This window comes from Solanum lycopersicum, chromosome 11, assembly GCF_036512215.1.
Source record: "Solanum lycopersicum chromosome 11, SLM_r2.1".
In the NCBI taxonomy this organism is placed as follows: Eukaryota; Viridiplantae; Streptophyta; class Magnoliopsida; order Solanales; family Solanaceae; genus Solanum; species Solanum lycopersicum.
Window position 1 is genome coordinate 6,725,317 of NC_090810.1, and position 70,633 is coordinate 6,795,949.

At 30.4% G+C, this 70,633-nt stretch overlaps 5 protein-coding genes across 9 annotated transcripts in view; 1 reads left to right on the forward strand and 4 right to left on the reverse strand.

The window, feature by feature from the left end:
• Window positions 1-20,104: 20,104 nt before the first annotated feature.
• On the reverse strand, window positions 20,105-28,882 carry LOC101252246 (oxysterol-binding protein-related protein 1C-like). 3 transcript variants are annotated; one of them, XM_004250290.5, is made up of 10 exons: window positions 28,101-28,882; window positions 27,187-27,543; window positions 26,227-26,326; window positions 24,918-25,366; window positions 23,013-23,168; window positions 22,414-22,581; window positions 22,177-22,317; window positions 21,166-21,393; window positions 20,893-21,006; window positions 20,105-20,438 (listed from the first exon to the last, which is right to left on the reverse strand). In XM_004250290.5, exons 1-10 carry the CDS (start codon window positions 28,659-28,661, stop codon window positions 20,277-20,279), a joined length of 2,436 nt encoding a protein of 811 aa, XP_004250338.1. In that variant the 5' UTR covers window positions 28,662-28,882; the 3' UTR covers window positions 20,105-20,276. The 3 variants fall into 3 exon arrangements, with proteins under 3 accessions (XP_004250338.1, XP_010312786.1, XP_019066612.1); XM_010314484.4 differs by having other exon boundaries at window positions 20,105-20,695; XM_019211067.3 differs by having other exon boundaries at window positions 24,918-25,363; window positions 28,101-28,877.
• Window positions 28,883-33,082: 4,200 nt separating this feature from the next.
• Window positions 33,083-43,916, reverse strand: LOC101252547 (biotin--protein ligase 2-like). The gene is made up of 9 exons (XM_004250291.4): window positions 43,296-43,916; window positions 43,093-43,154; window positions 42,272-42,420; window positions 41,225-41,345; window positions 40,716-40,871; window positions 38,601-38,646; window positions 36,875-36,947; window positions 35,174-35,250; window positions 33,083-33,364 (listed from the first exon to the last, which is right to left on the reverse strand). The coding sequence occupies exons 1-9, from the start codon at window positions 43,691-43,693 to the stop codon at window positions 33,322-33,324; spliced, it is 1,125 nt and encodes a 374-aa protein (XP_004250339.1). The 5' UTR covers window positions 43,694-43,916; the 3' UTR covers window positions 33,083-33,321.
• Window positions 43,917-49,003: 5,087 nt separating this feature from the next.
• On the reverse strand, window positions 49,004-51,244 carry LOC112940373 (uncharacterized). Of its 2 annotated transcripts, none has more exons than XR_011212349.1 (3): window positions 50,756-51,244; window positions 49,754-50,675; window positions 49,004-49,677 (listed from the first exon to the last, which is right to left on the reverse strand). XR_011212349.1 is itself a non-coding variant. In XM_069291263.1 (3 exons), exons 2-3 carry the CDS (start codon window positions 50,072-50,074, stop codon window positions 49,213-49,215), a joined length of 786 nt encoding a protein of 261 aa, XP_069147364.1. In that variant the 5' UTR covers window positions 50,075-50,675; window positions 50,756-50,883; the 3' UTR covers window positions 49,004-49,212. The 2 variants fall into 2 exon arrangements, 1 of the variants encoding a protein (XP_069147364.1); XM_069291263.1 differs by having other exon boundaries at window positions 50,756-50,883.
• Window positions 51,245-53,643: 2,399 nt separating this feature from the next.
• On the forward strand, window positions 53,644-58,442 carry LOC101254557 (uncharacterized). The gene is made up of 3 exons (XM_004250518.5): window positions 53,644-55,398; window positions 57,016-57,390; window positions 58,108-58,442. Exons 1-3 carry the CDS (start codon window positions 54,852-54,854, stop codon window positions 58,395-58,397), a joined length of 1,212 nt encoding a protein of 403 aa, XP_004250566.1. The 5' UTR covers window positions 53,644-54,851; the 3' UTR covers window positions 58,398-58,442.
• Window positions 58,443-64,394: 5,952 nt separating this feature from the next.
• Window positions 64,395-70,633, reverse strand: part of LOC101254862 (serine/threonine-protein kinase MPS1) — a 15,797-nt gene continuing 9,558 nt past the window's right edge. For both annotated transcript variants that reach the window (XM_010314488.4, XM_004250519.5), the window contains exons 4-6: window positions 68,658-68,858; window positions 65,455-65,616; window positions 64,395-65,294 (exon numbers count right to left, since the gene is read on the reverse strand). In XM_010314488.4, coding sequence (XP_010312790.1) covers window positions 64,716-65,294; window positions 65,455-65,616; window positions 68,658-68,858 — 942 coding nt within the window. In that variant the 3' untranslated portion in view covers window positions 64,395-64,715. The remainder of the gene's footprint in view (window positions 65,295-65,454; window positions 65,617-68,657; window positions 68,859-70,633) is intronic.

Consider the following 70,633-nt stretch of genomic DNA (forward strand, 5'->3'; position numbering starts at 1 on the left):
ATTTTATTTTATTTTATTATAAAAATTAATTAAATTAATTTTTAAAAAACATAACATGATAATTAAAAATGAACAGATAAAATATTATTTTTTTTGGAATTGTGTAGTTTGTAGAATATAGTGATTTTTAAAATGTAGAGTAGGAAAACACTACTAGCAAGTTGCCTTGGGATTTCACCTTTTCTTCTCCTTTTTTATTTCCCCAAGTCTCAAGTGAGAGAAAAATGTACACAAAATTATTAGCTTTTTGTTCAGATAATATAGCTAACCTATAATAGTATAATATAGGCTGAATAATAGGTAACCTATAATTTTAAATTATTTAACATAAAAAATAGTAAACCATTACTGTAATAATGTTGGGAATAACAACAGTAGTGATTTATTTTATATTTGGAAAAATATTCCATAAATTATGAGTAGAATTACTTATTTCCAATATTTAATTTGCCTTTGTATATTTTACTTTTTGTTTTATGGAAATTATGTTCCCAATAATTTGTTTTATCAATTGATAATCACAAGGATTATTCTTTATTGGACATATAATTCAAAAAATTTAAAATTTTTGTTGAACATTATCTTATGTTGCAATTATTGTCGTGAATAATCGTACTTGTTGGCATTTAAGAAAAGCAAGAAGGAATTTTGCTACTTTTTTAGTTGTAAATATGCTAATTATATTATTGGGATTAATTCATTAAAAGACTATTTTATTCAAACGACTCGTAATATAAAAAGTTTTATAATAATATAATATGAAATAAGAATATCAAAAGTATTTAATAATACACGAATTCATAATTAAAAATAATAGAAGTTTCTTTTGACTCTTCAAATTTATATCTCTTTTTTATTTTAATTTTTATAATATAAATAATAATAAAATTATTATTAATTTCTTCATTATTGTAGGACTTATCTAGGAGGCTGTTTGGTAGGAGGTTGATAAAAACTCCCACATCAATGAAAGGGGGCCCTTGGGTTTCCTTGAGCTAATTTTGAGATATCAATTAAGCCTAAATTTAATTTAATATTGTATCAGAGTCGAATATGATATAATTTTAGGCCCCTCAAAAAAATCTAATAATAGTGGGATGGAAATATCATACAACAAATCGAACAATGAAATTCTGTATAAAAAGGAAGAAGGGTTTCTTAGATCTCTTTATAATGTTTAGACAATTTCCGATATGATCAACTGACTTTTATTATGTAAGTTAGATCTAAATATATATATATATATATATATGAACTTTGATATAGTTTTTGTCAAAAATATTCTTTAACTATACCCAAAATTTAAATTACATCATTAAAGTATCATTCTTAGCAGAATCCTTAATTATACTCGAAACTTAAACTACATTCTTAAAGTATCATTTTTAGTAGAAAACATCTTTCAAGTATTTTAAAGTAAACAATTTTCATCCTTCTACTTGAATTTATTAGAAAACTAATCGATATATCCCACAAAAATTAAGTCTCCCCTTCCTAATTATTATTCTTAAATATGCCAAGAATATGATCCTGAACTTTTTCGTAATTGAGTTAAGAATTATGCAAAATCTTTTAATTTAATCATTTTTTTCATTCATTTTTCATGTAATTTTAATTGAAAATATTATTAGTTTAAATATGTTTCTTCTCAATTTAATATGCTAGAAGCACATTTGTTGGAGACTTCCGCTTATAATAATGTAGAATGAAATTCAAATACGATACATAATCAATATTTTGGTCACTTTGATATTTGATTGACCCAAAAATTTATTCAATTAATTGGTTAAGAAAAAGAAAAAAAATAATTAATCTCCAACTTCTTTTCTTTACGAAAAAGGTAAATCACGTGCACTCACACCTTCCAATAATTTTTAGTTTCCATGAGCAACAGTGTCTAAGATTTATTTTTAAAGAACTTCTTGTAGAAAGTAATGAAAACTTTCAGAATAACTTTTGTTGATAGTCACGTTAACTATCAATTTTTTCGTAAGATCCCTTAATTTTTTGACAATATCTAACAAAAGGATGAAAGTTGTTCACTTACAAATACTTAAAAGATGTTTTCTGCTAAAAATGATACTTTAAAGATGTAGTTTAAGTTTGGAGTACAGTTAAATAATATTTTTTTTGCTAAAAATGATACTTTAAAAATTTAATTTATGTTTAAAATATAATTAATAGATCACATAATGACGAATATGCCCTCGAACTTTTAGCTAGGGTACTATTTTTTTGTTACCAAAGAGGAGAGGAGAATCTAGTTTATCCTTCTGGTTTATATCGTTACATGACGGCATCACATAGGGAGTGTTAAGGGTCTATTGACTAAAACACCCTCCCCTTTTCATGTTAATTACTACTGATGCTTTTGCCTAGTTAAAATTAATTAATCAACATGTATAGCTAATACTATTTCTATTCAAATAATTATTGTTGTTCTTACTAAAAATATTTTATTCTTAGTATTAGTAATCCTCGAAGATTACAACTTTCTCAATGCATAAATATTTACTTTCATTCGTCTTATATTATTTGTTTGTTTTGCTTTTTACTCACTAAATCATAAACATTGAAGGTTATTTTTACTATTTTATTTTTTATTTTCTCGATTTCATATTAATTTATTACTTTCATTTTTATGCGCATATTAAGAAATTATAAATAAGAAGATAATTTTTCTAATTCTTCTCTTAATTTTTTTTTTGAAAATTTTATAAATAAATATGAATACTTTAAAAAATAATTAATTCTAATGGTAATATAATTTTTTAAAAATTAAAATAAACAATAGATATAAAAAAAATTATTTTTACTAGGATGATTAACTAATATGAGACGATTACAACGGCGGAGTCAGGATTTTTAATAAGATAGTTCAAAATTCGTAAAAATAGACACACGAAATAATCAAAGGGGGTTCGACATCTATTATTTATACATAAAATATTATATTAACTATAGATAAGTAAAATAATTTTTCATCGAAGTGAATTCGAATAAACCCCTTTGTACCGAGGTGGCTCCGCCCTCACGAAGGGAGCAACTTTTTTTTTTAACACATTTGATTTATGTAAGATTAATAATGGAGGAACTTCACGATATTAATATGTTTTAACTAAATAATAACTTAAGGGTGACATGTTTTTTAAAAATTAATTTTATCTTAATTTTATAAATTGATAAATAGTTTAAATTTTTAAATAACGTGGATAAATAATATAAGACAAAAGAAGTATATGTTAAGACTTATAAGTGTAAAATAATTACCTTCCTTCTAATTAATAATCTTTATGTCCCATAAACTTCGTTATACTAAAAATAAATGTTATTTTTATTTTATCTAATTTAAAAAATCAAGAGATAATTTATCATTTTATTCTTAATTTATTTTATTATTTATTAAATTTATTTTTCAAGATATAATTTATTATATTCAAAAGATAATATAGTAAACTTATCATTTTTTTAATTACTCGCTTCATCCAATAGTAATTGTTCACTATACTATTTTTAGATGTCAAACAATGCTTGACCAGTTGTTTTTTTTATGAAATTAATGAATAAATTTACACTTAGTTTCTAATTTTCCTTTTCTAGTAATTATAGTCCTCAACATTTTTCAAGATATTATACTTATTATATTCAACGAGTGGTATAGTCAAATTATTCTTCTATATATAGTTTCTTAAGAAGTGTGCATAGTCAACAACGGATAACTATTATTGGGCGGACTGAGTACTTCTTAAACAACATACTAAATCAAATATAACCAAATATAAGTAGAAAAGTTATATTTCTTAAGAAACACATAAATAAAAATACAATAAAATTTCAAGGAGAAAGACTTAACGTCTCAATCTCAAAGAGAAAAAAAAAAGAGAACAATGCAAAAATTGTAGCTTTACTCTTGTTCAAATACACAAAACTTTGATATTATGATATAATCTGATGTATTAGTGACTTATTATCTATTTAAATTAACTTATTTTAAATAGTCGCAATAGCTTTAAAAATATTGTTTTTTATTGTAATAGTAATTAGTAAAATTAATTAAAAATTATTCAATTTAAAAAGACAAAAGTAAACCAAAAATCATACATCAATTTTATTTTTTATAACTCAGGCCAAAATCCAAAAATTTGAAAATAATACAAATGTTAAATCAGAGATAATGACTGTCAACGATAAATGAACCTAATCAAAATTTTGACACCTAAAAATTATGCCATTTGGCAAAGCTCCATTAAGGACACCTAATTATCATTAAAAACCTTGCTTTTATGATAAGTAATAAGCGAAACTTTACTTAAATATATTATAATAAAAAAGTATTTATCATTTATAGCAATAACATTTTTTTCACTTGATCATTTTTAATTTATTTAAATACAAGTTTAATACATATTATAAAGAATAATTTATTATTCACATATAATACAAGCTTTGATGATGGCTAATACATTTATCACACATTTTAATACATTTATAATACAATATGATATTTTTTACCAAACAAACGTTTATAATTCAAATATATTGCATACATAATTCACTTTTAAACATATTACAGATTCATCACAGTACTGCTATAAATGGTTATAAACAAAAATTATAGCTAAAATTAGTAATTATTTTTAAAAATATATTAATTCATGTAATTTTTTCAATTAATATTGTATTTTATTTAAATCTTTATTTATGAGTATATAAACGTTCTGTTTAATTATTTTTTTTTAAAAAAAGGGATGGAGAAAAGATAAATTTTATACTATTCAATAACTTAAATATGAAAGTAGGATTTTCTCAACGACCAAAACAATAATAATAAAAAAAATAAAAATATGATTTTTATTTCACTAGTTGGTAACGAAATAATATTCTCATCAAATTACTTCCTGGCTATAAAATCATTTATCTTGTTTTTGTCCCAACAATTTTTTAGTGGCGGAGCTATTTTTGTCTAAGAGATATTAATTAATATTTTTTTAATTAAAAAAAATTATATAAATAAATAGTTTCTATTCATATATATTATATATTTTAACTCCATCTTTATATTTATAATTATTAGAATTGTTGATCTTTTATACTAATGAATTTTTGTAATAATATCTAAATTAATAAAATGTAACAGCATGTATATAGAATTCACCATTATTTTAAGAGTTTGTTTCACAATAATGGTTTGTACTTTATAGTTTACAACTAAAAGTGGAGTAATAAATTATATTATACAATAAGTGTTTTTTAATTTTTTTTATAGTGTTTTTTTCTCTCTATTATTATCATTATTATTATTATTGCTTACAACGCAATCATTATTCAATTACATTTTCGGTGGGTCTCAATACAGGACTACATTATATTATTGTTTTTTTTTCCTTAAAAATAATAACTAATCAATCTGAAAATTATATCCAATTGCCATAAATTTATAACCTTCTTGCAAAATATATAGTTAAACAAACATTAATAATCCAACAAATAATTGAATAGGATATATATACTTTTTTCTAATATATTTGAGTAATAATAATTATCATTATGAAATATAAACATTATAAAATAAATTTGGTGGGTCGCTGGAGCCAAGAAAAACTGTGCCTAATTCTTGCCAATAATTGTCTTTATGTACACCTGTTTTCATTTATTTATTATTTAATTTACCCCTATACAAATAAATAAATAAATACCAATATATATTGTGGTGCACTGGCAGCGACAGAGCTACCAAACAATTAGGGATTCATCAGAATTCATTTCGACAAAATATTATATGTTTTATAAATGGTTAAAATATTCTTTTAGATATATATAGTAGTGTTGAATTTTTTTGACTATTTCGTGTGTCTATTTTTGTAGATTTTAAATCCCCTCGTTGAAAATTTTCGTCCCTGATGGAGTGATTCACCCTTAACCAGAGGTTTTGGGTTTGAGCTTTAGGGTATGGAGAAAATCTGATTGGGAGCGTCACTTCTCGAATGAATCCTACAGTGTATGTTTCGAATTTAATTGAGGCTTCAATGTAAATTTTAGACAACGAATTGAAAAAAAAATAAAAGAATATTTTATAATATTGATATGATTCTCTTAGAACGTTGACATGTTTTCTTGATAATGTATGGCACTTTCTTAATCCAGCCATTCCTTCGTATCATTGGGATTCGATTTCTTAAAATTGTTCATTAATTGTTTAATTAAATCTCTAACTCAATCTTACTCAATAAGCTTAACTATTTCATATACCAATAAAAATAAATAAACAATTACAACTCGTTTAAACTTTTTTGACATTATATTATTAGGATAATTAGATGTGTGGGAAGACATTTGGTCAAATATTTCAAAACGTATTTCTTGATAAGAGTTATAAAATAATAAAGTTACAAAAGCATTGTACTATGGTCTAAATTTAGTTATTTTATCAAGTGACTTTGTTGAACTTTTTTACGTTAGGCATATGATTTTTTGAACTTAAAAATGTTATAAAATTTAAATATGAGAAGACCATATGGGTATTGCTTTTCTCCACGAGTAAATTACATGTTTGATCTGTATGATAAAATAATTATATTCATAGTCATAAATATATATAAAAAATTAAACAGTGTAATATAAAAATATTTGAATAGAAGGATATATAACGTAAAAATATGTATTGATATAAATTATAGATTGTTGTCGGCTATATATATATATATATATATATATATATATATATATATAATGGATAAATCTCAACTTTGAAAATTTACTTCCTTCTTTAAAAAAATAATGTTATTTTTTTTAAAGTTAGAAATAAATTTTAATTTTTTAATTATTAAATAATTTATAAGCATATAAATGTCTAAGGTTTGCTAAACCATAAATTTTATTTTTGGCATAGTACATTTTTCAATTAATATCATATCATTCAATTTTATGTGGGCATAAGCAGACATTTCAATTTGTATAAAATTAAACAAATAGACACATGTGTCCTACGTAACATAATACACGTAGAACACCACATAAGAACATAAAATTGTCATCTGAAATTTCGTGTAAGACGAATATGTCTATTTGTTCAAATTTATACACATTTAATATTCTACTTGTATACACTAAAATTAAAGGACATACATGTCAGCTGAAATCAAATTGGATGACACACTTATACATTATGCCTTCAATTCAAGTCTTACTTAAATTGATAAGGAGGGAAGGAGCAGTGAAATAAATAGTGATGAGATAAAAACAAAGTGATGTATAAAAATTTTATTTCTTGTTTAGTTAACATATTTGCAATAACTTATCTCACATTATATATAATAGTGATGAAATAAGTTATTCCATATACATAGGGGTATAAGTTATCGCATAATAGCTAATTCTAAATTAACTAATCTTGCGATAACTTGTTATCAACCAAACGACCCTAAATACTTGTAACACCACTAAAAGCATTGGAAATGGTGGTGCATCATGAATCACATAAAGGCAATCAATGAATGGACCTATCATTTTTGTGGGGAACTTTGTCCTTGTTTCTTTGAGTAGTAAGGACCCATTTTGGGTCCTACTTGAACCCCTTCATACAAGAAGTGGGTTGTCCAATATGGAAAAATAATTGCAATATTAGAACACAAGAAGCTCTAGTCTAACAATTTGTCATTTTCTAATATTTGATCATCATCATCACTTTTTAAGTATAATGTCATTATCCTAGACTGTTTTTTTCCATGGAATTGGTTGAGTATAAGGCAGGATACTATGAACCATCCACATTTACATAGCCTTATTGGTAAATTAAGCACTTCACTTTCCTATTTTTAACCCCCACCCTACCCCATGTTTTTGTCTTAAAATCATTTTTATCTACTAATATCATATGTGCAATGAGCCAATGACATGAATCGAATTGAAATCCATAAGTCAAAGGAAAAAGGTTTTCCCATTTGAAATACTAAATAACACAATCCAAATCTGATATCTAGGTTGCGACATACTACATACATGATAAATTGCTATTAATAAGGTGAAACCTTTCAGCTATTATATGAGATATTAACGAAGAATATATATATATATATAGAGAGAGAGAGAGAGTGCGAAAATGTATAACATAGAATTAAAATTTGCCCATACAACCAAAAAGTGAACAAGTCATAGAAAATTAGGATACAAAATACAACACAAAACTCGAAAGAATGATACTAATTATAAGTTTTTTTTGTGAATCTAATCTAAAAACTTAACAAGATCAACGACAAGCCAATCTTGCCCAGTCCAAAAAATGTCATTAGAAGTAATCGGAAATCATACATCATAAATAAAATAGTGCTAGCATAAAAATAATATACAAAGTAAAGCAATTTATCTAGAGTCAAGAATACAAATAGTACATGTGGACATAACATGCCATTTGCTACAATAACTATGCAATATATATGATCTAAACTAGATACTTCAAGCTATCAAACTATGCTTTACCACTTACACTAATTATATGTTTCAAATGCACATAAATCACACATATAACATGCTTTTATGAAAAAATAAGTTAACTAAGAGCTAAAGCCTCACTTGCTTAGAATTCGACAGTGCAAACTTTACTTGAATCGCAAAAATTAACTTAACCAAACTCTGAAAATCTCACTATATATATCAATAACCAATCCAAATTAGTCTAGGTAACACATGAATCCTATAATTTTAGGATGCATCGCGGTCAATGTCAACTCTTAGTCATCTAAAGCTAGTCCCTCCGGTCAACTAATTAAAAACACAAAATTAATTATATGGACGCATCACCAATAAGATAATGAATTCAATACTATAGACAAAACGCTATTATAATATCAAAATCTAAGTCAAATCGATAATTTTCATTTCTTGGATCGAATTAGTTAGGGAAAATATTTCATACAAGAATTGATGAGATATTGTACTATAGTTCATACCTTTTTTTTCAAATCATGCCAAATGATCTAGTCTAGAAGAAAATAGGTATAATGATCCATAAACCTTGTACCAATTTAAAGTGCAAAACAATATGTCTTGATTTTGTGTAACAATTTTAATTGAATTGATATGTGCCATCTAAGATAATATCTAATTGGACAGTATAAATAATTGACAACAATAAGTTGATACCCAAGGAGAAAATGTCATTTTCCTATGTTTGTTAGGTTTGGGTAAAAAATTATGAAATGCAACACTAGGACTAAGTCAATAGTATTTGTGTCTTTAGACAAAGTATGGAATTATTTTTTTCTTCTTTTTTTGCTTTTATTTTGTCTTCTCATCTTTGACAAATTGAACCTCCAAATAACTAAGAGTTCACTTGCAAGCTGGTTGAATTAATATTTAAGTTTCTATGATTCTCCCAGATAGCCACAACAAACATAGAACATGACAATAACTTTGGCAATCTTGACAAAAAAAAACAGCAAAATTAGGTTACCTTGTGACTCGTTTGTACCTTTTTTTCCTATCATCTTCCTTGTGCACCATACTTTCTCACTATGTCCAAAATAAATGTGGACCACAGTGGCGGTATTAGAATTTTCAATAAGGGTTTACAAAAATTTAAAAAAATAGACACATGACGTAGTCGAAGGGGTACGACATTTATTATATATACCTAAATAATTATTTTAACCATGCATAATCATATAATTTTTCCGTCGAAGGGAGTTCGGATAAATCTCCTCGTTGTAAGGTGGCTCCACCACTGGGCCCCAAGGTCGATGTAGAGTTGATGGTATGATACGTAGCTTCGATACAAAATTTTCATAGTTATTTTAAAATTTTATTTTATATTTATGAATTATTAATTTTGAACTCAGTAACTCAAAATAAATACTCCCGATAAATTTATAATGTTGGGTTGCCTTTGATTTCACCATCTATATATAAACGATTCGAATGTGATTGATTTGTATTTAATTCTAACTTCTTGAAAATACGATGGTTATAACTTCTTAAAAATATGATTTTATTTAGAATTATTAGGTTCAAAAATGGATATATACACACGTAGGCATACACATATATAGAGGAAGTGGATAGTGGGCTCAATCAAACCTGCTGCTAAAATTACTTTTAGGTTCTCCTTTGAATAAGTTATACGATAAATTCATATTTTAAAATATATTTTATTAAGTTTAGCAACTTTTATAATAATTTTATACTTCTTACATATGAATTATCTTTTTCTTTTCCAGCTTTTCACCTTTCTCATTGATTAAAAAAAACAATAATTCGTTAATAATAAAGAAAGAAAAAGTGATCCATTCATTCTCATAGAAAGTTCATTATTTCAATTTATTCTTTGTCACATGTTTTATAAAATTGAGTTTTATTTACGATAAAACTCAATTTTTTGATAATTTTAGAGATTCACTTGTCTATTGTTCTATTTTAATCGTCTTCGTTTGAATATGGCTACTAAATATATTAATGACCCTTCATATCAAATACACATCTTGTAACGGTTAGTAAATTATAAGAATATGGCTTCTTAACCAAATAAAAAATAAAATAACATTTACATTTTAGAATTTTTTATTTTTCTTCTATGCAAAATTTTAATTATTATCGTAAAAAAATATAAGATATTTTTGCTGGTTATGTTTCATATACTATATGTTAAGAAGTTTCACATCGGGAGAAAGATGAAAAATTAATCTTCTTATATGAACTTGGACAAACGATAAATATTATATATTTTATAAGTTATTTTTATGTATTTTCAAACGATAAATATTACTTCATCTCATCTCATTTTGTGTGTCATTTTTTTTCACACAAATTCATTAAATAAAATAGAATGACAATATTTTTATGTTGAATACATTTTATCTTCTTGTTATCCTTAATTAAGACACACTTTTATAATATTATATATACATCTATTGACAAGTTTAAGCGTACAATTTTATTTTATTTTTTAAAAAAAACATTTTTCCGATTCTTAATTTTCATATTCAATTTGACTATATACCACATAAATTAAAATTAAAAGAGGATACTTAATAATAAAAAATATACTTTTACGCGTAAACATAGACATATAATGCACTTGATCAAATTCATTATTACAATTAAATATATACAATAAATAATCATAGGATACTACAATTATGTTTTTTCTTTTTTCAATCGGTGTCGAGTATCCAATATTAGAACCCGATTAAATTCAAATAGTTACTTTATGTTTTTTTCTTTTTTTAATCGGTGTCCAATATCCATATTAGAATCCGATTAAATTCAAATTCGCGCGGTAAAGTCCCACATTGAGGGGTAAAGCATTTTCTGACAAATGCAACTCCGTACACACCAGACTCAAACCTGAAACTTCTTGATTAAGAACGAAAAAGTAGTTACCACTCCTCCACAACCCTCGTTGATTAGTTACTTTAGGTTCAAGTGGTGTATATGTTAGCTAGTTTAGCAATGACAAAAGCTATATATCGTGTTGTATGGATGACCAAGTTTTGAAGAAACCAGTTGGTAGACCAATATATCCAACAATAAGTGTTTAATTTTGGGTAGACAAGTCCATTTTTCCAATATAAATAGTGGGGAGGAAAAATCATAAATTCTCTAGATGAGCTATGGCCCTAGATACATATACATATACATAATTAATTCTAGTATTGTCAGATCTATATATATGATGTCCAATTGGCCATAATGTAAAATAATGAGGCTTTGATTATTTTTCCAACTACCCATTCTTCATCAATATGTACCAAACTTATATTAATTATTATAATTAGTGTAACTTATATAAATATATATCTGTGCTACATATATAGTTTATATATTTTTGGTTACACCTTCTGAAAATTTTTACTCTAATAAATGATGACTGAGAACAGAGTCAATTGTCAGTACTAAATCTATGTCCTCATCCATAAACAAAGAACATAGATAAATATCACATTATAAAAAATATTTTTTAGCTGTAATTAATTAATGATAATAATTTAATTATTATTGAATATATATTTTTAGTAGCAATTAATATTTTTTATATATATGTTTTTCAAGTCTTTATGACAATTAATTATCTAATATCGATAGAGACTTTAACAATTTTTCTTAATGTGTATATTCATTATCGCTAAAATTAAAGGTGTTTTTTGCTGTAATAAATTGGGTTGTTTTAGTATGTTTACATGAGTTTATGTGAAACTCAACTCTTTTTTTTTTGGACAAAATGACACAATTTTATCATCCTAAAGCTATTTAGAAGACGTATTATCTTACGAGTCGTTTGGTTGATAGTTAGAATTAGGTATGTGTTGATAGTGTAAGGATAAAATATCAAAGAATTTATGTGTTGTTTAAGTAAGTTTTAGTTACGGAGGGTTAGTCATTTATGTTTTAATTATTTCATCTTCTATTAGTATAAAATTTCCTCATGTATTAGTTATGCAGGTTTCTGATTTACAAATCAAACATTACGTTAATTTTATATATGAATAACTTACCTTCTAAATAATTATCAAACATAATATTATAAAATTATTTATACATATATCTGGTACATGCATAACTTACCTTCAAGCTAACTGCCAAACCAGATATCTATATGTGACACCAAATCAAACCCAAAGTCAATCAGATCAAGGTATGGGTGAAGTTATATGGCATTATATACAAGTCAATTGAAACTTAATGGTTCAATGAACCCATAATTTTTCAATCTTGTCATTAAATTTTATTTAAATATTTAAATTATAATAAATTGTTTCGATTAAACATCTTGAATATATAATAAAATATTTTTATTAAGCACTTCTAACTCAAATTAAAGGAATCAAAACCTTCCATGTATTAAAGTGATACCCCACTCAATAATATCCATTTCATATTCAATTTGATTTAGATGCTAATAAACTCAAGCAATCCAATTCATCTAAGATGATGAAACCATATTTTTCTTCTTGTATAGCACGAGATCGTGTATTAGGGGAACATATATATTTTTCACGAAAAATAATTTTTTAGAAAATATATTTTAAGAAAAATATGTGAATCTCTTATTTATTTTTTAATATTTAGTAAGTAAATAAGAAAATATATCATCCAAAAAATATTTATATATTACCTAGCAAAACTTTATGAAAACGGGTAGGGATGAGGACTGGGGCTTCCGCCTTCGGGCCGGGGTGGTATGGTGAAGGGGTGAGGATTACGACTTGAATAGGTCGGGAGGAGATAATAATTAAACGTATTAATTTACTAAATTAAGACAAAATTAATTATTTATTATTTTATTTATTCTTATCATAGTTACATTTTTTTTCTTCAAACAAGTGAATACAAGATAAATTAGTAAAATTATTTATCTTTTTATATTTTTAAGTAAAAATGAACAACTAAAATATTACTTGAGGAGTAATTTTCGTCCCAATCATGAAGTTCTTTCATATTTCAAGATTTTCAAACTTCTACGTAAAAATAAACAAAATTATATAATAAAAACACATAAATAAAATAAAATTAGAATTTGTAACAGGATTGCTGGCCACCTTTTGACAACGAAAACTTTGACCAACCACCTATATTATGTGAATCATACGTAAAAATACAAAAATAAAATAAAAATTAGCACACATTATCGTCCTTTTCAAACTAATCATACTATTTAAATTATATTAAAATCAAGTTCTTGATTTCCAAAACACAAATACGTGCTTAAGTTTAACATGATTCTCTTAAGAATAAAGTATTTAATTAATAGAATGCGTAGACCAAAGAGTTTAAAATTATTCTCTACATAATATTAAACTCAACACGTGTAATTTCTATCCAAAAATATAAATAAATTAGAATATTACCTTGTGGTGTATAATGTTTTTATTTCCGTTGGTGACGTTTGCCTCAAGTTATTATATTGAGATTTCTTATATATAAAATAAAAAAATAAAAAAAATTGGATGTCCTATATACCACAAGAATAAATTTAGTTTGTATATTTAAATTTAAGTAGACTAATATAATTATGTATGTTCAATCAAATTGCATCACTGCATTTAAAAGAGTAATTAAGAGAAAATAAAAACAATATCGTATACGTAAGCTTTCCCCAATAAATGCGCGACAAGTGTTTCGATTTCACTAATAACTTGATTAGTGTTTATGCTATAAGAATTAATAGACTAAGATTATAAGCGGATCAAATTGACTTGTAAGTATTTTTTCTTTATCTAATTATGAAAGTTTTTATTATTCATTAAAGGTTATAATTAATTGATCGAGCGTCTCCAGCTTATTATTTTTCAATTTATAAACACTAATATGATCAAGATATTTACTATCTTATCCTTAATTTTTGTTTAGCTCAAAAAAAACAAAAACACTAACATCCTCTCCATCCCATCAATTATCCTTCTCCTCGCCAAGCAGGGGCGGACCTATATAGAGTCTGCTGGGTGCTCGAGCACCTATTAACTTTGTCTTAAAATATATATAGAAGACCCAATGAAAAAATGATTTGACTGGTCTATTGTCTTTTAAATAAGTTTTTAAGATGATAAAGTGGTTATTGAGCCCCTGTTCAAATCTCACTGCTTTTTAAGCACCTATAAATTTAAAATACTAAATCCGTCACTGTACGCTGTCAAAATATGTTTTAAATTACAAGTCTTATAAAACAAAAGAAGGATATTTTATGTATTTTATAAAAAAAAATAATTTATCAAATACATGCAACAATCTATCGTCAGTTTCAACATTTTTATTGAGTCACATAATTAATTGTTTAAAAAATTAAATATTACACTTAAAAATACTCATCAACCCATAATATACCGTTACTATTTACTATCAACTAATTCAAACGAATTCTAAGTTAGTTGAAATAAGTTGATTAAAAAAGTCGTTATCAAAGTATAGACTAAATCACATGCCACATTTCCCCCCATTAATTGTGGAATCTTATACTAATATTTTGTCATTTCACACCCACATTATGTCATTTCTGCCTATTAATTAGGGTCTAATATCCATCTTAAGCCATCAACAACAATGCTTTCGATTCGATTGCCGTACGATATTTATGAATTTTTTTGCCCATTTTTTTTTTTGGCACATTGATTTTTGTTGGTTTGAAATTATCTAACAAGAAATTAAATGAGACAAGATATTGTTATTGCTTAATAAATAAATTTGAGCTAGAAGTAGCAATTACCTAACTTGGTCATTAATTGATTCCCCTAATTTTAATTATTTCATCTTGCTAAATTGATTTCGAGTTAGAGCTTATTTGAATTGATTTTTTACGTATAAGTCAAAAGTCATAAACTGAAAATTCTATTTACGATTTTTGATTTATATTTGTCATTTTTAGATTAAAATTAATTATACTTAAAACTACTTCAAATAGGTCAATTCTAATGGGCTCTTAAGCAATTTAATATTGAGTGAGTTGTTAAGATATTGATGACTATAACTAGATAAATCGCCTATCACACTACATAAAAAATGAGTTTTAGCGACAACTAATTAGCAAATGTCGTTATATATGTATTTTTAGCGACAATTAACACTCTTTCTATGTGTCTCTAAAGACTTTAGTGACATTGAATCGAATGACACTTAACTAATGCCGGTAAAAACTTTAGCACTCCTTATTAATGTGTCTATTACTTAAATGCCGCTAAAAGATATTTTTATTGTCGTGTCAAGTCTAATCTAATTTACCAATTGAAATTACACCTAGGTAAAGAAAGTGTTAAAAACAAGCACCGACAATAATGCACCATAAGGTAGAAACAAAAGAATATATAGATTAAAATTTTCCTCTCTATTTGAACTAAGAGAAGATCTCTAATACAAATTTAATTCAATTTTAATACTAAATCAAATCAAATCATAATTAAATTTCTTTTTCTGATTTGATTCGAATTATCAATTTGATATGATTTATAGATTTTCCTTGTACATCTTGATAAGGTCGATACTATATATAAAAAAAAGGAGTATAAAGACTTATCTTTCCCATTTTTCGAAAAGGAAGAATGTATTTATATTTTAGGTAACTTAAAATCTTTTTTCTTGTACGCAACAAGGCATTATCGAATTTTAGATGTAGGTTAATATCAACAAACAAATTTTGAAAATGAAATATAAATAACTGAAAAATTAAGAATTATGTTAAAAATAAAATTGAAAATTAGATCTAACACCATGATTAAAATGTTATAATCATTAAAAAATAAAATCATGACATCGTGTCACTAAATCTTGGGTCACGGTGTACTATTAATAATTGTTCTCATAATATTCCATTATAATTATTATTTCCATTAACTTTTAATTGTCATAATTTTTCTTTTTAGAGTCAACGATAGTATTTTTTATTAATATTTTATGATATATTTTTTTTTATCATATTGATATGTAAAAAATTGAAATTTATAATACTTTACGTATAATTTTTTAATATCTAAATTTTATATTTAATAAATCGAATTAAATTAATTTAATTTGCATTAAAAATTAGTTAAATTAACTTTTGAAAAATATAATATAACAATTAAAAATGGACAGATGATACATATTTTACATCCTATACGTTCTTCAATTTTAGGCACCTCTTAATAATTAAAATTATGACCAACCAACTACATGTATGATGTATACTTGTTCAACAAAAATTTAAAAAATAAAACAAAAAAACAGCCTATATACATTGTTTTTGTCGACCAAATGAATACTATTTAAGAACTAACTAACCTAATAAATTATACTTATAAACTCAAGCACTTGATTTCCAAAACATTATTACGTGCATAGCACATCTTGGTTTATAATTAATATAAATTCATTGTCTAAATAAAATTAAACACTTGACACATGAAATAATCATTAAAGTATACAAGATGACCTTATTATATATAGTATCAAAATATCGAGAGCGTTATACATATTAGAATTATGAAAATGCATGATAGACAAACAATTAAATGTCTACAATTTTTTCTATGTTTTAAATTCTATATGTAAGAACAAATGTTTTTAAAAGTCAAAGCAAAACAAACTGAAAAATGCATTGGTAAACTTTATTTTCTATTATTTAGAGAACCAATCAAGAGAAAATATAACTATTTGATTTAGGCCTAAGAATGAAAGATATCATGTTCTATGTCCTATTTTATTATTTGGCAAATTATATAAATTTTTTTTTTGTAAAATTATGATTTTCACAATTTTAATAATTAAGTATGTTTGACTTATGCTAGTAAAATTCAAAGAACTTCAATAAATTGTAGAACACCATTGTATTGTTCTTTGAATTCCACTTAATAATCATTAAATTTAAATAGCATTTACTAAAATAGTTCCATTTTTTAGTTGAGAGTATTATATGTGTTAATTTGATTGAATCAATAAAACCTCTAAAACAAACACATAAAACTCTAATTAAGTAGATACTATAAGAACAAAAACAACAAAAAGAGATAAATATTTGATTAAAAATATGAAAATCCCGTCTAGTTTTTTTTTTAAAATTTATTTATTGTAGAAATAGTACCCACAAATTATATTATTACATTGTATGAAAAATATCTAGATATAAATAACAAAATAACAAGTGGACTTGGTCATTAGCCGGTGAATATAGTCGGTTAACAATATGTTATATGAAATTCTTGTATTTGTAGTGTGAAGAAGTTGCTTCATTATTAGTATAATCTTTTAAATAGTAGTAACTAATATATAATTTTTTTGATACAAGTGTTAGAAATATCTATTTATCTACTAGGTCCAAAATTTTGTATAATATAAAGTTAGTTAAATGAAGACATAATATATAAAAATATTTCAACTAATTATTACTTTTTTCGTGTCACATTTCGAATTTTAAAAGTCAACAAGTTTATTATTAATTCTCGTGACTCATAGTACTTTTTACGTAGTTTACAAATATTAAATTTCGGTCAAACTTAAATTGTTTGACTCTCAAAACATAAAACATGTCATATAAATTAGGACAGAAGGAATATGTCTTTTAGTTTTGAGTGTACGTAAGTAAACAATAAAATTTTGTATAAAATTGAACTGATTCCACATTCATCCTAAAAAGTGTCCTACATGAAAATTTTATTTTCTATGTGAGAATTGTGATGTCCAGCGTATATTATATGTATGTATTTATTTAATTTTAAAAAAAAAATTTAAACATCTAATTATATAATATACCATTAAAACTAAAAAAATATAAATATTAATTGAAAAACAGCAAATTAAAATGATATATTTATATATTATGTTTTAAATGAATAATAAAATAAAGTTAGTTAAAATGTGTGTGTTGTTAATGGAATTAAAAATGTATATAATAAATATAATAGGCAGCCAAACAGATTTCATAATGCTGAGCTGGCGTCTCTTAAAATGTGTGGGGTCCATTTTAAGTTTAAAAGCCGGTGGTTTTGGCTGTGTTGGACCCACCTATCAATTTCTCGGTGCCACCTGTCCTTTTTTAGCCGTCCAAATGGGTAATTTCACCACGTGGCATGTTCTCTTTGGTTTCTATGTCAATCACGCGACGGTAGTGAACGTGTCATACCACGCGCGTATTACGGTGAATGTGTGACACGATGACGTCATAATAACTGTTGAAACTGTAGTAACGTCAGTGGTGGTCTGTGTACAACAGAAATTGAGAAAATCAAACCTAAACTTAAAGTTCAACTAATTGGCGTGTTATTTGGTTTTGATATTTTCAATTATTATAATAATAATATAGTTCGTGAAATTTTACTTCAATGTTTTTTTAATAAAGAGATGATAATTTTACATGAGGTCTCGACGTACGTCTTACCCTTATCGGGCTTCTTCTTTGATTTGGGAATGATATAATATACGTAAAGTCACAAATTTTACTTTAAATGGCGTAGTCAAAAATTTCAGGGTGTCCAAAATTTTAATACTAAATTATTTTAAAAAGAAAACGGCGATTTAAATTATATAAACAAATAATCAAGTTAAGTAAATATTTAGTTACATATAAGAATATTTTTAATAGAATTACAAGTGTATAATTCAAAACTAACACAAAAAAAAAAAACTACTATTGAAAACATAATTTAAATGTATTATTAAAATTGTACTCGACGATGTTATTATATGAGAACGAGAAGAAAAAACAGAGAGAATTATTTAGATTTTATTTTTAATAATATCATGATATAATTTGGATAAATGGGTTTCCTATTTATAGAGAAAGAAAATTTTATTGCATAAGAAAAAAATATTAAAATTTAAGAAAATAATTTAATTTTTATTAAAAAAAATCAAGGAAAAAGTATTACATTTAAGGAAATCTTGATACTATTAACCACCAAGGTACTAAACTTTTTTGTTCAAATTAAACATGTTTATTTTACTTGATTGAATTCAAGAAGTCAAAATAATTACAGAAAAAAGAGAACACCCCTATTTAATATATAGTCTATGTGGCTCTGCCCCTGCTTTCTCCAACCTCCCCGTAGGTTGATTATTTCGAAAAGATAGTCGATAGAGGAGGTTGGTTATTTCGAAAAGATAGTCGGAATTTGTTGTTTTAAATTAAGAAAACTCCACATATGATGTGAATATACACATAAGTTCTATATTTTTTCTTTTGAAAATTTTGATTATATACCTTCGTGATCCTACTTTAATGTAATGTTTAATATGACTGCTATAAACGACCTTATTTTCATATTAAATGATCGGCTGTAATGTGATTTTCCGACTACTCGTCAAACATCATGAAAATATTTCAATATTTTTTATAAGGCAGATCTAGGGTTGTCAGGGTGTTCATCTAAAATCTCCCACATATATTTATGATGTTTTAATGTGTAACTATAGAAGATTACAAATCTACAGAACACAGGATTAGCATAGTTTAGGAAACTCAATATTCACCTTAGGTATTAAGATTTTGACTAAATCTAGTTCCCTTTTTTTTCATTTATACCTGAATAATCAAACAAACAGACTTTCAGGCACACCTACTATAAAACTCGCATCCAATGTCGATGTCTGTCTATATGGTGAAAGCAATGAGGAATCTCGAGTCAGTTTCTCTATGCAGAAAGGACAATGGACGAAAAAGAATGAAACCTTTATTACTTTTAAGGTATTCAAAGTACTACTTTACATATGTCATAAACAATTTGCACCCTCTCCACTAGTGTACTGTATAATGATTGTGTAAAATATTTGTAAAGAAATGGAAGTAATAAGCCGGAAATTGATTTAGAGTTTCACTCACTCTTTCTTTACATCTGATCACAAGGGATATGACCAAAAATATCAGGACAGGCCTCCCACTTGCCCTTCTCCCTTGCTTCCCAATAACCACCAATGTAGTTGTAACTATCACCCCCTTTCTCTTTTGCAAACCACTGAGGCTTCCAACCCCGTTCTTGCATTTTCCGAGCCTGTATGCAAATAACCAATCAATAACTTCCACCTACTCAACTAGGAAATCTAATGCTTTTTAGCTACGTTGATTGGACTCTCCAATAATGTTGCTCAGATACTTCAAAAAAACACTATTTTTGGAGGATCCGACATGCACCCGTTGAATAGGTACCAACTGTTTTCGCAGAGTAAAGAGGAGGTTTGAGATATAGAATGCAAATCATCTCCTCCTTTAATGTCTACTTCATTTAAAGTGCCTGAGTTGCTTGGAGTTCTACACGGATTATTTAAGAGAATTTTGTGTGAAAATCTGAAGCAACAATGCGGCTAGGGCAGGAAACAAACTGCAATATGGTTCTCTTCTCAAAAGTAAATCAACAAACAAGGACAGACGAATCTCCTCTCATTTCCTAGTCGGCTCATGACCTCGACTTTTAACCAGAATAAATAAAAGGGCTGTAAAGATTTTACCTGTCGTTGCCGTTCCTCAAGACGCAGCTTTTCTGAATTAGCCCTGTCATACTCACCATTCTCCAAGCACCTCTGATCAGGTCTAAGTCTAGAATCTGTTGGTGGCAGCTTGTCCTATAAATGAAGTGATATTAAAACCAAGGTCATCCAGGACTACAGTGAATGTGTGAAGAATCGATATAAAGTTTTCTACTGAGGGTAAGAGCAAATGATATTTGCAGATACTTCATATAACTACTGCTTTTCATTCGAACATAATAAATCAACACATACCTTCAGTCCAGGTATGAGCTCATTCATTGTAATTGCGAACCGTGTCAGATTATATCTAGTAGGATCTTTGGGAGGTTTGCTCCGCTTCCATAGCAAATGAGCCTCAGAGAGAGAATCAAATCCTTTTCCTAAGGAGAAATCCCCATTCACATAATGCATACTCTCATCCCACTTCCCAAATAATGTAGCTACTGTCTTCCCACTCCTGTCTTGAACTATTCCCTGAACCTGCAAAAAGGAAATTCAGGAAGCAACATGCTCAGTCTGAAGCAAGACACTACCCCAGATTTTTACAATAAATGATTTCTCCAAAAGAAGAGGAAAACATCCTGAATTCCAATCACATAAAAATTGCACTATCACGGAATTGACGAAGACATCGAATACAAGGTGGAGATGCAACTGGGATCCAAGTACTTTCCCTACAGTTCCTTTAAATAACAATGCAAAGCCACAAAAAGATCATATCACATAAGTTCTTTTTTCTCTCCTCCCCTCTGTTGGTAAACAACATATTGGTTATTTCCAACTCTAGCTTTGAAAAAATAATTTGTGCATTGTGAACATTGAAATAGTTTCAGCTTTCCCCTACAGGCTTAATTTATGAAATCAGCATATACATCATACCATTTTTGTGCTAGCACATCCTTCTACAAAATGTTAACAATTCAACAACCACAGGGTTTAGTACCCTAAGGGAATTTAACAAGGAATATTTTGCACCAACAAGCACGAAATCTGAATGAAACCACTTTCTATTATCAGATTTGACTCCAAAGACACATGAATTGCACCTAGACAAAATATGCTTGTCATCTCAGCTTTCCTGTGGCATACCCAGTTCACAATAACCTCAAGCTAAATAGAATTGTTCACTCTATACGAACAGCATGTATACTGCAATAACCGTTCCGTTCTCATATTAGTCTAATGCAGACTTCAACAAGTGGAAGCATTCAAAGATCGGGGTTTCTTGCATTTTCATGAAGGATATTGAGAATAGAGAGAGACCTGATGTGGATTCCGGTCTATTATTGATTGCTCCTTGAATTTCAGCTTACAAGAGTAATTACGATTTCCTTGTATGCGCATTGTACCATAGTGATCGCAATATAGTTTCCCCAAAATCAGATTGTATATCGATGTAGTTACCTTGTATAAGAAAATTCACACGAAAAAGAAAAATATTAACTCATAAGAAATGATCAAAAGAAGGATAAATATTCAAGTGTCCTTACACAAATATACCTTGCTCCACTGATAGATTTCCCCATCATCAAATTCAAGAGTCAATATACCAACAGGATCCAACTGGATTGAGCGACCCCAAAATTTGCTTTTCAAATTGCTATCTCCCCAGAATTTCCATCCTGTACCCTCACAATGGCATGCTATTATCATGGGATGATGACTTACCTAAACAAGGAGATAGATACATCAGACATCAGCGACATGCTTGCAAGCAGCCTTGAAAACATTTTAAGCTACAGACTCTTGCTTGAGATTAATTGTCACCCAAAAATGGAGTCACTGGGAACGCCCGCTTTGACTCCCCTATTCTCCCATATCTTTCTCTCATGAACTCTCAACTCAAGACTGACAAAAGATACTTCTTAGTGACCACTTACCACAGAGAACTTCCAGTTACACAATGGCATCAAGAAATCACAAGCATGAGAAAGACTGGAAAAATAAAAGGCGTAATAGAGACACAGTGATTCTGTAGAACAACAGTTCCATGACAAGTTGGAAGCTCGTAATGATCATTCATCTGTATATCCCTGCCATATTCCTCAGAAACTACAGAAGAGTGAAGACTACTCCGAAGAGACAAAAAGTAATGACACCTTTTCTGAGAAAAACCGAAGGCCTTTATCTGGATACTCAGCCTCATAAGTCTCCCCTAACAACGGATTGAATGGTTTGCAAATCCTTCCTTCAGTAGAAGCATATGCAGATACGGCAAACGCTGCTACATTGAGAATCCTCATAAGGTTGTCACCCTATCAGTAAGATAGAATTGAAATCAGAACTTCATGGATAGAAAAAAATGGCTAGCATAAAATGCTAATGCGGACAAAGGGAATTACGTCTGAAAAGCACTTGAAATTTTGTTAAAGAAAAGAATAATGATGAAGTATCTTTTCCTTTATTTTTGACAACCACCAATTAGGATGAACGTTGAAAACACAAGATCATATTGCAGACACAAGGATGAGGACAATGACACCTTGAAAACTGGTAAAAAGTTCTATTCTGCCAACTAAGTAGAAAGGTGAAGAGAAAAGTGACGATCATTAGTGTAGCCAGATAAAAACAACTGAAACTCAAGCCAGATAAAAACAACTGAAACTCAGTCACTTAATTATAAGCATCAATATGGTTCAGATAGCATGGTAGCTGTGTGAACACACCATCCAAAGAGCAAACTGCAATTGCTGCAAAGACATCTACTGATAGACCAGAACTGAAGGCACAAGTCTGTAAACTCACTTATGAGTACAGGGAATTTAAGAAAATACCAATTTGTCAAGCCGGAGACCATGCAATGATCATGCTTGCATTTGTAGAAACAAAAAGGTCAGTCAGTTCATCCAATGAAAAAAAAAAGAGGCAACAGAGGCCCCGTAAAAGAAAAGGAGGAAATGGCATATCGTGAAAATCCTAGTGCCAGATGTGACAAATCACCACCAACTAAGCTTTTCAAAGATATTGCAGTCATCCCCATACTCGTTTCAGAGTCAATTATGTCCATGGAAAAAGATATCTGAAGGTTCGAATAGATTATTCATAAGCTTAGGGAGCCGTGCATACTAATTGTTTCATGTACATGAACAAACATGGTCTTTGCAGATAAAAAAACATATCAATCAATCAACTATACCTCGATCCAAACAAGGCTGGATTAGTTCACACGAATCTTCTATTACGTTTCTGTTTTGAAAATACTTAAAAGGAAAAGGGTCAATGCATTCAAACAGATAGAGAAAGAGAAGATCCAGTGATTTGGTTGGGGGTGGGGGGGTGGGGTGAAGAAAAGTAGATTAGTATGAACCACTTTGAATCGAAAATCAAAACAGATGACAAACGTCTAACAGAATATAAATTAGATAGGTAGGTGGTACCCAGTGGATAAATAGGCTTGAACTAGAGAAATTCTACCATTACACTGTAATTGCAGAGCTTAGTACGATAATAATACCAAAAGGATGTGACCTGAGCACACGCAATGGAACTGTAGACAGTCAAGTGAAAAACAAGAACATATGAAGCTTCACAAAAAGGCATGGCTTCAAATACCCCAAGATGCAGAGGGCCAAGGGAACATCCCCTACACACCCACCCATGATTATTTCATCCTTTTTTTCATTGCAGGGTGTTGAAAAGTAAAATTTTAAGTGTCTTCAAACTTTGAAGCAAAGCCATAGAACCCAGTAAAGACGGCACAGAGATTTTGCATGCAGTTTTCTAATATTAGCAGAAGAGATCATGACCAAAACTTGAATAATTTCAATCATTTAACAAACCAATATAGATAATATTATATGATATCTGTGCCATTTGGTTTAGTTCAGCCAATTTATGATGAAGCGTCAGAGGTGACTAAGGAACCTAGCTTGATTATCCTGCACATCACAAAAATGCCCCAAATATACGTAACATGGTGAAGAGCACTAGCTTTATTGTTGGGCAAATTACTGTAGATAATTCTTACAATCTATCCAAAAGGTGAAGGGAACTTGTCAGCTTACCCTTCTTCCCCATTCAGAAGCCCGATCAAGAAGGTATGAGTACTCCAAGTCTTCAAATGATTTTTGCAAAGAAGAAAGGGGTTCATTGAAGTAGACAGGGAGGCACACTTTTGTGAGATCCTTCCCAATATTGTCTTTGATCATCGACCATAAACTGACTCCTTTCTCTTTCTCAATGGGATTAGGCAATTTCTTACGACGCTTAACATAAGGAAACTTGGTTCCAGCAGATCTAATAATAGGATCGACACTTTCATCAGATGCATATGCATACAAATCATCATCATCCGAGGAGAAAGATGATGTTCGAAAATCAGAACCACTGCTTTTAAAAGAGCTTGATGAAAGAAAATCTTTAGTGTCAAAGAAAGTGTTCTCTTCATCATCAGTATCTTCCTCAGCAGCATCAACTCTTTCATTGTCATCCTCCGATTCACTTGCACTTGCTTCTGAAACAAACATCCAAGAGGATTTAAGGGTAATGATTACAATGGCGAACACAAAATGTATCCATGCCGAATACACCAAAATGATCCTCTTTAAGGCAGAAGTTCAATTCTAACAGATCAAAGAAACAAGACCAAAACACATAGGATATGGAACCCATCAAAATTGTTATTACTCCCTCCATTCATTTTGTATGGAAGTGTTTGACCATGCATTAAGTTCAAGAAAGAAAAGACTTTTGACAAATACCTAAAGTACCATAAAATGTGTGATCTTAACATGTCATGCCATTTCTATGGCTATGGCCTATAAGATCATGACATTAAGCATAAAATAGGAAGTTTCAAATATAGGAAGTTGTTTTACAGAATAGACTAAAAGGACAGTGTGTCATATAAATGGGAACAAACAGAGTAGCACTTTCAGAATATTGAAAACAAAGAAATCTTAAGACAACAAATATATGATAATCTTGAGTTATACCACCACCAACAACAACCTACCCAGTGTAATCCCACATGTAGGGTGGATTGGCGGGGGAGGGGGATTTAGAGTCTACTAGACCTTACACCTACCTCTTGGAAGTAGAGAGGTTGTTCCTGAAAGACCCCTAGCTAAGTAAACGCATATCAAGGAACATACAGAAGTAAAGAAAATATAACATATAATAGAGGAAGCATTACATAGCATTCAAGGAAAAAGAAACAAACGACAGCAAAATAATGTGATAACCCTCACAAGAAACGAGTTAGTTATACCTACGGCAAAAGTTATTTCCATAGATATATTTAGTTATATCAATGGCAATACTTTTGAACACTCTGTAACAAAGTAAAACAAAGAAAAAAAATTAGAGTCATACCACTGTATTTATCTTGCCTTAATTGAGCAGATGGTCCGACCTCTTTACACTGCCTTTGACTCTCATCAACCACAGTATTCTCTAAATCGACCTTTTCTGTCTGCAAAACAAAAATCAAGTACTTTATCACAAAGGGCAAAGAAAGGAAGATAACAAATCAGATCTGGTCACACAAAATCAAAAGGACATGGAGCCTCTTTTTTTTTTTGGCAAATAATGTTTTGGTATTCTTCCTTTATCTGTCTTATTTTTAAAAAACAAAATTATAACGTGAAGTGGTTACTGACTTACCAGTGCTGGGTTGGTGGTTCTCAGACTTGTTGACGTCATTTTAGTGTTCCAATGTACATAAAACAGTATTTGTTCCTTTTATTTCATTTTTTTGCAGAAAAATCTATCATCTTCAGTATTGGTTGAGAAGAATTTAATGCACCCAGCAAAATCGTGAAAAATAACGGCGGGATCGTAACCACAAACATATGTGCCACTAAGTGCAAGTGAACAAACATATGTGCCACTTTTTGACTGATAAAGTAAGATGTTTCATTCTCAAAAAGAGCATCAAGTAGATACACTACTACAAGGAAAAGGCATTAACAACAGAACAAATGAATCCCTTTTCAGTGTCAATCTAAGAAAGGGGAACTAACAAAATCCAACAGCTGATCAGCTAATTACAATAGTCATATTAGTCCAGCAAAAAATATGAAGTAAGCACTTTGTTTGCAGGAGTGATCTGGAGTTGAGATTCAATCAACTATGTGCCACTTTTAATTGATCAAATGAAAAATCATGATTGATGCATCCAAAATCCAAGACCCGAAACATAATGAACAAAATAAGTACATCCACAGTACTCCTAAACGGAGTTCATTGAGAAGATTCCGAGTGGTTTCATATTTTGAATGACATAAGCAACTGAAGAAGAAAATGATGCTTTCTACAAGTCATGTTAGGTACCTCTAACTGTCTCAAGGTGTCCATAAGCATCCGATGCTTTTGCTTGAGTAGCATCAGTTGATTCTGCAAAGATGCAAACTCATTCCTCATTATCAGCTCACTCTCCTGAATAGCAGACTCACTCACACCCTCCTTCATCAGTTGTTGCCTCAACTTATCTGTTGAGACAGCTACATCGTCCACGGGAGCCATTAATTCACTGTTGGACATTCTGGGGAACATATCTTTCACAGCCTGCAATGCTTCCATCCATGCTATTCTGTCCTCTCTTGTCTCAGCCCTCAGGTGCAGCCTCTTTGTTCCAGTGAAAATCGAAAACCTCCTGTCATCTGATCTACTCTCACGGATGGATGAGACCTAGCAAAGACTACTCAATTGTTAAAAAGCTACATTACAGCAACAATAAAGTAACGACCAGAGAATGACCACATCCAGAACAATTCAGCGAAGAACCAAACAAAACAATATCACCACAAGACTGAAAAATGAACAGCACATACAGGAGGTATAAGGGGCAGACTTAAGGAAAATTCCTCTCTTTTTTGTTTTAATAAGCCATGCTACTATTAACAATCTAGATTTTTACCCTTCATTCTAAAGAGAAATAAAAAAACATTGTATTACTATACCAAATCCTTATTTTGTCCTCCCCTCCGAGCAAATTCGGTGTCCATATCTAATGTAAGTAGGACTACTGAAGCTCCTATTTCTTAAACTAAAACATATGAAAAGCAAATGAACCTTGCAACTTCATAATCCAATATCATCACTGCTTTTGTAATTGATCGAGCAAATATAGCTTTCAACAAAAAACATAGATTTTGCCGGTAACTACCTAACTTTAAATCTAGTAAGCACTTGGAAATTGAATTCAACAAATGAAGAATTCAATACGGCAAACAGTAAAGAATAACCTTGAGATGAACTTCACCAACAGGCTTGCGGCGAGCTTGAGAAGTTGCATTCGTCTTGTTCCTGGAGATTCTCCTAAGTGAGACTTCACCAATAACTTTAGATCCTTTCTCAGTCTCCGAATTGACAACAATCCTATCCGGTCCATGGATCTTATAATAGGATAAAACTCCATCCTGCAAGACGAACCACCTAGGTCTCCATCCCTTTCCATAGTTAACCCACTTGTGTAAAATTCCGGATATACCATTCCCAACGATGTCGTTGATCTTGACTTGATCGCCAGCGGATGCAGCACACGTCAACTGAATCACCTCCCTCATAGAAGTTGGCCGTGATAAAGAAGTGAAAATCGCCGGCGTTGACGAGGATGACTCGGTCAAACTGCGATGACGGTGATGATTGGAGTTACTTACAGTCCAATTATGATTGTAACTCCCGCTAGCAGAGCGGTTGAGTGAGTCAGCCGATCTAGTAAATTCCGGCGCCGGCGGCGGAGCCATCGGTAACGGTGAAGATTGGCAATTGTTGTTAATTGTTGGAACACAGCAAAATGGATGCATAGCATATCATACTAGTTTTTCAAAATTACTTTTTATCATATACAACTTCTTCTTCTTTTTTAAAAAAAAAAATCTTTTTATATATAATAATCTCTCTATATGAAACAATACAATAAAACCTCATTAAATAAATATTCAGTAAATTAATAATCAAAAATATTTTTTCTCCTCTCCATTTAAGTCAATGAAAAAAATTACTTATTTCAAAAGGATATTAAGATGATATATTTACACAAGATCCATATATACATATGATCTCATTAATATTATAAATTAATAATTTTTAAAATTATAAATATATCTAACACAATTTAGTGAAAGGGATTTTATTGTGTTTTATTTTTCTGTTAAACTTTAAATCTAGTCGAAGTTCTACTTTAACTTTTTCTTATTGCATTTATAAGTTTTGGTATTCTAAAGGTATTGTATTATCTATAATTTCATTGTCATCGTTGTTTTTTGTGTATCTACAATTTCTTCTAGCTCTAAGCCACGAGATCATTTTCACTTGGATAATTAATAATCACATTTATATTATTTCGCTAATCGAGATCATTAATCATAATATCAAATTTATAAATAATTTTTTTCACAAGTTGGTATGTTCATTCATATTCTCAAAGATTTCACCTTTAAATATATTTTTCAATGTCGAAAATAATATCGTGTTGTCTTTTGTTTTCTGTCACCTAAGCTAGGATTGTTAAACTCATAACATTCAAAACATTAATTTTTTTGATCGGTTTCATGTCCCACTTTATAACCTTCTAATATCCTACGATATAACCTGTTCTGACAATATATTTTAAAAACTTTTATGATCCAAGCATCATAAGATTGTATCTCAAAACACTCTATAAGTTAATTTTATTAATTTATCAATTAGATAAAAAAAAATCTCTACGAACTAATAATATTTTACGATCCAAGTTATATTAGAAATGGAGAAAATTTCTTTTAATTATTTTCTCTAAGCAATTCTTAATTTAATATTTAAAATTAATCAAAAGAATAACTACTAAATTTTTTATTTGTCTGTCATATTAAAAAGCGTATAATTCAATAATTTAAATGTTTCTTTTTAAGATCCTTTTTATTTGAAACTTTTCTATAAAAACTGCTATATGATGTATTATATAAATCAATTATTATTTTTTTATAAATATATTTTCTCACGAATATTTTTTATGTTAATTTATATAAAATAATTTGACTTAACGAGTTTATAATTTTATTTTTTATTTTTACTAAGTTAGAAAAATATAATGGGATGTGGAATTTGAAGGCAAATGTGAGTTGTAAATCACGCCGGCGGTTGAGTGAATGGTGGGTGATGCAAGAACATGACACGTGGCCAATAGAAAATGACTTCTTCCCTAATTTATAAGTTTAACTTATTGATTATCAGTTCATAGATTTATTAAAAATTATTAAGATATCAAATTTATAAGTTATCGATTGTTGATATAACCATTAAGATTTGATTTAAAGAATAAATAAGTATAAATCACTTTGAAATATGGTGCAAAACTGCAAATGAGATAGATTAAATTTAAAGTCGAAGATTTTATATACTTTATGACATAAATATAATATATTCGTCCATTAAAAAAAGAAATTGATAAATAAAAAAAAATTCAAATAATTAAATTAATACCTTATTATCTAGAAATTAATAATTTATTTAATTCACGCTATCAATTGCGATTCAATTTTTAACAATTTATTCCGCATATACCATTAATTTAACCGTTTAAAAGTTAAAACATCACTAAACAATATTCACCAATAAATATTTTTTCTCTTATAATAATTTCTTTTACTATTATTATTATTATTATTATTATTATTATTATTATTATAAGTCCAAAGAAACCTGATACGTAACGGATTTGCTACTTTAGGTTTGCCTTTTTCGACCTCCTTTTTGGAAATGACTCAATAGGTTACATCATGCTTAAATTATTATTTTGTTATTTTAATTTATGTGGTAATATTTTACCAAATAAATTTTAAAATTATGATTTAAATATTTTTAACTACGAAAAGGTGATACTTTATTTTAGAATCGAACAAAAAATATAGCCAAAAATTAAAATAATAAAAAAATATAATTGTCAATTATTAATATTTTATTACGTATAAGTCATATATTTTTAAAACACGTTTTTAAAATTATGATTTAAATTATTAGTATAAGTCATATATTTTTAAAACACGTTTTTAAGTTAGTCAAATACTTGGAATGACTTAAATAATAGGTATGTGGGGCTATAAAAACCTATAAAGTGTCGTCTATTAAGGCTAACAATAATTGAATCGAAGAATTTTTTTTTTTTTAAAAAAAACTTCTTTTTCTTCTACATTTCGTCATCAATATCTTACTGATAAGTAATCAATACTCTCAAAATCCATAAATAAATTTTGAATCAATCCTCACACAAAATTAATATAAAAACAGTAAACTTGTCAAATCATTATTAGTTTATAGTTAGTTAAATTATAAATAGATTTAAAATGGCTGTACAAAAATTAAAATAAGAGAGGTATATGCAATATTTTAAATCATAAGGAGGTGATTGTTATAGACTCGAAACTTAGAGGGGGTTTCTAAATTAATCTCTTATTAAAAAAAATGTATTATCTTTGTGTACTACTAGTACCTTGTTTAATATTCATTTTTAACTTATGTATAACTAATGCTTGCATTAAATACTCTATCATGTATCAAAGCATGTATTACTAATTGTGTAATACCATGAATTTTTACGTATTCGTAATGCAGTGATTTTAATGCATGTATTAGTATGGTTAAAGACTTAATTGCCCTCAAAATCTTTTCTTTTACATCTTTCCCATTATAATTGTATAGAGTATCTATGTAAATATTTTTAAAGTATATTATTTTAATGCATAAATTCAAACCAAACAATGCATAAAAATAGTTTATGTATAGTTAATATACACATAATTAATATACTTTACCAAACGATAACAAAATAAGAACATTGAATTATAAGATACGAAACTTACAAAAATATATGATCGTTTGGATATCTCCTAATACCTATTCACCCTTTGGAAAACATATATAGTGCTCAAAGAGAAATCATTATTATGAATTTAGAGATTCTAAATTTTATTTCCCTTTTGTATCATTGATCCGTCAATCAATTTTGTTAGAAGTTCACAAAGTTAACTTCTTAATTTTCAAGTACAAATACAGAGTCTCCATAAAAATTACTAAATTTGACTGAATCTATGAATTTCCACCTAGCTCCGCGTATGATAATGTTTAAAAATCTTTGATTGGATAGAAAAGCATTTGAAAGCTTATGTCAAAGGGTTTAATGTATGTTGTGGTACATATAAATATGTGTAAGCATGTTTTAATGGAGTATATCGTGCATATGTATAAAATATGTTTTAATGGAGCATATCGTGCATATGTATAAAAAAAATATTTCTTTCTAATTTGTGTTTGAATGTGTTATTTTGTTGTAGCATTTTTAATGTATGTATATGAGCTAATATTACTATTTACTATGGTGCTGTAAAGCTTTACGTCGATGATTAATTAACGAAATTTGATTACCAAACAAATGTATGTGTTTTGTACCTATATCACGTTAATTAATAAAATTATTTAGAAATATGAATTGGCATTCAAATATACCTATCTAACATAAACAACTTATATAGTTAAAAAGTTTTAATTTAAAAAAATATGAACCTCTTTCTTTAATATTTTTAATTCTTTAATTTATTCATTTTGTTTAACATGAGTTTATGCAAGATTTATATAAGATTTTGATTTTATGGTCATAAATTTAGGACTTTTAAGTATAGTTCAAATATGGAAAGATTTGAACAGTAAAGTTATTCGATTTTGAAGTATTAGATTAGGATTTCTTACCTATCACAAATAAATAAAAAATTAATAGCGTCATAGCTTTTAATTACAAAGTTTCAAATATTAAGATAAATTTAATAAGCATGTGTACTTAAACTTAGAAGTTATAAATCTCAATCTTTTTAGAATAATGGACGAGATAAAGCTGAATTCAAAATTATTATTGATTACTAAAACATTAAAATACACTATCATAAATGATCTTTTTACTTGTAACAATAACATAAAGTATTTGACAATACAATGTCAAATATTTAGGATGAAACAAATCATTTGAGCTATTAAATATATAAAAGAAAAAAAAATATACGCTAGTTTTTGCCATAGTAATAATAGAAATGATAATACATAAAACAAAGTAAATGTTCAATTAATAAAGATTCTTTCTCAAGACACAAATAAAGAAAAAATAGTCAAAACCCCCCTTACTAATTAATGTTTTTTTTTTTTTTGTAAAAAAGAAACATCAGATAATTTGACCTTTTAAGACTTGAAAAATTGTAAAAAGTGAAGACAAAACGTAAATCTTTTTCTTAATGTTTGGTTGAAATAATGACGTTTTCTTCAGTAAAGAAAATCAATATACTGCAATCTTAGTTCCTATTTTAAAATAAAATAAAATACAATTTAGAGAAATGACTTTATGTGCAACAGAATCAGCAAATAAAAAGAGAATACGTGAAGTAAAAGTAAACAGAAAAGAGGATAAACTCATTTGATAAGAAGTCACCTAACATGAATCTCTTTTCAGCTCATTTTTCTTTTGATAAGTCCTTTGAAGAAGTCAAAACTGCATCCATGGAATGAAAACAAATTGTCAAACTACTAATGAGCCAAGCAAACATAACCCAGACAATAAGATAGAACGAAAAACAGCACCCCATTGATAGTAGTTATTCGAATCAGAAACGATCAAAACCCCAGTAAGTAACGAAACAACAGCTCATCTTTGTTTTTCTTTACGTAAATTTCCTAAAATAAAGCACACAAGGAAAATAGCACCTTTTTGAAATGTATACGCATTCATCTTTCGCTAAGTAGATTAGATAGTTCATTGGTTATCTGTCTTTTTGCCTTCTATACTGTTTTTCTCTATGGCAAGTGCGCTAGAGAAATAGGAAATCCTTTTTGCAACTCCAAATTTTTACCCTTATCGACAAATACAACCTAATATATCAGCAACTATTACAGTTATTCTTTGACCTGTGGGTGTGAATCACAGTTGTGAAACTAGCTCTGCCATGATGACTTCTGTACTTTTAGCTTTTTCTTGGATTATAGAGGGCGTTGATCCTAGTCGAGGTAAATGAATCATACCCGATTCCAGGGAAAAGGCAAGGAACTTTCAACAGGCATGGTATGAGAAGAAACAGACCAGCCTTAGGCCTATTCAGCGACTCTATAGCTAGCAGGTAGATGATATAAAAAAGTAATTAGGTATTCACCTCATGTATTTATAACTAAAAAGCACTAGTGTTAACACAGCACTTTTAAGCCAAATGGGTGAACTGTATCATTGTAAAGATTGTCTCTCATCCAATCAGAAGGAAATAAGTAGTTTTCAATTTTATTTCCCGGGATACCACTGTAAACTCTAATTTCTAAGACTTCATTGATTTCGGTTTCAATAAAGGGTCCACTTTTTGTCATTTGTATGTTGTAACACTATCCCCATCCCAACTTAAAGATCTTACCTTGATTTTGGCATGGGCGACAAGGTGAGAGCTAAAACTTAGAAATGAGTCCAAAAGTAGAGAATTAACTTTTTTTTTGGAAATTTCGAACTTCATAAAACTGAAGTGGACACGATTACACAAGAAGTTAATATGACAAATTTACATCAGATCTAAATCTGTTGACAGTTGATGAAGTACTCAGGCAGATATTTTCCTTGAAGATAACTGGAATGAGCAGTTCAGGATTTGTAAAGATTGGGAGAGAATCAATATTTAGAACTTTAACTACAGTGAGGCTTGCTGAAATTCAAAATAACTTTCTCTGGTTTGACTGGCCTGAGGGATGGTAAATTCTCTAGAAGCTCATTGCTATCAATCTTTACAAAGGGAAGCCTACTGCAGATGATCATAGAAGGCCTCGGAGACAGATTTAACAAACCAGAGCACCTAGCAAAGTAGCACGCTTTGAATGGAATACCTCACACAATGCATGTATGACTCGACACAATTTACAGCAGAGAGGATATAAGCTTTGTAGTGAAGAGGCTACAGAGCATGTAAATCATATTCTTTTGCATCCCACTCTTTCCACCATCTCTACTGTTCTACATCTCTTCCAGCCTTTGTTTCTTGCTATCTTCTATGTTGATTATTGTAACTAGTGCTTAGAAGTAAGAAAAGAAGACAAAACAGTAGTTTCTAAACAATAAACAAGATTACATAAACATTCAGTGTTTGGTTATCAAGATTCAAGATCACAAGCAAATCAGATTGGTATTCACTTATTAAGTATTCGTCAAAGACGCATTAAAAATGGTTCAAATCAACATACTTCTTTTACCAAATATTGGGGAGATACTATTGGCAAAAGAATTGAAAAGATATGACAGGTTATGCTAAAGATGTTTAGCCTCGAGACAAACCTGTTGCCATCTGGGTGTAACTCACACATTTGACCATCATCTGTGATTCCTAATAAATACCCTGAGGATGTCAAACCCTGAAAGTACAATCATTTGTTTATGTAGCTAATTACAGGGATAAAACAGTTTACAAGAGCAAGGACAACTAAGACAAGTATGAAAATTATATGGTACTAAAAAAACAGGAATTGAAATAAACTTCAGAGCGTATTCACTTCATGGGGATTGATGAGGGGTTCAGCTGAGTGATTATAAAAAGAAAAACAATCATCAAATATCACAAGCATAAACTAAAGGGTGGCACATGTCACATCATGGAAGGGAAGAATCAACAATCAAGGATTCAGTAGTAACACAGATCTTCTACAGGTTCCTTACCCTCTTCACAAGAATAAGAAGTGGTAGCTATTCATGACCTCTCTTTTATCTGTTCAGAGATCCTTCATTAAACACACCCTAGATATCACTTCAGTTTCCTATACTTCACTCTAACTCGTTGAACCCAGTTTAACTCATGTATTGACAAAATCAAATTGAGAGGTTAAAGGGAAAAAAGGAAGATATTTGGTAACTGGTACATCACACTATAACTCCATATTTTCTTAAGAGCACATTATTCCCTAATGTGTATTAGGAGAAAAGTCACCCCTAACAACAACTAGGCCTCTATAGCAAGCAAGTCGGGATTGGCTATGAATCCTCATTGACCATGTCGTTACATGCTAAGTTGCTCGGGTCCTTAAAAAATACACCGTTTTTGGAGTTTCCGACACACACCCATCGACATTTTTGAAGAGTCCGAGCAACATAGGTTCCATGTGAAACTCATCTCAGACAAGCGTTGCGGCTTCTGCAATATAAACAATTAAATAGAAATAAAAAAGACTAAAAGTTCTCTATTTTCAATTGCAAGAAAAATATATTACAAGATTAAGAAGCTCCTAGAAGACACACTACCTAAAGTAATTGTATTGATTCTTCTCTCCATCGTAGCAGTAGGGCCGTTATGCTCATTACTAAACTTTTTGAAGAAGTGAAATATAACCAAGGCATATATTTTTAAGCAGATGCTGAATTAATCCTTTCCCAAATCCCAACTAACTGATATCAGCTATATCATCTTTCTCTTCCATTGTACTCTTATTTTTTTTTCAACTGATTTGCATGGCTCGTAATGGAAGAATATTGATGTGTTTATTCATTTCTAATTCAAGTCTTTGGAAAAATTTTAAGGAACTCATAGTGTGAATGGTTGTTATAAATCCTTTAACAGTTTTAAGTGCTTAAGTGGCCATTAAGGCTTTCAGTCTCCTATTCAGATAATCCTAAGAGAAAGATTGAATGGAACCCATCGACCTAAGTCCTAAACTCAAAAACATCCAAAAGCACCGTCTAAACCACCATCGCATCTTTTTGCAACACTCTTACAAATTGATGAGTTCACAGTACTAATCTGGTGCACTCCTCTTTCCATGAATCTTAACATTTTATCCTGCAATGTATATTATAAGATATACCTGTTGGAGTTTAAATAATACATCGCAGTCAAGAAGCAGCCTAACAAGAAATTGATCTCGGAGTTCAAAAAGACACCATATTATAACCAAAAATAAAGAGTGACGAGCAGTGATACTGAAAATTCAATAAGAATAATACTTTGTTTCTCAGGACTAGTAACCGAAATAGTCAACTCAAACCAACCTGAATGGTGACTACATTTTCAACGAATTGGTCCTGATCATCGCTTCTCTCCTGCACAATAACCCTCTGTCCACTGCATTTACATGAGAGGGCAGAAGAATCACAGTTAATAACTGAAGAGAAAACATCTTGTTAGACTTGAATTCAGCACTCAATAAGAAAATGCAGTACTTCACACCGACTTAACCTGTATAATGGTCGACCAGATTTAACAATAGGTAAGCAGTCTAAAGGAAGAACAAAAAGGTAAATAATTAAAATGAACCATGCGACAACCAGAAGAGTTTACATGTTTCATCATTAGTTGGTTTTATGATAACACATGTAAAATATTTCTACATCTGAATTAGGAATTAACATCACGGACAACATCTGAATTAGGAATTAACATCATGGACAACCACGACATATCAGATTCAAATCTCAGCAAAGGCAAAAAGAGTTGGTAATTTCTTCCCATCTGTCCAAGCCTTGGTGGACAGAGACACATAGTTATATGATACCTATAATGGTGAAAGGTAGCAGGTACCTATGGAATTAGTCGACACAAGCTGACCCGGACTCTAGTCCTCTACGGTTAGCAAAATTAAAAAATAGGGAATAAACAACATGGACCATACATTGATTATGTGATGTCAAGTGTAGCAGGTAATCAACTCCCTCCAGCTCAGAGGTTAGCTTTGCACCTTCTTAATTTCTGGGTATGCGTTAGTATACAGTAAAGGATTCGAGCTCCATCCAACTTCCTCTTTACGTATTTCTTTGGATATCTGAACTTGTTTTACTAGAAAAAAAATGATAACATTTTCACCAGAAGTCCAGAAGAGAGAAAAGAGAGAAAAAGAAGAGAGCCGAAGGCCAGTCGAGGAGGGAAAAGAATAACATATGACCAATTCTGGGAATTTGTAAATAAAACAAAAACATCTGGAGGGTCCCCAAGTATTGTCCTCCGTCCTTCTGCTAAATTTCATGTTAATTCACTCTTACAATACGAGGATCTACCTTCTCCTTTTGATGCGGCTACAACTTTAGCTCCACAGAAGTACAGAACAATTTTTTCTCTTCACGTCACAGTTTTTGGAGGGAGATTGCACTACCATTCACCTCACAGTCCACACGCTTTTGTCCATTTTATGCAGGATGAAGCTGTGCTAATTTTCTGTCATCTGATGGACAAGGAAGGTGGCATTTCTTGAAACAAGTAGTCCCATGCATCTTCAGCTTTGTCATGGCTATCCATCAAACGTAATTCTACCATACAACCTTCCAGCCACCAAAGAACCATGAGACCTAGGGGTGGACATCAGTCCAGTACAAGTACGTTGAAATCTTTGTGCATCATTACTGTGTTTGAATGATACAAGTGAACTACCAAGGCCTAGGTCCATTTTAATTTTGTTTAAAGTCCCTTTTGTGAACAGGACTCAGGAAAATGACACAATCCAGCGATCCACAAGTGTTATATCACACAGTTTTTCTTTACTCATCTAGGAGCAGTCTTGTCCTACCATATGACATGGTAAAAGAATTTGAGTTTTACCTACTTTCTCCCATCAAAAGCACATTCAAGCATAAAAAGAAGCACACGTGTGATTAGAAGTGAATAAAGGATCAACTTTACAGGATTTCTATAGCATAAAGTTCTCTGCTTGGTAAAAAGCTTCAAAGTGGAAGAGTAGCAGCATAACAGATATTAGAATCTAGAGTAACATATAACAGTTTCTACCTGTGTAACCAAGTCTGATAGTACAACTCTTCAAGAGCTTGAAATCCTGCATGCAAACAGCAAAATGTATCACTCTTTTCATTACCATACCACGATATGCAGAAGCTCTTCACCAAGAAATCACTCCATGATTTCCAGGCAGAACGGTTCTAAGATAATCACAAACAGCAAAATGAAGTTGATAATAAACCATAAAACTGAACTTTATGAATTCAAACATTTGCACAAGAATCTAATACACAATGTCCCAGAATACCACCAACACTACAAAATTTCTGTGAATCTCAAAGCTGCATAAGCACCTAATAACCAGGATGGCAAGCTCAACATTAACAACCCCAATGCAAAATATAAAAAGACTATTCTCATTACTGAACCTCCAACTCATTTGCTGACACTGAAATATCATTATTCTCCTTATAGAAAAATCATTATTCTCATTACTGAGCCTCCAATTCATTTATTGACACTGAAATATCATCTTAATGGAAAACTAAGACACCGAAACAGGCCAGCTTAGGAAAAAGCACAGGCAAGTGGAAATAGAGTCCAGCATATGATACATTCCGATATCTTTTTTTGAGAGAGGTAACAAAATGATGAGTTTTGATATTAGCATTGAACTATCAATGGGAAGAAAGGCTGGTATTATTTGATAAACCATTTTTTGGACACGTTTTACGTACAACTGGTAAATTACAATCTCATCACCATCAACAAAAAACTATGCTTAGAATTTCTGAATCTTCCACCAAGAACCAAGTTAGTTTTGCCACTAAAAATATATAAACGGTACATTTACAGTAACAACAAACAAGGACACCTCACATTCATATTGGAAGTTTGCGAACTTTCATTTCACTTTTTTGACATCATCCACCAAGAAGAAAAAGTAAGGTGAGGGGAGGAGAAAGCATTATCTTCCTAGAAACAATTAATGGATACCACTCAAATTACATGGTATGCAAACAACAATATGATATTTGTTTTATTTTTTTAATTATTTTATCTGAAAAATTTCCTATGAGTTAGCAAGCTAACACCACTTGGCCCATAGGTTTGATACTCAGAATATAGACCTACCCTTCTACTTTGCCCCCAGTTAATTTCATGTCAGTAGTGGGGCAGACAACAACATCTTATAGAAAAATGACACTAAAGCACAACAGCAAAACCTAAAGCAAAAAATTGATACTCTAATATTATAACCTTGCTCATATGAACAGGTCTTGCGACACAATAAGCTTCCGTATGAATAGATCTCTGTCACTTTAACCTTGCTCATATATTTTTAAGATTACTCAAATCCATTGCTAAATTATATGATTAAAATCTCTAAATGAATGGATAAAAAGGAGTTAGCTGACAAGTTGAAGACCTACTAGTTGGAGTTTTTTAACACTGGGGTTTAAGGATTTCACAGATATTGAAGATTTTCCAATGTTTAACATGGCTCCCTTTTCGGGTTTAAGAAGTTGAGAGCTAGGTGAGTAACTATTTAGCAGCATTGAAAGTTCTCTTTTTTGTTGTCATGCCCCAAGACTTTTGCTGGGAAAATCTAACCCACTATTTCTTTTCTCTCTCTCTCATGCTTCGTTTCTATTTATCATTGGTGGTCATTAGTTGTTGAATTTATTTATCCAGGAGCTAAATCTATTTAACACTATCTTCATTTCTGAAAGCTAACCACGTGCAACATCGTGTTTTGGTATGTAGAAACTCAGGACCACCTAGACAAACGTAGCTTAGGCTCAACAAAGGCAGAATTAAAGTAGGTAAATCTAAAACCCAAACCAAAGATGAAGTAACACAAAAATATGAAGCTAAATCGGAAGTACTTTGAACTTACACAAGGCTTCAATATTTTATGTTTCTCCCATGTTGATGAGTTAAAAACAAGAGTAAAGGCTATCATGTAAACTACAAAACCAGGAAACAGATAGAAAATGAATGGTTGTTCTTTTGATCTATGAATAACCATATTGATCAACTTGAACTAGCATGCTGAGCATTCCAGAACATCCATATTACTGACTAGTCCATGGAGTTTGTATTTCAATAATTTAAAGTCGGCCAGTATATCCATGATGGTTGAGTAGTTAAAAGGCAAGTTACCTTGTTTTAAGAAAACATCATAAAGGTTCTCAAATTTATTGAAAAAGGCTGCAATGATATCTTCTCTTTTCAACTCACGTGAGAGAGGATTCACTCTCTTCAAAGTAGCATTTAAGCATGTAGTAGGCTTCTCGTTCCCCACATTCAATCCAACTCCTGCGAAGAATTTTTTATCAAAGCACTCCAATGTAATTTCTCCAAATCGATATAGAATGAGAGGAGAAAGAAACAAATACAGATGTTCATCAGTCAATTTAGAATGAATTGAAGAGGGTGCATGAAAGTTAGCTATGTTAATCAAGAGTGCAAGAGTAAGAAAATTTGTTGACTAACTAAATTTATTAAGTTTGCAACATCTGAAACCCCGTCAGCTGGTAATAGCATGCAAAGTCTATAAATTAAAGGAAAAAGTCTGTTCTTTATTTCAAACAGGATGAGAAAATATAATGAACATCAGTGACAGTATTTCCTTTTTTCCTTTTTTCAAGTTAATGAGTGAGACAGTTTACCAGCACTAACATAGAACTTCTTTGACCTATATACCGATGTGCTTAGGATGCCTCCCACTTTAAGGCCACCTAAATAGAGATCATTTGGCCACTTTATTCGAACATCGAGATGTGGCATGCCCTGTAACACATAACGCAGCCAAGAACAAGAAGGAAAAGAAGTTCAACATACCAACAGTTATTCTAAATAAAGTATATGATCTACATGTTACACAAAGCTTCTATGCAGCACACATCTAGTTTCAACAAATCCTGTCCTATCAATCCTCTTTCTTCCATATCTATCCAGATAGCATTTGAAATTGTTCAGATACATACTACCTACAGTAATTATGGCATAATCAAAGCAATTAGGAGTATTATTTTGCCAAATAGCGATAAGGTTTAGGAAATACTATATGTTCATCGATACACCACCAACACATGAAGATAGAAATTATTAATTATTTAGGCAAATCTAAACGAAAACAAAGTAATCAGTAGAAAAGATTGACAGAGAATCTTGTAACCAAAAATCTATAAGTGCTCCATCAAATAAAAAGTTGTATCATCTGAATCTACCTGAAATTTGATATAAGTGCACCCTACAATTCACTGACTAATTCAATGGACCCTGTTAATTATCCAAATTTTCCCTGTAACGGTTATCTCTTTCCTGAATACTTCCTAACAAAAATAACATTCTTTAGGAAATAGGACAATCTCTTTAGCAGACGAATAAGCACTGAGCAATAAATGTCGGCAAGTACTGTATACAATTATTCACAGACCATTCATCAGATAACTGCTTCAATTTCCAAGTATACAAACACAATGACAAAACCATAAAGTACATGAGTAAGAACTAATGCTTCAATTGACAAAATCAGATAGAGCATATAAAACTTACAAAAAATAGTGAGAAAACTTTAATTCATTGTTTAAGCAATGTGGACACATAGTCACACTTATCTCCTTCTTACTTTTCCCATAGATTGATTAAACATTTATCAATCTAATTTCAATTATATGACACCAGCCATTACACATTGTAATATAAGTACTTACCTTTTCCAAACAGATAGCCTTAATGGCCTCTGTCATAGCAAGACAGACTACATACTGCAAATGCGGCACCACTCTACCGTCCTCCATTTGTATTGAAAATGAAAACAAAAGGCAACCCTTTGGTGATTGCCACAAATTACTCGAACGTCCTTCAAAGGAAAATAAATATATAATCAAATCAAAGTAAGATATGAATAAATTTGGGCAAATATGATAAGACCAAAAATTCTTCAATACACAAAATACAATAACTGCAGTTTTTAATTCCTAGTGTACAAGTCATGCATTTTATAAATTATTTTTGTGTATTGAACAATAAATCCATAACGTTAAAGCAATAATGGAGAACGAGACTTTCCCTTCATTGTTAACGGAAAAAGTCACGTGCAAGGCAAACAATGTCAACACATATCTATGCTTTTCTATCTGAAAGCCATTTTTACTAATTCATAGTTGGTGGAGGGAACAAAACCTCTCATTTGGTGTCACAATCCACCTCTAGCCTCTTCATTCAAAATTTAATCTTCTTGCATAGCTGCAGAAGTTATTATTTCTTTATTTCAAAGACAATAAACGAATTACAATTAGTAAGAGAGAGCATAATTGGTTGCACAAATTTTAGCAGATCGGCATGTGCTAATAAGCACTTAATTGAATTGTACCATATAAGTAAAGTGTAGTTCACTGGAACAAAATTAACAGTTCCCGAGCCCCCGATTAGAGAGGGAAGATCATTATGTGAAGTGTGTACAACTTAAAAAGACTTGGGCTTTTAAAGAATTAACAATGCAATTATCTAAAACAAACATAAATCTTCATACCTCTCCCTTTCAGTTGCACATCAGCAACACACACTGTCCCAACTGGTAAGTCAGAGTTATTTCTGCAATATTCAAGTAATTATAACGAACAAATTAACTAAAGTTTTTTTTTTCTCACAATATCAACAAAGTAGATACACATACTTAAGCATACTAATCTAAATTAAGGTATTGGTAACTGAATATAGGGATTGAACAATTACTGTGAAATAACATCATGAGTTGACGACAATTTGGGAGAATAAATGAGTAGTCTCCCAAAACGCTTAGTCGAAAGGGAGTTAAAGTATTCTCCAATTTGAAACGCGTCATCTTCAAATGTCGTTTCGACCTCGGAAGGCAGAATAACCTCAACTTCTTCACCATTTTTACGCAGTTGAAGAGTATTGTTATCCTTTAATACCTTTGCCACATCGTTCTCCTCATTTGATTTTCCGGCGAGTAGAAGAAGAGTCCGGTCAGGTGCTTCCGATTCCATTTTTCCTCCGAGTACTTGTGATGCTGAGTAAGCTTTGAGGTGTGGAAGAGGGAAAATTGATGGAAAATGGGGAAATTTTCGAAGAGAAGCGGTGAAGAAGATGTGTTTGAATTGAGAAATCATCAGACGGAGAAATTAATGCTGAGAATTTAGCTGAGCAACAACTCAAATTTTCAAATGACGAATATTTTGAGAAATAATTTAAATTTTTAAATATTATAATTAATTATCTTAAATTTTATATTTTGTAAAAATGTTCATCGTTTATAGTTTTGGATTGAATTTCAAACCTAATTTATTGTATAAAATTTATATGATTATATATATAATATATTGTATATAGTTAGTATCTTAACTTATTCTACGTATTCACTTTCAATTGCACATAGCAATTATAGTTTTTTTTTCTACACGAATCAATTGTATTTGTTGAAAAAATTCGTAGTAGTTCTGTTTGTTGTTTGATCTTTTTTTTAATGTTTATAATGATATTAAGAGTTTTTAGAACTTATTGATATAAATTGTATTTTTTTTTAGAGTCATCTATTTCAACAAAATTTATAATCAAATGCATGATAAAACTTCACTAAAAATGACTTGTCAATAATGTTTAGAAATCTATGACCAAAATACTAACTAAATTTACACATTTTGAAAATATATGACTATACGTTATAAAGCCTTAGTCCCATACCACCCTCTTTATTGCATTAGGTTTTTAACAAGTCTTGATAGGCGTACTATAACGATTATAAGTTTAGGGGTAATAGTGATGAAGTAAGGGCATGAAAAATATAAAGAAAGAGGAGCGATCAGTCTTATTGCATGTTTCTTGTTAGCCAATTTCTTATATTATGTTGTGAGTATTGGATTGACCAATAATGTCTACCAGTACGTGTGGTTGTACTCAAGGACGGAGCTACCTTCATACAAGGGGGTTCATCCGAACTCTCTTCGGCAGAAAATTATATTAGTTATACTTGGTTAAAATAAGTTTATATGTATATATAGTAGATGTCAAACCCCTTTCAGCTATCTATTTCTACAGATTTTGAACCTCCTTCGGTTGTACTGATACTACTCTTGCTATGCCTTTTTGGGCATAGTCTGGTTACATGATCATTAATGTTTCATAGGTGAAGACGAATGCAATTTTCAACAGCTTCTACTTTTCCTTCTACATGGTATAAGTTGTATCATTTATAATTTTGTTATACCTTGTACTCTTAGTAGCTCTTGTACCGGTATAGATCAGATCCCCGGGATGTTAATTACTTTACAAGTCTTAACTCAAGTTGAAACTCTCATTTTATAAAAGAATCTTATGAATGTTAATCGTTCTCTTTTCTTAGTCTTCCGCATGTCTTAAAATGGTTTGAGAATTGAGGATATCCCTACTTAGGCATTAGATTAGGTGCCCGCACGGCCCGATAGATTGGATTGTGATTCTATTTCTCAAAGTTGAAGAAATAAAATTAGATAGTATAAATAGTTTTCACTCAATTCAAATCATCATCACGCACACGCACACACGCGCACACATACACACACATATATATAAAAGAGAATCCTAAATTTGCCTACATGGTGCCACCACAAATCAAGATTCCCTTTAAATTTATTTATCACAAAAATAGTCTTCCTCTTTCATGAAAATTTATGACATTTATGAAGAGTTGCGACTTTTATGAAAAGTTGCAACTTTTAAGTAAGGTTGAGACCATTTCGAAGGATTAACTTTTTCAAAAAGTTGTGACCTTTACGATAAGGCACAATAAGTATTTGTTCACACTACTCTTTGTTATCTATTAATAGAGGATTCCTCTCATTTTAAAATGATGAAAATTCTGAACTTCTTCCTCTTCTTCTTCTTATGTACAATTAAATATCCGTGTACTTTGCTCCTGTTGAATGACTCACTGACACCATTATTTTTGTATCAATACACTGGATAATAGAATCGTTCCAGATCATAAGAGGATCTATTCCTTTAAACCTCGAATACTAGCGGGGAATAATATCCTTAAGAAGACACGGTACATTCTGTGGACTAAGTTTTTTTCCTTTCTGTTTCATTCTATTGTTACTGATCCTGGTATGATTTTTTACAGTCATTAATTTATGTTTATGATATTAATTGTTCATGCAAATTTTCTCTACTGAAATTGTTGAAGGCACAATATAAAATCTCCTCAAGATTTATACTACCATTTATTGAAGACAAAATTCAAATTTGGTATGTCATTGTAAGGACATAAAGATTTTTATAACATTATCACACCTTGATGTGCGAAGGAAGCTAGGGAAAGAGGTCGGAATAAATTTTTTACATGGGTTCGAGGATGTGTCAGATGACCTATAGAGAAATATTACTAGACTGGAGCCTCTTTTATTACCAAAGAAATGGATAACTATACAATAACTTAATTGCTCATATTCAATATGAAGTATATATAGATTGTCAAGTTTAGTGCATGTAGTAAATACTTTTCGTGAAATAATTAATGTGTTTCTCGATAATGCGATTGAAATAAAAGTGTAGTTTCAAACTGATTTCTATCACTCTGGTATTGATTTTTAAAAAACATCAAAAAATAAATTAATAGATTGGAGCCTCTTTTAATCTCAAATACAATAATAACTACACGATAAATTAATTGCTCATATTCAATAATTAATATGAAGCGTGGACAGATTGTCAAGTTTAGTGCATGTAGCAAATACTTTTCTTGAAGTAATAAATGTGTTTCTCGACATTACGATTAGAAAAAAAGTGTAGTTTCAAAGTGAACTATATCTCTCTAATATATTTATTTTTAAAAACACCCAAACAAACTGAATAGTTTTGTGTAATATTTAACACTTTCAAGTATATATAATAAGTTGAATTGTTGTCCAATATGATATATTTTCCCTTTAATTTTCAGTTTTAATAATTACTTATGATATATTAAAATGGAAAACTTTAAAATGATATATGTAAAGCAAAAGATAGTGCTGAACTTTCTACTATAGAATTAGAATATTTATTCATTTTTCAACCTTTTAAAATTTGTTTATCCCTTCACCAACGATTATTTATTTATTAGAAAATTTAATATCTCAGGTTGACGTTCATTTGATTCCCAAAAATATCAAATAGTAAAACTTTCTAAAAGCAAAAGGATAAATTATAAAATCAAATTATAGTTAATTAATTGAGAATAAATAATAAAATATTATAATAATTATTTTTCTTTACATTAGTAATATTCATTACTATATAATTTTGTATGTAAAATAATATAATGTTATAGTTTTAATGATCAGTAAGTTTTAAGTATTATTTTTTAAATTTTGTAATATAAATTTTCATGTAAGACATAGATAATTTTACTAGTATGACAAATAAAAATAAACGAAGCAATAATAAAACATACCTGTTTATTTTGTGTGTGAGTGCTAATTGGCATGCCATATGAGATATTCTCAAGTTTTGTCCTAGTAATAATAAAAAGAATTTTGTATTTAGTTAATTTTTAGCTTCTCTTGATATATTTTTTTAAAAAAAAAGTGATTTTCATTTTACCTCAATATTAGTTGAATTATTATTCATTTTTAAGATCTACTATAATTGAGATTACTTTGACTTTTTCTTTTATGTATTATTTTCCTTGTATCAGGTATCTTATAAATTTGATGCTACACATTTTTCATTACATTACATCAGATCAAGCATATGTGTCAAATAATGCAAACAACTATCATAATTAATTATATAATAAATTAATAAAAATATTCGTACTTTGCATGAGAAATTTATATTACATAATTTATAAAAGGGAAAAGGGTCTGATTTACCCCTGAACTTTATGATTTGGAGCTGATATACCCTCCGTTTAAAAAATGGTCCATATATGTCCGTGCCGTTATAGAAATGGCCCATATATATCCTTTTACTTAACAAACCAATATTTAATAAATTAAAAATTCATTTCTTTATGCTTTAATATGAGAAAATGCCACGTGGCTCTTAAAATACCCCATCCAATTAATTTTTACCGACCCGACCCAATTGAATTCAAGAAAACCAAACCCCACCCACTCCTAACCCATTTCATTCTATGGTGTTAAAACCTAACAATGAAAATTATCGAAAGGAACAAAATTCTAAAGAAAACTTGCCACACAAGACAAATTTAAATTCACCTGTAGTCTCAAAATATGTTGGGGTTGACCCTCCCTCACCATACATAAATTTCCTTGAAACATTTTCATCAAAATATTAGCAATGCTTCACCAACATCATGTCAAAATGCAGTAGCCTGCGGTTAATCACTAAGGACAAATATTGGAAAAAGGAATAAAGCATGTGGATGACTAAAAAGTTCACCAAATCTACATTATGGAAACATACACCGAAAAATACATCTGAAGATATCAGCAATAACAATCCCACTTGCCAACATAGTCAATAACTTGAACTCATGCAATTCATGAGGAAATACCTACACTAAACACATTCTGCTTTTCATAGTAGTGTTATGAGAATTCCAAATTTCTACTTTGTTGGTCCTACCAGGCCTTGTCACAATTTCTTGGCAAAGTCTAGTACACACAAAGGTTTATTTACCGATTGAATCACAAATAACTTTTTTCTCGAGGAATTAAGATCTCTAAAAGAACAGAAGAAAATGGCCATTTCAGATTTCTTATGCGTAAAAGTGAAGATAACTTGTAACTTGTAATAAAAACATAAAACTAAAAAAATTGCAAGTGACCTAAAAAGCCAATTCTCCCCTTCTTCTCCATATAGTTCACAAAAGTTTGGTTATTGTTCCAGTAAATAAAATTGAAGTAACATCATATTAAATAGTACTAGTCGTTTTTTCGCAATACATGTGAAGCAACTTAGCACTTCTCCGAATTGTCAAGGAAGATTAGGTCACTAGAATAAGTACCATATTTTTAGTAGAAAAAGTAAGACACCTAGCTGACTTCTTACTATTGCCCTTGTCAGCTAAAAGGATCGTCTATGGCTCAACAACGAAAATAATATATGGCCCTTTCTGACTGCCAATTTTCTTGATGTGCCAAAAAGCCTGTTTATCATGTTTTGCTTATACTACTTCACTTTTACATCTTAAGATGCCATGTTAACTACTTTGGTTTGAGTAATTAATTTGATACTCATCTTTTATCAGAAAAATTCAGTACTCGTCCAGTATCAAGCTTAAGCATCATCTTGCAACTATATGCTAAATGCTCATCTAGTCAGTTCATGTTTAAGTATTGTTCAATAATTGTTCCGTTAGGATTTTGCATTGCAAACCCCCTCCCTCCCTCTCAATGAGCCATCCTCTGATTTCCCAGCTTTATTTTCTGCTATCGAATATTGTTCATAATCTTAACTTAAAACTCTCTGAGACTACATCACTAAAGAGAACAACCAAATGAGTAAGAACTTGAACACATCATTGAATCTTGTTGAACTAGACACATTTCAAATTAGTTTGATTTCTACCATCATCTAAAGCTATAAAAGCAGAGAATTTAGTTGGCGAAGAACCACGATTGCGTTCATGTATTAAAGCATAATCATGTCTGAAAACAATCCAAAATAACCACCTAATGTCAAAAAATTATCAACCACACAATGACTTCTAAACTAGATCATCATTAGTATCCACGGGTTGTTTGCCCTTCATTGCCATTTGCTTCACTCTTTTCTTCTTTACTTCAGCTTGTAACTGACCAGTCGTGACTGCTTTCTTTCCCTTCCAAGTAGTCTTCTTTGGTGAATATGGTAGATCCAAAGGGGTCGAGATTCCTCTTGCATCTCCTTTAAAAACAATCTTCCTGCTTCTTATTCCTTCAAATATTCGAGACCTCTTTTCCATCCTTGTTTCTGTCTCAGAAATTACCATTGGTCGTAGTGTTGGATCTTCTTCATTCCCGATCTCAGGACCATATGCAGTAGAGTGTTGCGTCTGAAAATGTTGGGGTGAAGCTTCTATCTCATACACTATAGTGGCACTACATGTAGAGTTTTTTCCTGCTCGACTCCTCGACTCTTGACTGCTTGCTTTCTTATTTATTTCGTGTGAACTCTCACCTTCTTCGTGGTCCTTCAACCAAAAAAAAATTGTTGTTATTGACAAAAATGAACACCTTTAACTAAAAGAAAAAACTAAGAGATATTACCTTATAACATCCCTTAGCATTGTGATTGAAATCACCACACTTGTTGCATCTCATTAGAGTTCCTTTTCTTGACTGCTTCCATGCTCCTTTTCTCAAACTTGCCTCATCAGTTTCTCTATTTCTTTTCATCTTGGGTCTGCCAACAAGTTTTACCATTTCTGGAGGTTCCATTGCTTGAGCAGGGTCGACTTTCCAGAATTGAGAACCCCTAACTGGTTGCAACTTGTGCTTGTATGTTAACAAATAAGCCTCTTTTCTGTACCAGTAATGAACCTCTTCCAATGGTTCCATTCTTTTTATGCAAAAGTGCCTTGATGGCATGGTGACATGGTATTCCACCTAAGTCCCATAATCTACAAGTGCATTTCTTCAACTCCAAATTCACTGTATGTGTGTCCGTGTCTCCATCTTTCACTTCATAACCATAATCTCCATTGAACTCAACTGTACAATTGGTAGCTATTAATCGATAGTCATTGTACAATTTCATAGCCGTTGGACTGATATCATTTTGCTATTTTCTGTCCATTTTTTCATTTTTCACCAACATATTCATCACCTTTACTCTTATTTCCTCCAACATTTTGATGATTGGTTTATGTCTCGCTTCAAGTATCCAACTGTTAAAAGACTCGGTGAAGTTATTGTCTACCATCAGATTCTTACATTGAGTATCAAAATATGCCCTACACCATTTAATTGCAGGAAAATGAAGAAGATCACCAGCTGAATCTTCATCCACCTTTCCTAACACCTTCAAAGTGTCTTTGAATTCTTCTTCATAGGTACTCCATGCACACCACCACATTAATTTTTTCTCTTCACCACTCCGCCAGTTCTTGCACCAGTTAGACTCTATATGCCTCATACAAAACCTATGGTGTGCTTCTGGAAGAACATTAGCTACAACATCCAACAGGTCCTAAAATCGAAAAGAAATAAATGACGGTAAGAAAAAAGATAAAGAAAAGGCAATAAATAAAAAATATATTTTAAAGCTACCTTTTGCATATCGGACATAAATGTCACAGTTTCACCATTTTTAAGCTCCAACGAAATCCTCAACGACTGAATAAACCATGTCCATGTTCCTTTGTTTTCCTTTTCCACCACCGCCCAAGCTATTGGGTAGAAATGATTCATAGAGTCTTGCCCAACAACTACTAATAGTTGCCTCTTACATTTTCCTTTGAGAAACGTTCCATCTAAACCAATTATAGGTCTTAAACTTTTCCATCCATCCTTCAAAGCCTTGAAGCAAATGTACATTCTCAAAAACCTTCTTATGCCTTGTTCAAGTGCATCTTTAGAGATATTAATTACCACATCAGATCCTGGATTTGATTGTCTAAGTTCTTGACCATAAGCTTCAAGCCTATTGTAGTCATCTTTGAAACTGCCTTCCAACTTATCAAGAGCCATTGTTTTGACTCTTTTTAGTTTGGATCTTGAGACATTCAACTTGAACTTTTTTTCAAGAATTCCTCTCATGTCTTTGATAAGGTATTTTGGATCATTTTGAACTTCATCCTTAAAATAAACAGCCAAGGTAAGATAAGTTGCCAATGGATTAACAAAAGAATCACCACAAGTATGCTTAGGCTTCAATGTTTTAACCTTAAATGTTGTTGATTTTCCATCCTTAGATATGAGAAGAGTAAAGGGACAACCATCATAACACTCATACCTGATTCTTTTTGTATCACTTTTTTTTTGTTTTCAACTCTTTTTGTTAGCCATAGCATAAAACCTAACAACCTGCCTTGCTTCTTGTATAGTCTTAAAGGTCATACCCATTTATAATTCCTTAAACTTTTCAAGTCCATCACTCACAACTCTCTCTTTTTCATGTTCATAATGTTGAAGCACTTCAGCATTATATTCAACAATTTCACAATTGTCGCCCATTTCATAAAGGGTATCATCCTCCACATCACTATAATCACAACCAGTAGCAGCTTCAACATCCACAAAATATGATTCGGTATGATATATGATATTTGTGGCAGAAACTCTCAATTCATGAGCATCTATAACATAAAAATTTATCACCTTGAAATCTTTTGAAAATAAGTATTGAAGAGCCTTAATTCCATCATTATCTTCAATTACATAATAAGTACCAGATGGACCAGTGACCAACAATTGTTGAACTTCCCTAAATCCAAATTTGGAAGTAAAAGCTTCACACAGATTATCATAACAAACAAAGCAAGTATTATAATACCAGGTGTGCTGAAATTTTATATTGTATTCCAGCTTTGGATAAATTACCCAATTGCCCCCATAGTTGAAAACAATATACACTTTCTCAATCATCCTGTAAAATGACACCTGCAACAAGCATATAACTTAGACATAATAGGGACCACCTTAGCATTTAACACCAACCAACTGAAAAATGAATTTTAAAATCCTAAAGAGACCATAACTATTTGGGGACCAACAAAGATTTCATCTTTGCATTCAAAGAGATAAACTCATGTATTAAAGTAAGAAAATAAACCTTCCGTGGACAGAATGTTAAGGGGAAAATGCACATAAGTAAACCCAGTTATACTTTTCTTACATTTTACCCTATATTTTTAACACGAGAGATCCTTAAAAGAAAAGGGAAGAAAGTAGTAGAAACTTACATAAGATTTTGAACGATATCGAAATTGATGGACGCCAGTTTAGAGCTCACCGAAACCCTAACAAATTCTTGATTTGTCTTGTGTGGGAAGTTTTCTTTAGAATTTTGTTCCTTTCGATAATTTTCATTGTTAGGTTTTAACACCATAGAATGAAATGGGTTAGGAGTGGGTGGGGTTTTCTTGTTTTCAATTGGGTCGGGTCGGGTTTTCTTGAATTCAATTGGGTCGGGTTGGTAAAAATTAATTGGATGGGGTATTTTAAGAGCCACGTGGCATTTTCTCATATTAAAGCATAAAGAAATGAATTTTTAATTTATTAAATATTGGTCTGTTAAGTAAAAGGGTATATATGGGCCATTTCTATAACGGCAGGGGCATATGTGGACCATTTTTTAAACGGAGGGTATATCAGCTCCAAATCATAAAGTTCAGGGGTAAATCAGACCCTTTTCCCTTTATAAAATGATACTTAAAATCTATCGGTTATTAAACCTAAAATTCTATATTATCTTACACACAAGAATATGTAATAAGAATCACTAACAATGTAAAGGAACAGAAATTTTTACATCTTATCATTTATCTTTAATAATATATACACATAAATTAATGACTGTAAAAATACATCCAGGATTTGTAACATAAGCAATGATGCCTGTTAGCCACTCAACTGGAGCAAGGTGCATAAATATTTAATTATGAAGAAGAAGAAGAGGAGATTCAGAATTTTCGTTTTTCTAAAATGAGAGAAAAACTCTCTATTTATTCTATGAACAAAGGATGGTTCGGACAAATATTTATTGTGCCTTATCAGAAATTTTACAACTAATGGGAAAAGTTGCAACCCTTCGGTTATGTCACAACAACTCTTCATTAAAGTCGCAACTTTTCATTAAAGTTGCAACTTTTTATTGAAGTCACAACTTTTCAAAAAAGTTGCAACTCTTTATAAAACTCACAATTCTTCATCAATATCGCAACTTTTCATAAATGTTATAACTTTTCATGAAAGACGAAGGTTAGTTTTGAAAATAAATAAATTAAAAGAAAATTTTTATTTATGGTGGCGCTACGTAGGAATGTCCAATATTCTCTTTTATATAATTATATGATTTCAATTCTTTCTAAAAAAGTTAAAATAAAATAGAATTTGATTAACATATCACAATAATATATATATATATATAAAAATTAGTACAATAGTACATATTAGGCCTACTTCTTAGGCTAGTCCAGTTAACCATTTTTACCCTCAACACAGACACATTAAACCAAAAAAAAAAAGAGTACCTAGAGAACTGAAACTTTCTTAAATGTTTAAGTTCACAATCTTAAATGATTTATTTTCATAAAAATATCCCAAGATTTATAGTAACATTGGAAAAAACAACAGAAAAAGAGAACAATAATGGTTAAAGAGACCATCAACTGTGTAGGCGTAGTAGTAATTTAACTAGCAACAATAACAAATTCAACTTAATATAGCTAATAAAATTAAAAAAAGAGAGTATGATATAGATGGACTTTACCAGTGAAAAAAGAGCTAGTAAAATACAAACACTTGAACACTTTAAGTTTCTCATGTCTTGACTTTTTCAAAGACACCTAAAATCATTAGACTACAATACATCATTGTGTTAAGAATGTCCAGAATATGTTATTTAACTATTTTGCTTATCATTTTACTTTTATATGCAATATAATTTTTTCAACAAAAGATGTCCAATTAATGTAGCTCCGACCTTGAACTTCATGTTAGATTCTGAAGAGGTGATTAGAGTGTCATAGAGAAGCTTATAATTCGCAAACCATATGGTTGATAAATCAGATAACAAAAACTTATACTAGAAACATAATATTATTATAAGAAAAACTAATATAAAGAAAAATATTGAAACCGTAGAGAGAATAAAATCTCCCCATAAATAAAAGTTTCTAAACGACTATATTGTGGATTCTATTGTTATGTTGTGTACGAAGAAACAAACCTATATTTATACCGTCCTAAAACCTTTTCTTACTAGAAAAGGATTAACTACTCCAAAACTTTAAATAATTATGGTAATACTTTAATTTTCTTCAAGGTAAAAATAAAATTTAAATACGATAAGAAAATCAGGACAATACTCTAATAAAGTACCTCTAACTTTTTATACGATACATAGATTATTTTCCATAGACCGAAGAAATGGTTGGCAGTAATAATTATAAGCAAAGATCCACAAAACCACATTTCAGAATTCTGCATAACAAGAAAAGGACTCTTCCCTCTTTTTACTCCACACTCCACTCCCCCACCTGTTTTCACATTTCATTATTCCAAAGCACACACACATAAAAAAATTAAAGCCCACTCTGGCTGGCTCTGAGACTTAAAAAGAGTAAAAAAAAGAGATGCTCATCTATTTTTATTTTTTATAAAAACCAACACATTACCCTATTATCTCTTATTTTTATTTGTCATGGCCAAAAAAAGCAGAGGAAATCCCAGTATCAAACACACCAAAACCAGTAAAAAAAAAGAAGAAAAACCACATTCATGGGCAGTTGTAAGAAGCCTATTTACTTGTAAACATCTACAAGTGATTACAAGACCAGATCATAGCCAACAACAAGTAATACTAAAAGAAGAGAAAAATTCAAAAGTTCAACATGAAGGTGAAAACAACAAGTGCAAGAAATTGAAGTGTTCTGGCTCTATATGTAGCAACACAAAGGTCATGCATAGGTCTGAGCCATCGCCATCGCCTCCCAAAGGGCGTAAATTAAATGGCACTAGTAGTTTTTCTTCTGCTTCTTCGTCTTCATTACTCTCAACTACTTCACCAGCTACATCGTCCTCGATTAGAGGAATGCCATTTAGGAAACTTTCAGGTTGTTATGAGTGTAGAATGGTTGTTGATCCAATAGCTAGGGATCCTTCTTTGAGATCAAATATTTGTGGTGAATGTGGACACATTTTTATGAAACTTGAAAATTTGGAACTTCATCAAGCTGTTAGACATGCTGGTATGTTACTACTCCCTCTCTCTTCACTTTTATTTGTCATGTTGTGCTTTTTTTTAAATCAATTTGAATAATTTAAACAAAAAATTTAGATATTCAAAAACTATATGAAAAGTATTATAAATTGCACTTTTTTTTTGCATATGAAAAATAACATTTTAAAAATATTAAATCAAAATTCTTAAAGTTTTACTCTAAAAATAGAAACTATGACAAACAATATTGGACGAAAAAAGTACTTACGACTGCTATCTTCGTTCCATATTAGTTCATCATCATACTAAAAACAGTTATTTCATGTTAGCTGTCCATCTTATTAACATAATATGGATTAGTAAAATTATCTGGTTATTTATGATTTTTGACGAACTAATATGAGATATAGGAAGTATTTCGTTACTAAATTTTTATTTTATTTTAATTTCTCTGTTTCATCAATATTGGTTATTACTTTATTCTTAAAAAGGAATCTCTTTTTCCTCAATTCTTTGGTCAGACTTTTCCATGTAGCCTCGAACTTCATGACCCTTGTCTCCCTCTGGCTGATTGACATATTTTAATATTAATACAATTTTTTGGGTAGGGAGTGAAGTCTAGTCACAATTATTGTTACTAAATATTTCAAATAATATAATGTATAGTACTCATTTCATAGTGTTTAATATAATATAATATCAAATATGTACTTATAATGTCATTTCTTCAAAAATTTTAAGTTATTGTTATAAAATATAATTAAATAATAAAAGTTTATTTTTTTCTCGTAGTTTAAATTTTTAAATGAGATATTACATATTTTAATGGTTCTATCACCAGTTTCCTAGGAAGTCCCTATTAATTACTTCCTCAGTTCACTTTTACTTTTCTGTTATTTCAATAGTATAATTTCACTTTTAACTTTATTTTCAACATATCAAGAACAACCTTTTTTCCATGTTTTACCTTCGGTGTTAATTTTTATCTTCAAGGCATAATACATAAATGTACCCTTTAACTTGATCTCATTTTACGTTTATGTCCTCCAACTTTGGATATGTACAAGTAGACACTTAAACTTGTATAAAGTTGAACAAGTAAACACATGAGTCGTACATAACATAATACATGTAGGACCACGTAGGAAAAAAATAACATGTAGGATGTCATAAAAGACATGTGTGCTTATTTGTTCAAATTAATACAAATTTAAATATTTACTTGTATACACTCAAAGTTAAAGAACATAAATATGATTTAGAGTCAAAATTTATATATTATGCCTATTTTCAAATCATTTTCCAAAACCTAATAAATAATATACATCATTTAATAAGGTGACTGTAATGAAATAGTCATGTTAATCACTATATTCTTAATAAGTATTCTAACTCGAAATGTTACAAGTAAAAGTGAGACACTACCACCACTTAATTCCATATCTCTCATGCTACCCTATTTCTTTTCATCTTTTTCATTTTAGATGTACTCATTCATGATTTCTCAACTAATGAAAGTTCGAGTGTCTTTTGAAAACAATCTTAATAAAGTTCAGACCTTATTTGTGATATTTCACTGAATATATATATAATTGTTGTTATGATATATACAATGGAAAATGTTACTAATAATATTAATTGACAGTATCTGAATTAGGTCCAGAGGACACAAGTAGAAACATAGTGGAAATCATATTTCAATCAAGTTGGTTAAACAAAAAGACCCCAGTATGCAAGATAGACAGAATCTTGAAAATCCACAATACTCCAACAACAATTTCAAGATTTGAGGAATATAGAGAGGCTATTAAGGTTAAGGCAACTAACCTTGTCAAGAAACACCCACGTTGTATTGCTGATGGGAATGAATTATTAAGGTTCCATTGCACAACATTCATGTGTTCACTTGGCCTAAATGGTTCCTCAAATTTGTGCACTAGTATACCTAATTGTAATGTATGCAATCTCATCAAAAATGGATTCAAGCTCTCTACTACTACTCAGCATGGCACAAAGAAAGGTAATTAACTACTTATTGTTCGAAAATCGATCGACTTTCTTTTTAGGTATAATAATACATAAGTGTTGCCCTTTAACTTGCTTTCGAATCATATTTATGTCCTTCAACTTTTGGATGTGCAGAAGTAGACACTTAAATTTGTATAAAGTTGAACAAATAGACACACATGTCCTACATTGACATCCTACATGTCATTTTTCATTGTACGTGGTTTCCTACATGTATTGTGCCACGTAGGATTCAGGTGTCTACTTGTTCAACTTTATACATATTTAAGGGTCTGCTTGTGCATATCCAAAGTTGGAGAACATAAACATAAAATGAGGCCAAGTTAAAGAGTGCATTTATGTATTATGCCTTTTTTTTTATATATATATACTTTAGAGTTTTAATGATCAAAATCACATCTAAACTATCATTTTTTCTCGCAAGATTCATATATCAATAATTCATAGTTGCATACTTCAACTATCACTCCTTTGTATTAAGAGGAACCTTGATGCTGAGTTGACCTACATGCATCTGGTAATAATTAGGAACAAATATTAGATCAACTCAGTATCGAGGTGTGTTTTAATGCAAAGGGAATGGTAGAGAATAATGGATATTTGAAGAATGTAACTCACAAAAAAAATGGATATTTCAGATGTGTTTTTGACCCTTAACTCTATATTTTTACTACTTTTGGATCGCGTAAATAATAATGATTTCGTATAGGTATATTGACGACCGCGACGAGCGGGAAGGCGCATGACAACGCAAGAGTTGTGGAGGAGGAGATGGTGGAGGAGGAGGAGAAGAGGGCAATGTTAGTTTGCAGGGTAATTGCAGGAAGAGTGAAGAAAAATTTGGATGGAAATAATAATAATAATAACAATAGTAATAATTTGGAGGAATATGATTCTATTGGTGGAGCTGCTGGACTTTATTCCAATTTGGATGAGTTGTATGTGTTTAATCCTAAGGCTATATTGCCTTGTTTTGTTGTAATTTACAAAAGTTTCTAGTCACATTGTACTAATTAATAATTAATATGTTATCATTTTCCTTGATATTCTTGTTATGTCACAACAATATTTTTCATTTGTTTTGTTTCAAATGAATGAAAATGTATGTGTGAATTTGAAATGTATAGAGTTTAATTTGATTATGGTTACTCTACCAAGATAATATTCGCTCGGTCTCAATTTATGTGACATTTTTTATTTTTCAAAGAGTCAAACTGGAGATTTTTAATTTTTTTGAAATGAAATCTATATATTTGTAAACTATATAAAAAATATTATAAATCGCAAGAATTGACAACTCACACAATTAAAAGCCATATGAAAAATTTACGGTAAAAATTAAACTTGTTTAGATTTTAAAATCTGAAAAATGTCTTATAAATTGAAACGAAGGACGTAGTTATGTTTTATATAAGAATAACTTTTGGAATAAACTAAAGTATCGTTAAATCAAGTGAATTGGGTAATGCTTAAAGACAATATATAACACTTCTGTTCTCTAACGAAATAAATGATAAATTTGACTCTAATTTACAAAGAAAGAAAAGAAAATAATTTCAATGATAATGTTAATTAATTATGTTTAAAAATTAATTGTAAAGTGTCCAATTAAAATATAATATGTGTCTGTATTTTTCATCTTTTAGTTAAATATGTTTCGCCTCTCTTATATCTTTAAGACAATAAACACACTCTCTATACTATTTCGATACTTTATAATATTTTTATTTCATCTTAAAATAATTCAAAAAGTAGATATAGAATCATCAAATATGATTATATTTCAAGAGGCACTCATGATTTTTTCCTTTAAGAAACACTGATACATATATACATTACTTTGTAGCATCACAAAAATTCAAAAGAAAAAAAAGGAACAAATGGCTAACTCTGGTATTACAAGCATGCTCTCCCTGTGGTGCAGTACAATCAATATATATAGGTCACAAGTTCACCCCTTTATATTTTCACAAGCATTCCCTTTTAGTTCTTTCTTTATTACCAATCTGAAATATGTTCTTTTACGTTATTTCAATTGATATTTATGTCATTTGATTTTAAACATGTATTAACAGATATTTGAACATGTATAAAGTTAAACAAACAGACACGTGTATTTAGCGTGACATTCTACATGTGTTATGTCACATCGGACGTACATATCTATTTGTTCAAATTTAAGCATCTATTTGTGTGCATACTAGCTAAAAGTTAAAAACAAAAATATATGTCAGTTAAGATCAAGCAGACATAATATATAAACATGATCCATAACTTGACGTCAACTGACAACTATGACTTTTAACTTTGAACGTGCACGAGTAGACACTTAAACTTATATAATATTGAACAAACAGACACATTCGTCCTACAGAATGCCTACGTAATAATTTTATATTTTACATGTATTATATCATGTAGATCACGTATATAAAACTTAAAATGGGACATACATTACATCAATGATGGGCAGACCATTGGTATCATTTGAGTTCCTTAACTTAAAAGAGAGAGTGTTTTATGCTCTTTGCTTGTCTTTTAGCCTGAACTCATGGTCGCGCGTGGCTTCTTTGATTTTTGTTACGTTCCCATCCTCTATTCTTTTTTGGGGACTCGGGATTTTCTTTTTTACTCGATTTTTTTTAGAATCAGATTATATGTATTTTAATTCACATTTTATAATTTTTTTTATATTTAAAAAAAAATAAAATTTATAATATTTTTCGTATATTTTTTGAATATTAGATTTTTATCTCCTAGTCCATAATTGTTTGTCATGTTAAGGTCATCCCTCAAGGAAAATTTAATACAAGGTATAATTTAACTAATATAATTCCACTATATCAAGAAATATCAAAAGTCTACGTAACTTTTCAATTGAATTACACTATCGTTAAGAGCAAATTTTTGGAAAAAAAGTGACTAAATATTTCTTGATTATTTAAATTGACAATTAATTTTGGACATTTATTTTTATTATACCTCCCAAACAATAGTGGACAGAGGGAGTATTGTTTAAAATATCAAATTAATGTAATTTAATTTAACTTTGAAAGTTAGTTAAATTAGCCTTAAAAACACGAGGTGACAATTAAAAGTGAACAGAAGGAGAATACGTATTTCCTTACAATACTAAAAATATTTTGACTCTTGTTTTGTACTACTCATTAGCTCATAATTTGGACATAATGACTTGTTTGACTAAAGTTGAGCAATGTAGCATGGGCACTCTCAAAATTTACGCTTACTTATTATCGAATTTAGCTACTAATTTCCTTGTTATGTGAATCTATTTATTATTTCCAATATTTTAGGTTCATAGGGAAGTGAAGAATTTTTTGGGTTCAAACTTCATCAATAATGCACTATCCCTTTATCAAATGTGATAAAGAAAATAAAAAGATTAATTTTTTAATATAAAGTCAAGCAAACATTTTAATAGAGGTTAGTATATATCTTTGTAGGTGTTTGGACATGGAATCGCTTGATATTTTTATTTTTAGAAAATAGAGTTTGAAGTTAAGTTTAAAAAAAAAAAAAAAACTTCCTCCATTCACTTTTACTTGTCACTTGTTTCTGAAATAGATTTTTATTTTTACTTATCACTTTTGACATATCAAGAAAAGACAATTATTTGTTTTTCATGTTTAACCCTCACTATTTAATACCTATTCTCTATATCATTTTTCAATACCTAAAACTAAAAATCATTTGTTAAAACACCGATATCAGTAATTATTTTCTTAATGAGTGTGTCAAGTCAATACTAACGAGTAAATTAGCACCCTTTTCAATATGTTATCTCACTCGATTCCAATAAAAACACAAAAAAGACACATGACTCAATTTACTTAGATTTTTAGTATTTATTACTTTGGTTTACTAATGTAAATATCCGTACACAAAATAATTAAGCACCGAAATTGCTACGTATAAAATATGCAATAGGCTTACCTTTGTTAGGTGTACTTTTATTTAAGGGTGTTTTATGGAGCCTTTGAGTCTGAAGGTGTACAGGTCACATAGATTAGAGTCATTAGGGACACGTACAAAGGAGACAAAATTCGAGGGAAAATTGTCACGATTCAAAATCACAAGTCGTGATGGAATCTATGTTTTCAATCGATAGATAAGTCAATCCAATAAATTTAACAATTCAACTTATATGTGCACAATATGATATTAATAAAAGAGGAATGATGTAGCATCTCAATAAATCAAATGTTACTATGACATACAATCACCTCAATTATCACAATTATACGGATTCCTTAAGGAAACACAACCATACAAATGAAATCAAGTCACTAAGTACATCAGCTAATGCCGATATGCTTTGATATTCTCAAATTACAATCTATCATGTTATAGTAATAAATTTTTCCTTTAATAACATCGGTACTCGTACCAATGCCGTCACACCATTGGTACGAGACCCCATCTCTCATCCTTACCAATTGTGTATTTCATTTTTTAATCCTTAATTAGAAAGCATTCTTCAACGAAGTCTAAAAGGTCTTAACATACCTCGAATGTTGAACACGTTTCATAAATCCTCAAGATTTTGCCCTTCCCTTTCGCAAAGCTTCAACGCATTCACAATCTATCATATATGCATTATTTGTAAGCACGCGAATTTGTAGGCACCCATATTATTATATGTCTATCCTAGACCCAAAAACTCACTCAACTCTAATCAAGATCCTAAATTTTATATAATTTATACATCAACAAATCTTATTTTGCTAAATTTCAAGCCTACGATTAAGCCTCAATCTCTCCAAATATCGTAGAATTCAAAGTTACTGATATGATATACACCAAATAATTAATTACATATCTCAATATAAAAAAAACTTGATTGCACTGCAATAATAATAATAATAATAATAATAATAATAATAATAATAATAATTGAAATAGTCCAATTTTTCAAACTATGTGTTACACACTAATCCCATAGACTCGAAATAACTTCATCTATCACTATAACAAAAACAACTTTTAACGACATTAAATATTGACACTAATAAAAGGTTGTTTAAGTCTATACCGGCATTAATCAAGTGTCATTAGAATCAATATCGCTAAAGGTTTTAGTAACATATACAAAGAGTGACAATTGCCACTAAAAATACATATTTAACAGCAATTAAGAATTAAATGACGCTAATAATCATTTTTATTGTAACGTGTGTATAAATTCTAAATTCTGCATATACTATCTTTGTCAATCATTAGCAAATTATTGGCAGTTCAATAAATAAATAAAAACTAAACCTTAGCAATCATTAGCAATTTAATGTAAAAACAAACCCTACTGATTAGTAATTCACAAACGGGAGTAACACATTACGTACTTCTTAATATACTCCAATATTCCTATATAATATTAAAGCTAAGCAAATATTATTATTTATTTACTTTACTTTGAAGATTCAAATTTTATTGCTTTTGTCCTTTCATTTTCGTTGCGGAGAGTTTCTCCTCTATTTCTCTAGTTTTATAATTAGGTACTAAAGTGTAAATTTTCCTTAATCGAAAGTCAATACATGGGTCAAGTAGTAACTATTAATTAAGGACGTGACTCACTAATTATTCAATTATAATACTGATTGAATAAAAAATCATCAACTACATACTTGTAGTTAGTGAATAGTTTAAAATACCTTTTTAATTTTATTTTTTTTGGAAAGAGTCAAAATAATCTTAATTTTCAAAACGACCTAGCGGGTCGTTACAAAAATACTGGAAGGAGATTCATACATTTTTCAATTGAGATTGGGTTACACCATAGATCAATTGTTAGCCCATTTTTATTTGTTTTGATGTTAGATGAATTATTGACACAACAAACTTAAATGGAAACACCATGGTATTTGTTATTTGTAAATGACATAGTATTATTTATTAACGATAGTTCATCCCCAGAAGAGGGAGATTCTAGTATCTGGATCAATAAGCTAAGAAAATAAAGAGAATGAAGATGATGTCATGTATTATATCGAAATGGAATAGATGTAACAGAGGGTCACATATGGTGTGTCCTATGTGATGAAAATATACCACAAGGATTTAAAGGTAAGCTCTATAGAGGCGTTAAACCAAGTATGTTATGTAGGGCAGAGTATTAACCAGTCAAGAGTTCACACTTTGAGGATGAAAGTAGCGGAGACGAGAATACTTAAATAGATGTGGGGGAACAATTTGAGAGATAAAATTATGAATGAAGATATACAAGATAAGGTGGGGTAGCCTCGGTGCTGGATAAGATACGAAAATTAAATACAATTAAAATAGTTCAGACATATAAAAGAAGAGGAATACAAATGTCCTAGTGAGGAAGTACAGGAGGTTGACAATGATAGGTCTAACGAGAGGTAGAGGTAGATCGATAAAGATTTCAGAGAGATGATTAGGCATGACATGACAGATCTCCGATTACTACTACTACGAAGCTATAATGGATAAATCTATTCTTTATTGATCAACCGTATGATGCAAATTCTTTTTATTTTTCTTAGGTATCACCTTGTCTCAATCAGTTTGTTAAAAGGCTAGAACAAAAAATAGAGCATTTTATTCAGCGGACGAAGCATAAACCTTGAAGCATGAGGTTAAAGCCACATGGATCTCTAATTTTTAAATTTATAATATAGTCAAAAAAATAAAGTAAGAATTACGAGGATCAACAATGTTAAATGACACAATCTATGTAAAATTATTAGGCACATCCGAGTATTAAGCGTGTTTAGAGCTTAAGACTCACAAAACTAAGCCACACTTGAGCGTCGAAGGTATTTTGCATGTGTCCCACCAAGGGCGGTCCCAGAATTGTCTTATTAAACACTGGTCCCAACTTAGTGAAGCTATTGAAGAACATATGGTGTTGCATTTTCCAACTGAAAGAGAATCCATAACACAACCCTTGGATCCAACTGAATAAGAAAAATCACGTCTTCAAAAGAAGTTAGTTGAGACTTGCAGCCATCACAATTTTCTTAGGTAGAAAGACTAAAAAATTATAGTAATCATTAGATGAAAATGGCATTATACATCTCCAAGGACATCTTACCAATTCTTGCACATACATAGGGGTCCTCTTTCTTAGGCAAAGTTACAACACCTATTATCTGCAAGCCACTTCAAGAAAACAAAACCAGATGGCAATGTCCACTTTTGTTTTTTGAGTAGTTTTAGTATACACATCAGTAACTCGGCAGAAGACTTTAAAGATGGAGACAGATATGTAACTACCCAATATCTTAAAGAACTTACGACTGAAGAATGCTAAAATATATAAATCATCTTTTAACATTACATCTTTGTTCCTCTTTCTGAGTTACCCAACTGTTCTTGGAGTTGAAGACAGAGGGCAGAGACATCACCAAGCAACTTCTGGTATTGGCTTACAGGTAATGCCTCGTGCGATATTTGACTGCGCTGCACTAGTAAATTTTGGAGTTTCATACATAGAGTTGATGCCTTCCCATCGTTTTCACATGATTTAGCAATTAATTGAAGCAGTGTACAGGTTTGCTCAACTGGAGCAGGTAACTGTGGTGGAACAGGGGGAACGAGGAATGGATGTTGTAGTAGCTCAGGAATTCTCCATCTTTCATTTCGGTCCCATGCAAGACACTTCTTCATAAGATCAAGTAGCCAGGGGTTGGACAAAGGTTCATATGTGATTGCATGGTTTGGATTTGTTATAACTTTGAATTTCGCCCAGAAAGTTTTGAATTCTGAAAACGGTGTTCTCCCGTAAACCATTTGGTAAAGGATGCATCCCAATGACCAGATATCTGACGGCCGACCACACTTTATAGTATTGCCATTTGCATCTGTCTCATTACACATAAAAGCTTCAGGGGACATGTAGCTTAAAGTACCCACCTGTATAAGAATTAACATCCACTAAGAAAACAGGGAAGAAGTTGACATTGATGATGATTATATCTTTTATCTTCTTTTGGCAGAACGCCTCTTTTCTTTAGATGTCGGGTGGGGACAATCATATGCATTCCATGTACTTGTAAGAAAAAGAGTGAACTACCTGTGAATCACGTTGAATGTTGGTTGTGTCACACATTATAGCCTTTGCTATACCAAAATCAATCAGCTTTAACGAGCCTCTGACAAGAAGGAAATTAGCTGGCTTTAGGTCAGAGTGGACTATCCGTTCCTCGTGTATGGTGTTAACAGCAAGAAGTATTTGCTGCAAAGTATGTTTAGAACTTTTGAGTTCAATTCAAATATATAATAAATTTACCAGATTTTAAATCTGGATAATGTACAACATACAACAGTAGTACATGAATTTAAGTTGGTCACGCCAGTTTTCCAACTATTCTTAGATGGAAAGACACCAAAGGGGTCCTTAAGTTCTTCCCTCGACAGAAGTTTATAATTCAAAAAAAAAATACTTACAACCAAATGAGCCAGGTTTAACTTATCAAAAAGAAATAAAATATAAAATAATTATTAAAATAATAGTAATAAACAATAATAATAAATGAATCAGGTATACAGGCTGGTACCGAAAGATTTTTTCTTTAACTGGACTATCCCTAATATTTTGAATCCAAAATCGTATTATGATGAAATTAAAGCATAAATAAAACATACTGTAAATAAGAAGTATTCGCAGATTGAGATAGAAAAGTGACTATCTCAGTTATTCAAGAAGCAACTGACCAAAGTCTTTTAAAATCAAAGCGTGAACAAATTTAAGCACAAATAAAACACTGTAAATAAGAAAGTGATTCAAATTATCAAAAAGCAACTGACCAAAGTTCTTTTGTTCTGTTGCTCATAGCATTTAGGTATGATATACAGGACAAAGACAGATTTCCGAATTGGCTTTGGTTCAATAATGACCAGTTTCAGTTACCTTAAAAGCAACATGGAGCTCCTCTTCCCCTTCCCCTTCCCTTGGATGATTCACAAAAGTTGTTCTCAGATAAAGTATCTTGCCTTAGGTTTATCTCTAGCTTCATGACTTTAAGTTGAATATGGAATTGCATACACCTTAACATCGATCGAATGAAGAGACTTTAAGGTAATCAAATCTACTCTTGGAGCAAAGAATATTGAGGTTAAAGAGATCTCAAGACATGATACTGAGAATGGCCATTGAAATCACATTCTTAGCAAGAGAAGATCGGATTCACTTAGTTTTGACCTTCATAAACCTTAAACATATACACTAAGCTAGTGTTTGGCTATAGATTTTGGGAGTAGATTTTGAATTTTATCTTCGAAAATCTACTGGCAATGAAATTTGATAAGTTTTTGAAAATGAGAAAATCTGATCGTCAAATATTTTCAAGTCCCCCAAAACTGGCCCAGACTAGTTTTTTTGGGACTTCCACTCACAAAACTTCAACAAAAAATTCAAGTAAAATGCATGTCCAAGCACGACTTCAAATTCCAAAACTCACAACTTCAAAAACTCAAGTTTTCAAGTTTTAACTATAAAAGCTATTGTCAGACGGGAGGTAAAAAGTCTGTTAGCAAAAAAATAGTGCTTAAGACGGTAAGAGATATTCCCTTTGAGTGTACTACATCTTGTTAATGAGACCCTTGTAAACTTTGTGTCCTATTTAAATGCTTAAGACATGAGATGTGAATGATTAAGGGCGTATTCTGTACTCTAATTATACCAACGTACCATGTTCAGTTGGTCAAAATTGTTGAAAGAATATTTTCTATAGGAAAACAAATTTCTTCAAATGAGGAAAATGACCTCCCTAGGGGAAGTAGGGAAAACAAGTTCCACATGTGGCATTCCACATTATCTGTGTCCTCCCCATCTTATACCCTTCATTTTCACCCCCACCCCCCATTATCCCCCATCCCTACCATCTTACTTCCCATATCATTTGTCTAGATTATATATAAATGTTATTAGGATAATAGTTTTTTCTTATGTACCGAACACAAGAAAATAAGTAAGAAACCCCTTATTCCTATTCCTAAAAAAACAGTTTTCTTCATACTGAACACATTCTAAATGTTAAAACACCCTAAAAGCATAAGATGCATTTCAAATAAGAAAACTTGAACTAAACGTTGCAACTGAACGATAGCTCCCATCCTAATTCTCCAGGAATAAATACGTAAACTGCAGGTAGCATAATGATGGACATTGAAGTTAGGCATAATTAACATTGGCCAAATACATACTTTACCCCTCCACTCATTCCTATTACACTGCCTTTCTTTGTGAGCATCCTTTTACAACTTAATTTGTAAGATTCATCTTCAAACTCACCCTGAATGGCCTAAGACAACTAACACAGTAGTCAATACGCGTTATAAAGTAAAAAAATAAAATAAAAAATATATATAAAACATATTTTTTAAAAAAAATAAAAAAAAAAAACTACCATCCGCTTGCCCAAATTTCACCCATTTCTCTTCCTTCATGTTCAACCAACAATGGCAAGCGGATATTTTCCATTCCCATTCTTCAGTAGTCATCATCCAACATCTTCTGCAATCTCCACTACCCAACTCCCAAAAAAAGACAGGAGAAAAATCAACCAAGAAAAGAGCGAAGAGACCATACAAATGCACATTTGTTGCTGCGTGGTTTTCCACTCAAAATCTCCCACATTGCTAGTAGCCCACAACACAATCTTTTTTTTTTTTTTTGATAACAACGGTGTCCAGGCTAGCTTGCGCGCACCTCAACTAATTCCACAGGATACCTGCCGCCAACAAGAGGTACAAGGTAATTGTATCCACCAAGGCTATGACAACTGGGAAAAATCACCTAGTGTTTTTTCCTCTGTTGGGATATGAACTTGAGACCTCGTGGTTCTCAACCCACTACACTGACCACTAGGCCACACCCTTGGATGCTACAAATCTTTTCTTCATCACAACTACCAAGGAAACTTATTTGTGATTATTTTGTTTTCTTCATGACAGTTTAGGAGAGTAATGGTTCCACTTTATACAAGTTGGGTGTGTAGAAGGATGCCTGCAAAGAAAGATCTGTACAAGCCTACCAGGATTTCAAGTTAAGGGGGTAAAGTATGTATTATGGCATTAATGTTGAATGCCGAATAAGACAATACAAGGGCATAGAAAAACTGTCTACATGTTAATCATAAGACACTATACAAGAACCTGTAGTAATGAAACAACTTAAGATCAGAAAATCAATCATAGGTAAAGATTAGGTCAGACAGCAACTTTTTACAAATAATCTGTAACAGTTGATAAGGAGAAATAGAAGGAATTATTGACCTGCCAGTAAAATCGAAGCCAGTTTTCATCAATAATTGAATCAGAGCCATCTAGTTCCCTCCATTTCTGAGACAGCATATGAGCCAGATCAATTTCACCGTATTCGAGAACCATGTATATGTATCCATCTTCTTTGACTCTTGTTTCATTATTACTCATCGAGCCATTCATGACTTCATCTAGTAAATTTTTATCTGTAACCTAACAAACAAGTGGATGTCAGTATTTGCTCTAAAAACTAAACAGCAAATTCCTAAAACCCCAGATGTGAACCCTCAACACTAAATGCAGGCACATAAGTTCTAACCGCTTTGATAAGCCTATAACTTTGGTTAAGGAAGCGAAGTTGGCAATTTAAACAGAGTCATATCTAGAGATAATCATTCAAAACATGATCTCAAAAGAAATGCAGCAACCCAACTTCTGTTTAATAAATTCATACAATTTGAACTTCTCAAGGCCTAGGAGATCATCTGTCTACCAGCCTTCTTAAAATGTAGATACTACTATTCATTACAGACTTCATGTACGGAGTTCAAAATCAAGGAGTATCATTAAGAGTATAATGTAAGATTTTCTTAAAGACTATATTACGGTCAAGAAAATCATAAGATATATGTCGTAATACTCAGAATCGCATGAATTAGCAAAGTTTGAGCTCATAATTCCTATATAAGGAGTGTTATTGTTTGTTATAAACCAATTTTGGAAAAAGAATGATCTTTCTTTTTTTTCTTTTCTATGGAAAAGCAAGTACTCAGCTCCTTGCTTAGTTCTCATCCGTGGAGTGGCAGGGGTCTCAACATGGAAATGTTCATTTCCAGATTCATGGACATTCATATAGCAGTACTTAAACTTAACTAGAAGTTTCTTGAATGTACGCCGCCAACAGTGAGACGTATGAGAAAGAGAAAATTATAGCTATGTTTGAAACTAGCTGTCTAATTCCAGCATATTTAATGTGGTAAATCTCAGGCCGCATGTACACTATTAAGATAAGTATTTGTGAACTGATATTAGCATCCTTCATTGTTCTAGTTCTCACTTTGATCAGTGCTAGTATAAGAAGTTAATGAATTGAAATAACTTTTTCCCAGAGTAACTGCTCTCCCCCCAAACACTTCTTTTTAAACCAAACAAATTTTCCAAATGCCTAAGCATTCTTATAAATCTGATGGTGTAGAATTATTGGATGATGTTCCCCGTTGGACTGCTTCACCTAGAGCAAGCTTCTTTTTCTTTGTTTTTTTTCTTTTAGCAGACAATTGACACACGAAACTAGATTGAACAATTGAGAAGCACTCTAGAGAACAAGGGGTTAAAATAAGTAGAAGTAATACTGGATATATGCATGGCAAGTTTAGCCAACATAAGAAAGAGTGACGTTATTGTGAGATTAGATGGGATTATGGCGTCTATATACAAACAATTCGTCCATCAAGGCGTGATGCTTGAGGAGAATGGTATGATAGTCAAAGAACATAATCAAAATAAAATGGTTGAAATTAAGAAATTTCTATCAGAGAGTTATGTATTAGGAAGATACCTACCAAAATAAAAATAAAATTTGATAAACACTTATTTTTACCTTGCCAAACACTTCGTAATTTATTTTAAGTCATTTTTGACTTATTTTAAGTTATTTTTTATATTTGTCAAGTCAGAAACTGACTTAAAAGTAGGTTTGACCAACTTTTAAGCCAATCTAAATGGGCTCTAAGACTAACAATGTTATAACCGATTTCAGCATATCATCCCGCTCTATTAAAAAAAAAGAGAAAGAGACGTAGTTTTTTATTATCCAGTTCTACATCAAAAACCAGTTGTTGATCCCACGAAAGCAACGCTGGCTTTGTTGCGGGTTCAACTGGAATTGTAAGAAGTGAGGTAAATTGCATTTCTCCCCACCCCATATGCCTCCTCTGCTTATGCCACTGGTGATGAACTCACTATGGATATTCAATGGGATGAATGTT

What these genes read in the sequence shown, in the direction of transcription:
- LOC101252246 (XM_004250290.5), bottom strand. Translation starts at nt 28,661, where the DNA reads ATGCATCCATTTTGCTGTGTTCCAACAATTAACAACAATTGCCAATCT. An exon ending in TTCGGTTTTTCTCAGAAAAG is followed by an intron (nt 22,582 to 23,012) that starts GTGTCATTACTT and finishes CTCCTTGTTTAG; the next exon opens with GTAAGTCATCATCCCATGAT. An exon ending in TAGACCGGAATCCACATCAG is followed by an intron (nt 21,394 to 22,176) that starts GTCTCTCTCTAT and finishes TCCTTTTTGCAG; the next exon opens with GTTCAGGGAATAGTTCAAGA.
- LOC112940373 (XM_069291263.1), bottom strand. Translation starts at nt 50,074, where the DNA reads ATGCCATCAAGGCACTTTTGCATAAAAAGAATGGAACCATTGGAAGAG. An exon ending in ATGCTAAGGGATGTTATAAG is followed by an intron (nt 49,678 to 49,753) that starts GTAATATCTCTT and finishes TTTTGGTTGAAG; the next exon opens with GACCACGAAGAAGGTGAGAG.
- LOC101254557 (XM_004250518.5), top strand. Translation starts at nt 54,852, where the DNA reads ATGGCCAAAAAAAGCAGAGGAAATCCCAGTATCAAACACACCAAAACC. An exon ending in TCAAGCTGTTAGACATGCTG is followed by an intron (nt 55,399 to 57,015) that starts GTATGTTACTAC and finishes ATTAATTGACAG; the next exon opens with TATCTGAATTAGGTCCAGAG. An exon ending in TCAGCATGGCACAAAGAAAG is followed by an intron (nt 57,391 to 58,107) that starts GTAATTAACTAC and finishes GATTTCGTATAG; the next exon opens with GTATATTGACGACCGCGACG.
- LOC101252547 (XM_004250291.4), bottom strand. Translation starts at nt 43,693, where the DNA reads ATGATTTCTCAATTCAAACACATCTTCTTCACCGCTTCTCTTCGAAAA. An exon ending in GAAGTTCTATGTTAGTGCTG is followed by an intron (nt 40,872 to 41,224) that starts GTAAACTGTCTC and finishes AATTCTTCGCAG; the next exon opens with GAGTTGGATTGAATGTGGGG. An exon ending in AAAATGTAGTCACCATTCAG is followed by an intron (nt 35,251 to 36,874) that starts GTTGGTTTGAGT and finishes TTGTACTTTCAG; the next exon opens with GGTTTGACATCCTCAGGGTA.